Source organism: Camellia sinensis, chromosome 1, assembly GCF_055761805.1.
Source record: "Camellia sinensis isolate YWXY chromosome 1, ASM5576180v1, whole genome shotgun sequence".
In the NCBI taxonomy this organism is placed as follows: Eukaryota; Viridiplantae; Streptophyta; class Magnoliopsida; order Ericales; family Theaceae; genus Camellia; species Camellia sinensis.
The window spans coordinates 156,401,681-156,467,104 of NC_138961.1; the positions used below are offsets into that span (position 1 = coordinate 156,401,681).

The 65,424-nt window shown below is 33.8% G+C and overlaps 1 protein-coding gene across 5 annotated transcripts; it reads right to left on the bottom strand.

Moving 5' to 3' along the window:
- Positions 1-15,216: 15,216 nt before the first annotated feature.
- On the bottom strand, positions 15,217-40,398 carry LOC114302756 (potassium channel SKOR). 5 transcript variants are annotated; one of them, XM_082887601.1, is made up of 15 exons: positions 40,185-40,380; positions 39,626-39,997; positions 37,420-37,533; positions 29,465-29,689; positions 29,297-29,360; positions 27,553-27,892; positions 22,445-22,740; positions 22,099-22,179; positions 20,341-20,439; positions 19,663-19,884; positions 19,310-19,498; positions 17,826-17,901; positions 17,424-17,718; positions 16,484-16,605; positions 15,217-15,551 (listed from the first exon to the last, which is right to left on the bottom strand). In XM_082887601.1, the coding sequence occupies exons 3-15, from the start codon at positions 37,461-37,463 to the stop codon at positions 15,307-15,309; spliced, it is 2,298 nt and encodes a 765-aa protein (XP_082743727.1). In that variant the 5' UTR covers positions 37,464-37,533; positions 39,626-39,997; positions 40,185-40,380; the 3' UTR covers positions 15,217-15,306. The 5 variants fall into 5 exon arrangements, with proteins under 5 accessions (XP_082743727.1, XP_028103635.2, XP_082743741.1 ...); XM_028247834.2 differs by lacking the exon at positions 37,420-37,533 and having other exon boundaries at positions 40,185-40,398; XM_082887615.1 differs by lacking the exon at positions 37,420-37,533 and having other exon boundaries at positions 39,651-39,997.
- Positions 40,399-65,424: the final 25,026 nt, after the last annotated feature.

The following is a 65,424-nucleotide window of genomic DNA, read 5'->3' on the forward strand; positions in this document are numbered from 1 at the left end:
GTGGAGAGTTTGAGTGTTTTAAGGTAAGGGAGAATAAATTTTTGAAGTTTTTATTCTTAGTTCCAAACAGAGGGGGAAAGGAAAGGAACTCGTTTGGAATGAGGAAAAGAAAAAAGAATACTTTCAAACAAATTGCCTCATTTGCCTTGAAACTCTCAATAAATGGCCTTCTTAAAATATTAAAATTGCCACTTTAGTCCTCCAATAAATGGCCTTAGGTTAAATTGTAAGGGTAAAATATTAAAATCAAATAATAGGTAAGATATTTTCCTTTCCTTAGTGATACCTTTTCTATTTTTCCTTACATTCCAGGCCTTCTTATTTTCCATCTATTGTACAAAACAGAGGATTAGCCTTTATATATGCTAATAAAAACAAGAGAGAAATATGCAAAACGGAGGGTTTCCAAGTTTGGGCTCAAACTAATTACGGGCTTGAGACAACCTTGAAGTTTCTACTAAAGTTTTCATTGGTTTTGGGCTTAGATTTTGAAAAGTCAAAATAGACAAGTAAAAGGTTTATCTGATTAATTCAAAATGGCATCATTATGTCATATAATTACTCAATCTACTCAGATTTGTATGTAAGACAAGCTAGGTTGAGTTGTTTAGGAGTGTAATATGTTGAAGATAAGATTATATTATTACATATATAAGAATATATGAAAGATCTCAAAATATACTATAATCTTATCTTCAACATAATAAGGGCACCTAGTAAGGTATAATTAATATAGAATTAAATTCATTTTCCAAGCAAACATTCATTGCTATGTTCTCCTCATACTCTATAGCAATGCAACACATAATATTATTCCTTCTTACCATAAAACCTTGAACTCACCACACCCTTAACTTATCGTTCATCATTTCATTCCTCTATCACATTCCCTACACAAAAAAGAGCAGATTCACTAACGTTGTGTTTGGTTGGGAGATTTGGAAAGGGATTTGGAAAAGGAAAGGGAAAAGGTGTGTGAAACTAGGTGAAATATAGGTATGTTTTATTCATATTTTACCTACCTTTTTCATTTCTCTTTTCAAATCCCTCTTCAAATCCTCCAACCAAACACAGCATAAAGGAAAATGAGTTCCTCTAGATCAATCCGAGTATGTAAATGTTGTGCATAAATTTTCATATAAGAAACTTCTAGAAAACTTTGCAAATCCCTCTTTTGTTTATCAAGCTTATGTAATTCACTACATTACAACACATTCAAAAAAACAAAAAAAGATCAAGAGAATGTTGCACAATTTTGATCTTGTCCAATATAGTTTTTCTAAGGGGTGAACTAGAAAGAGAACAGAGAAAAGAAAATTTGTAAACTATTTTTTGTCAATTAAAAAATGCTACAAAATTTCTATACCATCTTTCTCCATATTACAAGTGATTATCATATACAAGATTTTAAATTGTGATCCTGAACAGCATAAATAGAGATAATACAATTGTAAACACCTTTTCGTCAAACAAATCCTTTGTGTAGTACTTACAAGCATATTTAAGCCTTAAAATTCTATAAGTCAAAAATATATAAGTATTTTTTATGAGTATCTCTCAACTAACGAAAACTATTTACTAATTTAGTACAACAAATAATACCAAGTTCGCTTTTTAAGTTGTTATTAATGATGAGAACAATGTTTTAAATTCCTTCAACATGTTTTAACTTCCAACTTATACTATGTAAAGAAATGTCATGCCTTTTTATTAGTTTCCTTTGTTTGTAGTTTTCCCTTTTTGTAGTTTCCTTTTTTGGTCATTAGAGTTTTGCTATATATTAGTGTAGGGATTATCAAGGCTGTATATCAGAGTATTGAATTATCTAACAATGCCATGGATCTATTAGATTTTAGTCATTTAGAACATTAGTTTCTGAATTTTACAACAATACTTCTCCCTTTTTAGCTTTTCCCCTTTTTCGTTCTTTTGAAATTTCGGTGTTAAATGTAGTAAATTTAAGTTGGAAACGAATTTTTAGAGATTAGAAAATTACATCACACAAACACACACAAATCTCAAATTATGCTAAAAATATAATTAAACTCTCCTAGTGACTGTGCCTTGCCACTATCCATTATAAGCTACCATGGCTACAAAACAGCTAGTACACATGTGAATAAGTAATAACTAGTACAAGATTCGGACCCCCAATTACATTTGTAGGCACCGCATTTTGACCTACTATAATACTTGGGACCCACTTTTGGGATGCCACCAAATGATAAAAATATGAGATTGATCCAGAACTCTCAAAATTACAAGTTTTACTTGGATTCAATGCACTGAAGCCTACTTAACCTAGCCCAACAACTAAATCCTTCTTTGTAAGTACCATTTGAAGCCATGTCAGCTCCTGTAGCCCAAACCCTTTGAAGGCCCAAATTACCCCAGACCCCACGAGAGAGTTTTTCACTTCCATACAACATTTAATCTTAAAACCTTTAGGTTTTCCAAAATTGATCCACGCTACTTCGTTGCATATTCAAATAGTTTCCATCGACATGATATTCATTTTAAAATGTAGAAGTTGTGAGTGTTTTGTAATTGTGAACAAAGTTTTGACATTCAAGGGAAAACAGTTATAGCACAAGTGAAATTTGGACTTCAGTCAATCCAATTTTGAGTGAAAATGGACTTCTTAAATGGATTAATGAATCATAATATATCAAAATTTGAGATAGTTTGGACTGAGAATTTTTTTCCGAAAATAGAGCATTTTTTACGCACTAAAGTTAAAATGGTCATTACATAAAATCTACAAAAGCTTTGGTTCCAAACTAGTTGTGATTGAAAATACACTCTTCACGCGACCATATGCCAGTGGATCATAAAAACCAGATTCAGTAGTAGACTAGAGCGGCTCTGCAACATTGGACCTTGACACAAGAAGCAACAGAGTACTAGGTAGGAACAGCCAGTCTGGCCATTGAGCCTCCAGAAGGCTGCTCCAATGGCCAATCAAGCCATTTTTTATAGCTGGTCCAGCTATGGGCCCAATCCGGCATTTTGGGCTGCAAATTTCCGATTTTACTATTATTTTCATGCTGAGTACGAAACCTAAGAAGGTTTGAACCTATCCCATATTTGTTAGGTTATTGCTATTAATCATCTGTGATTGAATATCTGAATTGCCTGTTTCTTTCTCTATATTCTTAGTATGGATGTATTGATTTGGTTTCTTCATATTTATACTGTGATTGTCATGTAAGTGATATTAAACCAATCATTGGGGCTCCGCCTAATTTTTTAGAGTGGTGACTGGCTTAGTACCACAAGTAACCATTTGAAATCACTCTTTTGTAATTTGTCAATCATTGAGGAGTGGTGATTGTCTTATTACTGTTGGTGAATCCGACGGTTATCTTATTGCCCCAATTCCCTTAGCTTCTTTCTTCTCCCTTATCTTTGACTTTGTATCTTTTATTATTGATATGTTTTTTTATTCTTTATATTGTTATTATGGATGCAATGTAGCTGGATGGATTGTTTGAAAGGGGGTTCCAAGGCCAATTTATTTTCATTAAATCAGGACCCTTTCTTTTTCTTAAAACATGTACCTTTTCTAAAAACCGGAATGATCATTTTTCACAAATTAAATGACTACTTTGATCTTGTTGGATAAATCCTGGAGGAGCCATTTGAGGTTTACTCAAACGATAGGACATTATTGTTTAGAATAAAATTTGTTCCTCAAAACTATCTGATTACCCCTCCCTTGGATAAGTTGTCCTTATCGAGGATATACCCTATTTCCTAAACAATGAGTAATAGTAAATGGAAATGTTCGACAACACTGATTGAACTTCCCTCCTAGGATCCCCACCCAAGGGCAAACCCTAAATACTTCATAGGTAAAGACTCAACTGAACACCCCATAATCCCCACCACTCTACTCAACTCATCATGCAAAAAATTGATCCCCACAAATGAGCTTTTCTTCAAGTTAGCTTTGAGCTCCAAAACCATTTCAAATGCTCCAAGACTAGAGTGCAAATTAAACATTTTATCCTCATCACCCGAGAAAAAAATATATAGTATTATCGGCAAAATGAAATGTAAAATTGACACACAATCTTTTCCTACCACAAAACCATCCGCTGAACCCCTCTCGAGCACCCTATCAACCATTGTGTCTACAACAACGGTAGACAAAATTGGGATAAAGGATCCCCTTGCCTTAAACCCTTGGAAGCTTGAAAAGAACCCGCCAGTTTCCCATTCACAACAACTGAGAGATTGGATGAAGCAAGATAGCCACAAATCCACTTTCTCCATTTCTCACGAAAACCATTATTTTCCAAAACAAAGTCTAGAAATTCCCACCCAACATGATCATATACCTTCTCAAAATCAGCAGTAAACATCACCCCTACCTTATCCCGAGCTTTATACTCCTCGACTACCTCATTTGCAATCTAAGCTACATCCAAAAGGCTGTGTCCCTCAATAAAGGTGCCCTGTTTCTTGAAAATAGTGTCACTCAAAACCACATTCAATCTTTTAGATAAAACTTTAGCCAAAACCTTACACAATGAATTGACCATACTAATGGGTCTAAAATCCCCAATTTTCAAAGATTTAACTTTCTTCAGGATTAAACATATAAAAGAAGCATTTGTACATGCATTGACAATCCCACTTTTGAAAAATTCCTCAATTACTTCCAACAAATCCCCTTTGATAATCTCCCATAAATCTAGAAAAAGAGCCATAGTGAAACCATCCAGGCTTGCTGACTTGTCCCTCTCATGATCAAAGACTGCCTCTTTAATTTTTTTCTTCTCTTCAAAAGGTCTTTCTAACCAGTCAGATTAGTCCAAACTAATTGGACACCAATCAAGACCCTAAATCCCCGGTCTAAGACTCCCTTTCATAGAAAATAATCTCGAGTAAAATAAGAAAATTTCAATAACTATTTGATCCTCGTTAATCACAAACCGACCTTGATCAACCTTCAATCTCTTAATGCACTTCTTTCTCCACTTACCATTTGCCAACTTGAGAAAAAAGTCTAGAATTATTGACCCCATCATTACTTCATATGCATGAATGGAAGACCATAACAAACATTTCAAGGGAGTCTAGATTGTTTGCAGTTAGGTGGCTTACAGGTTGAGGAAATACCACCATAAATCATGTAGTCCATTGGGTATTGAACAAAACAAATTTATAAAGCTATGTGCACATAAAGTAAGCAAATCATTGCGTACATATGCATAGCATAAAAGATCAACAGAGGGTGCCACTATCTACTTCAATAGTTCATGATATTTGAACAACAAAACACACGGAATAAGCCAAAAATACACATACAGTGCAAATAAACTAAAAAAAGTTCCACAAAAAGTTGGAAAACAAAAGGCTTTGCATGCAATTTATTAGCATTTCAATTGTTGTACCTTCGTGAATATTATTTGAATTTTTGTATAATTCATTCAAATATTTTGAGAGGAAAAAAAAAATCCATAAATTAGAAAAATTCAGAATTTGGTTTCTTTAAGAATTTGCAAATCCAAATTGAGAGTTGCTTCCAAGAAATCACTAACACTCAAAGACTTACAAGACATCAGTGGAATTTGGCACATTTCCATGGTTCATATGGGGAAAAAGTAGTAGGAAATCCAGAAAACATAATGATGTTGAATCGTAAGCAAGATTGGAACAAGCAAATGGGAAAGATAAAATAAAGGAAAATAAACAATACCAATTTCTCTAGTCTCAATATTAATCACAATATCAATAAGCTTGGAATTTAAAGGCCAACCAACAAGGTCCCAAATATGATAATAATTCACAAAATAATCGACATTACATAATTAGCTCCTAAATCCAAACCTAAATCAAATAAATTAAAGATATATCGAGGTTGACTCTTCCGGCCTCGTCTAACTAACATAGGTACGACAAAAGATACATGTTTGTGTGGATATTAAAGGTTTTGTCATCTAGGTGAATTAGAATTACAAGCTACTAAATGTCTCTAATGGCGTAAATCATTCATACAATAAAATTATCCCTACCAAAGTCAATAAGACTCCTTAATAGCTCCAACAAATTACCAAAAATGAAGATTAATGTACCTAATTACAAAGTATTAATTGTAAAATTAAAAAAATGTGGTACCATACTATCATAACAGCTGTAGTTACATCCCATCTTATTGCATTACTCAAAAAAGTCTTTTAATTTGATTAAAAAATGCTTGTTCCTACTTTAGATTAAAACAATTTCATGTCAGAGTGCTCCGTAAAAATTTTGGTGTAACTTTCTCAATATCTATAATTTATTTTGATAATGTGGACCACTGGAAAAACTGAAAAATGATAAGATAAATAGTCAATTGGCATTATTATCATGCCATTTATCTTCATTGCATTATACTAAGGCGAAATTACCCATCAGTGGTAATTTTTCTAAAATTGTTACATATACATGAAAAAAATTTAATTTTAATTATTAATATTGATAAAATCTATCACTAATTTGTAAATATTTTTCAAGTTTTACACTGATCTGAAAATTTTCCTTAAATTAAGAGCGAGCAAACAATAAAATGGGAATAAACTAAAATGGGGTTTTTCTTGTCTTCTCTAAAACTTAGGGGTGGTTTGGGAACAAATCAAAAAAAATCAAAAAGTCACCACAGAAAACAGAACACATCAATGAAAAGATTTAATAGTAATCCACATAATCGAGAAAACTTATACCAATTCACAAAGCACATTACATACATTCGAACAACTCAACACTAAATAGTTAACAGAACTATGAAACAAAGAATTAAAGGCAACCTATAATATATATATATATATATATATTATCAATATAATACATGTAGACAGAGAGAACAGGGAGACCTGGGAGGAGACGACGATCGTCAAGCAATACAACTTCTTGTTGAGACTTCGAATCAGCGCTCAACTTGGGCTTGAATGAACTATCTCAGTATTAATTCAATCTATTTATTGTTAAGGTCTCCGACGCTATTTGATTCACCGGGAGGAAGGTGAGTTCATATATATATATTTTGATAATTATTATTAAAAAAAAAATTATAACCAAATTAAAATTGAAAAAATTTGTGATAAATCTAATATAAGAAGGGTATAAAGAATTAGTTTTAGTAGATATTTTTTATTGGTGCACTTTGTGAAATAATTTGGTGAGAAATCCTGAAAAACATTTTGTTTCCCATTTTACTCCTTAACTTGTTTTTATCCATTTGAATTTTCGTTGACTATATGTTCAAATTTATATTTATCTGTTTAATTTTTTTATTTGTTTAAATTTTTTATCTATATGTAAAAATATTTTATCTATTTGTTTAAATTTATATTTATCTGTTCAAATTTTTACTCTTTGTTCAATTTTTTTCCCTAAATTCTATCTATCTATTTAATTTTTTTCCTAAATTCTATCTATTTTCCTATTTGTTTGAAATTCACAAATTAACTTTCTCTATCTGTTAGAACTATTCGCCAACAAAACTCAATTATTTACACACAAATTTACAAAATTATTATTATTTGTTCAAATTTTGAACAGCTTTGTCGTATATTTATTCAAAATTTAAACTAGATTTCACTTATCTGTTCCAAATTTGTCCTATATTTGTTTCATCATCATCAACATAAACATCATCTTCAATAACAACTAAAAAAATAATAACCAAAACTAAAAAAATAAAAAGTAAAGATTTGTTCAATTGATCAAATCTTTTTCTTCATCAACAACAACACAATCGAACAACAAAGAATAAAATCAATGGTTTCCAGCGGCGGACGAAGGCAGTGTTAAGATGGTAAAGGCAAAAACCACCGCTATTCAAACACTAGAAAAAAAAAGTGGAGAGAGATCTAGGTATAGAAAAGAGAGAAGATGAAGATTAGACTCTGTTCAGACAATTGAGCTGCGGAGTCTTATCAAATCTATTGACACGACAAGCAACGGCATCTCTGCCACGGTGTTTGTGGTTGACGACATAAGAAGAGGGCAAGAGGGGAGAGGAAGAGTTGGGGTTCGAGCAAGGGTTGAGAGAGAGAAACGAGCGGTGTCAGACGACGACGGATCTACCATCGCCCAGATATGGTCTCTATGTGGTCTCTATGTGGTCTCTCTGCCTTCGACAATGGCAATGGCGATGGCTACAAATGGTCTCTCCGCATTCGTCACGGGCGATGGATCTTTAGAAGTTGACTCAGATCTCGAATCAGTAGAGGACGAAAGTAGAGAGAGAGAGAGGGAGAGAGAGAGAAAGAAGCAATATTGATGGATTTGTGGATTCTGACCACCGTGCACACTGGAATTACGATCTTCGTCACCAGATTTGGGAGCTATGTGGACGCCATAGTTAATAGACTCGCTGGAACTCTAGTTTAGCAAGCATTCCGAACGATGATCCGCCGAAATGTCTAGAGAGAGAAAGTGCGGTAGAGAGAAAGAAACAGTGAGGTAGAGATGCCCACCAACAGATAAGAAGATGGAAGAGAGAGAAGGGTTTTATTACATGAAGGAACGCGTTAATCATATACATATATATAAGGGTAGTTTGGTCATTTTGCGAGAACTTGTCCCTTTGGATCCAATTCTTGGATTGTTAGGCAACAAAAATTTAGATTTGGATTTATAGACCAAGTGCCCATTAAAATTTTAGAATAATATCATAATTTTTTTTTTAAAAAAAAATAGTCATAATTAGAAAAAATTTTTTAAAAAAAGGTAAATTACACTGACACATTCTGAGGTTTGGTCCGATTACATTCTACCCCTTAACATTATGGAAATTACATTCTCACTGATGTAGTTAATAGTCTCAGTTTACAAACTTCCCTGCTTAAAGGCAGCAATTCCTGGTAAAAAATAGAGGAAATTGCATTGAAAAGAAAAAAAAAGTAAAGCAAAGGATAGGAAAAAAAAAAAAAAAGAGTAAAAAAAAAAAAAAAAAAAAAAGAGAATGTATGAATTCAATAATGTCTTTTTTATACCAACATTAATTTCGTCTAAATAATTATAATGATAGGGGTTCAATGTAATTTCCCAAACGTCAGCGGATGATATGTATTAAACCCAAACCTTAGGGGTGTAACTGTAATTTACCTTTAAAAATGACGTAATTAAGAGTGCATATGATAAGAAATGTGTATGATAGAATTATCTTAATTTTTAAGATAATATTATAGTACACACAATGATGGATCGAGATTTGAACTTTGAAGACAAATATACATGTAACTTCTTAATTTTAAAAATTATTTTACTACTAGCAGTTGACCGGTACAATGCACGTGCTTTTTAAAAAAAAAATATTTGATGATACGATGTGTGTTATAAAAGAATAATTTTAATTTTAAATTAAAATTAAAGTATAATTTTAATCATTTATTTTGATAATATTAGCGTTATTGTTCTATAAAAGTGTTACTTGAATACTTATATATGTTAATTTTAGTTAAATTATTTGTTTATTTTGATAATTTTAGTTCTATTGTATTATAAAAGTATAATTATCATATAATTATTATATGATATATATTAAATTATAAGATAGTAAAATAAATACTCATTTTAATATTAAAAATAATGGGTAAATTAGAAGAATAATTAGTAACATAAAATTAAAATTAATTCTAACTATTTAATTTTCTTTTATATTCATTTGGAAAATGAAAATATGTAGAAATAGAAACTATATAAAATTTATTGAAAAAATTAAATATAAATATGTTGTGATTGCATTATCGTATAATGATTTTATATGATATATATATATAATATGTATATTAAAGTATAAAATTGTAAAATAAACACTCTTAATTAAATTAAAATATAAAATATATAAAATAAATTCAACAATGACTAATCAATAAAGAATTTCATAACAACATTTAAACCCAAAAAGAAAAAATAAATGGAAACATCCAAACGATAGATATAAATTAGTGTGTGAAGTGATTAATCATCTGTAATATACTATCAAAATATAGAAAAACTTTGGTAGCATTTGATTTACCTTTCAAATCATGATTTGGATAAAACATGTTAATCAAACATATTTTTAAAATACAACTCAAAGTTACTTTCAAAACTCCCCTCTTCTCTTTTTTCTATTATTATTAATTAATCAATCAATCACTTTTTCTCTCTCCTCTTACATTCTCTCACATTTTATACATTAATCAATCAAAAAAATTAAAAAGAATTATGAATCATTCCAAAACTGTTTTTAAAACTCATAAAAAAATAAATTTTATCTTTTCAAATCATAATTCAAAAACTCAAAACTCAAAACACAATTCTACACTCAAATCATTATTCTAAAATTAAACAAAACGAGCAATTGAAAAAGTAACTCAAGCAATACATCCAAACTTCAAAGGTTCTTCAAGAGTATCATTGTTGTGCAGATTTTTCCTTCTCTGAGTTGTGGTTATATAAAATAGGAAAATTTGGTGATAGACCTCTCACTGTCTAATTTGTCATTCAAAAAGATAAGAATTATATAAATCATTTCAAAATCCCCTAATATTTTAAAATTTGTTTCTTTTACCATACTATATATATATATATATATTAGGTCTGCAAACTCTCTCACTTCAATCTCTTTTCTCTTTGCCTCGCTTTCTTTACCATCATTGCTCTTTATCGACACCACCAGAGCCATTGTTGCTCTTTATGGAACACTTTCTCTACTATCTCTATTGCGAGCGTTGCTTGTTGCATCCACGACCTTAGATCTCAGATCATTCATTGTCGGCGTCGCTGGAAAATGACGATTTACGATTCACGAAACTCAAATCTGAGATCCTTTACTCTATTTTCCTCTGGTTCTAATAGTTCATGTTCTGTGTATGTGTATCACTCACCATTTATGCTCCCTCTCTTTCTCTATCTCTCATTCTCTCTCTTGTTCTTGTTCTTATCATGACGCTTTGTTTTTGAACTCTGTCTCACCATCTCTCTCTCTCTCTCTCTCTCTCTTTCTCTCTCTCTCTCATAATGCTCTGTTCTTCAAATAGTAAAATTTTACTCTCGTTTATGATGTAGTCTTCTCCTCTAAAGCCATTCTCGCATTGTGTTTCAGAGTAAAATTATACTTTGAATTATGGTAAACTTTACTCTAATTCAGAGTAAAATTTTACTCTGAATCAGAGTAAAATTTATTATGATTCAAAGTGAAATTTATTATCATTAAGTAGATGAGCATGTCCTTAACCAGAGTAAAATTTTACTATTGCAAAAAACAAAGTGCATATTAAATGAATGAACAAGAGTCAAATTTTACTTTTAGATCTATGAACAAGCAAACAAAAAAACTCTTGATTTTTCATTGTAATCTCTCACTTTCTATCAAATTTGAGTTCATTTATCTCACATCTGAAGTTATTGATCTTAAATTTGAGTTCGTAGGTATCAAATCGAAGATAGTGGTGGTTTGACGGTAAAAATAGTGCTCGTCAGCCGATGGTGAGGATGAGCGACGTTGATCGACGATAAAGATGGTGGAGGCGATGAACAACCATCGGCGATAAAGTTAGTGAAGAGAGAGAGAGAGAGAGAGAGAGAGTGTGTGTGTGTGTATGTATGCGCGCGCGCATGCGCATTGTAATAGAAAGAGATAGAAAGTGAGGGTATAATGGTCAGATAAAATATTCAAATAACAAATTTTGTCCTTCGTATAAGACATTATAATTATGAGGGGGTTTTGAAAGTATTAAAAAAAAAAATTTGGTCCTTTTAACAAGAAAATGAAGCTAAGGGGGGTTTATGACCAAATTTCCCTATAAAATAATGTATAAAAGATTTTGTGCAATCAAAGTATAATGCATAGAGAATTTTTAGTTAGATTTCAGCTAAAACTCAAATTGGATTTATGATACAATTGGTATTGCGTTTGTGGATTATCTGAATTTATGATGGAAAATATATGAAAAATAAGTATTTGTCAAACAGAATTCATATAAAATAGGTAAAATTAGTATATTTAAAATGGTTTTGGGTTTGGGTTTGTGTATAACTCTATATGTAAATTTTTCAATATGTAAAGTTAGTATAATTTAAATTGAGTTTGAATTTGTGTAGAATTTTATATCTAAATGGGAAATGTATGCTGATGTGGCTTTTTTAGAAGAAAAAAAAAGTAAGCCCTTAGAGTGTGTCATTAAGAAAGGAAGAAACATAATATATATATACATATATATGATATGATTACTGGTGTAATATACATAACTTTATCATTTTTGTTGGTGCGACCACCCCTGCCCCTAGATCCATCCTTGGTAGGGGCATAAAAATGCTCGGTTAATGCGAGGCTTGACCAAGCCCAAAGCCCAGCCCAACCCAACCCGACCCCTTGGGCTGGGGCTAGGGCTGGGGCTGGGGCTGGGGCTTGGGTTATGCTTTTCCTGATATGGCCTAAAGCCTGACCTGCCTAACGTCACTTTCAAACTGTTTTGATAAAACATAAAATAAAATAAAAATAAAAAAAATGTAAAAAATATCAAGTTATGCCTAGGCTTGCCCCCAAGTTCAGGCCCAGGCCAATATACCCCATGTGCCTGGGTTTGGGCCTAGGTCTAGATTTTTGGGAATTGGCCCCGTTCGGCCTAGCTCAATTTTTGGCAGGAGCTCACACAAAGCGGACCGATTTTACACCCCTAATCCTTGGGTACACACCCTCAAATACCCTCGTTATCGTTATGTATTTTTGTTATATATGTTACATATTTTTATCGTAAGTGTCGAATATTTTTATTAGTTATACTAATTTATGGTGAGCTGTAATAATATATGGTCCATAAATGAAATTATGTATTTTGTGATAAACTTACACATTTTTTTATTAAAAATGTTTGGATAAAAAAAATGTTAACATCATCATAAAAATGCGTAATTTTATTTTTGATTGAATCACATATTATCATAACTTTACTAAAAAATTAATAACATTTATTATAAAAATACGTAACATACCCTACAAAAATACATAACAAGTGTAGAGTGTGTACCATAGAGTTTTCCTTTTCTCTTTTATTTGTATCCCATTTATGTTTCATGTCAAAACTTTCATTATGACCACAAAAAAAAAAAAAAAATACAAATTAAAATTTTGTGAAATTAATTTCTATTAAATAAAATTATTTATAAAATATTTGATTTTAGTTCAATTATATTTTATTATTTAAAAAAAATTATAGCCTATTATTATATTTTTTTTAATTAAGTAAATCTAAAATTGGTAAGAAAAAAACAAAAAAACAAAACATATTAGCCTAAACCCATTCCTTAATGGAAAATTTACCTATAAATTCAATCTTGAGAAATAGTGATCAATTTAGTCTCAAAGATTTTCTTATAGACCAAATATTCCCATTGATTTTGGGAAGATAGATTTAATATATTATTTGAAAATTAGATTTACCATTATACCCTTATTTGCATTATGTTTCCTTCTGTTTTTCTCTTTTGTGCTACAATCTATGAAAATCAAATTTAGGATGAATTTTTATATAAGAATCGTTTTTATTTGGAAAATATTTCAAAAGTAATACAAAAATGACTTGAAATATAGGATTCTTCAAACATTTCAAAAAGATGTGAGATTCTTCAAACATTTCAAAATAAGTACAAAAACTCCTTAGCAAGCTTTGGGCAAATGTACAATTTCAAACTGTAACACTCTAATGTAACACTCAAATATAACAGTCTAGAAAAAATCCTTAATGTACTGTTTCCAAACGTAACACTCCAATATAACACTTCAAAAAAATTCTTTAGTGTAACACTCTAATGTAACACATAAAAAAATCCATAGTGTACTTTTCCTAAGCATAACAACCAATGTAATACTCAAAAAAAAAAGATGTGAGATTCTTTAAACCATTTCAAAAGAAGTACAAAAATTCCTTAGTAAGTTTTGGACAAATGTATAATTTCAAACTGTAAATGTTATGTTTGAAAAAAGTACTCTAAGAAATTTTTTAATATTTTTGTGTGTGTTACATTGGAGTGTTACATTTGAGATTACATTGATTGGAGTGTTACACTTAGGAAAAGTACGGTAATGAGTTTTGTGTGTGTGTGTGTGTGTGTGTGTGTGTGTTACGTTAGAGTGTTACGTTTGAGATTACATTGATTGGAATGTTATGTTTGGAGTGTTACATTTGAGATTACATTGATTGGAGTGTTACGTTTAGGAAAAGTACGGTAATGAGTTTTTTTTTTTTGTGTGTGTGTGTGTGTGTGTGTGTTACGTTAGAGTGTTACGTTTGGGATTACATTGATTGGAATGTTATGTTTGGAAAAAATACAGTAATGAGATTTTTTTTTTTTTTTTTTACGTTTGGAAAAAGTATACTAAGGAATTTTTTTTAGTGTTACATTGTTACGTTTGGAAAAAATACACCAAAGAATTTTTTAGTGTATTACATGAAAGTGTGACATTATTAGCGTGTTACATTAGAATATTATGTTTTTATTCGTAATGTGAGATTTGTTTTAGAAGGAAAATCCAAAACTTTTATAGTGCGAATTGTCCAAATGTATAATTTTACATTTGGAAAAACCCACTTTATCCCTAAAAAATTAAATCCAAAGATATAAGCGATTACCTTTTTGTGTAATTTCTACTTTAATGAGACTTTTGAGTTTATAAGCAAAAAATAAAGACTAAACAGTTCACAATATCATATTTTGAAACTTATTAATGCTTCACCCTTTATTAATTTTGTATAAGATTTGAGTTGTGTCAAAAATTTTCATGCAAATAATATAAAATATAAGGTGACACCATGACCCCATTGACCGCCCAATCCAACTCAATATTTTTAATATTTGAAAAAATTATTTTACCTATAGGACCAGACTGGGCTAAGACTTCCGGCCTTCATTGTCATGTTTTAGTAGAGCCTGGTTTGGGCCACTCAGACACTTGTGCCAATAATATTGTTAAATCATTTCATTTTTAAGATCTCACAGCATTAAAAGGGTCCTTCATAAAACAGAGGGCCTTCAATAAACACAGGCTCAGCTTTTGCACCATTAAAATTTTTTAAGAACGCATTATGTGTTCATGTTTGGCCAACATCATCCAATCAACAGTGAAGTATCACCCTGCATAACTTAAAACTACCTGATTTTTTTTTTCCTTCAATTTTTTTGTCAAATTTTCTACTATGACCACAGCATTATTCAGGAATTTCTAACGGACACAATAGCTAAATGAGCTAGCTTGGTGAACTTTTCATAGCCTAAAGTAGTACAAATATGATACAAAGGAAAAACCAAGCAACTAAGGCAATAACATATCTAATGTGTTTGACTGATAAAGTACAGCTTCTGACCATCACTAATCATATCCACATCAACAATTTTACCTGCATCTTCCGATAATAATATACAAAAACTGCATGCAAAGTCTAGCTGCTCGGCTGCTGTTTTGATGAGCTCCTCGATCTTTTGTGGAACCCATAGCACAATTCCATGTTTCCCTTTCTCCTTGGGATCCCATGGATGGAAAGGGAACACCGTGCATTTCCTCTTGTGCACTTTATCTATTATCGCCCACACAAACTCTATTGTTAACTTTTGACAAATAGTGGATTAAGCAGGAAAATAAAATTAGCAGTAGTGTAACACTAGCACATAGCCAATCACCTTCAGAATCGGCTGATAATTGTAAACAAGCAAAAATAAGAAAACCATGATTGTGAGATGCATTTTTGTGTTTAACCAAATGAGAGAATGAGATCAGGCTTCAAAACTTTATTCACTACTACGTTTTATGACCTTTTAAGTTGTAACCCCTGCTTTACATAGAATGATTAATTACTCAGATTTCTATTTTCTTAGACTCATCCCCCTCATAAAGCACTCTTTGTCTGTTTTGCCTGACCCGCTAAAACCAGGTTAGGAAGAGAATAATCATTCACCAATTGAAGCATAGCTTACACTCAGACAATGTATTGTGGCATGATACCCACATTTTTTCCAGCCCAACCAGTACCCTTGGGGCTAAAATGGTCCTTTTCTCCCAATTGTGGCAACCTGTGATAAAAACGGATGATCCAGTGCATGGGGCTCACACTGAAGTCAGGTCTAAGGAGAGTAAGATATACACAACCCTACTCCCATTTTCAAAGAGGCTAATTCAGTGACTCAAGCCCAACCTATCAAGGTGCTAATAGCAAGTTGCGAAAACTGAAATGAGAATAGACTCTCTCTCTCTCTCTCTCTCTCTCTCTATCTTTTCTTTTTTTCTTTCCCCTTTCTTTTTTAAGAATTAAAATATTCAATACTCATAAATTGTTAATTTCTGTCGACTTTTTTTCTTATATATATATATATATATAAATTTTGCTTTAATACGAAGTTTAAACAACCAGCCTTGGCAGTTTGTAGTCTTGTTAATCATGGATATTTCATGTAACATCAAGTTCATGTCCAGTTAGCATAACGGAAGTAGAAAAAAAGGGTTTCGCAGTACCTGTTATTTCTTGAGAGCAGCTGGGGAACTGAGACAGTTGAGTGGATTTTGCATCTTCCAGTAGCTTGATCAAATTCTTGTTTCCACACATTTGTGCATCATCAAGTGGAGTATTTCCCCATCTGCAAATTACAAATGATCAAATAATAGTTTAGTTGTAAGAATAATTCTCTAATTAATTACATTTACAATAAGTGATCAGCTCTGCCCTTCTGTTATGTATGTGCATCACTTAGGTCTATCTCCAAATTTTCACACAAAAAATAAAGGCTCTTGTTGAGAATCAATGGTTGTGAATCCCAAGCTGCAAACAGCACAAAGTTTGCAGCCATGTGAATGTTAGCCTAATCATGCATTGTAATAAATAGTTATGCATCCGGTTCTCAAGATAGAAACATTGCAATGCATATAAAGGATGCTAATCAGATAAGTACAGAGGGGGAAAAAAAGTTGCATAAACAATCAAAGAAGTATTAGCAGCAAGAATATATAATCCATATCACATGAACGTGCATGAATCAATGCAATCTTATTAGTCTTATAATTGGTTTCAATGAAGAGGGTAAATCACTTCCTGCACTGATTGTTGAAAGTTATATGGCACGGCTGTAACTTACAAAAAGAAGTCGGCTTGAAAGGAAATGTATTCTAAAATGCATGCATGTTTAGGTGAAATGAGACAATTACACAAGACTACAATATGCGAAGAAGTTCAGAAATACAAAATATGCAGCATAATAAAATTCGAGTCCAACCATGCAAAAGTTCACTATAGGAAAAACCATTCCAGAGGATCCAGATTCCCCAGAAATAGATCAGGGAAATTTGTCTCCAAAAAATGTCATGGAATTGATCACATCTAAATGTTACTCAAAATCAGATGCCCTGTAATATTAGACTTCAAAATGTTACACAGCTCAATATGTTGGCATATAAATACCTGTCCTTTAAAAGGACACTAGCCCCAGCTCCCAAAAGCAACTTTGCCATCAAATATAATCCTTCAGAGGCAGCCACATGAAGTGGGGTTCGGTGATCATAGTCTTTGGAGTTTGGATCAACGCCATTGGACAATATCCTTTTGAGAAAATCTGAATCGCCCCTTACAACTGCCATACATAAGAAACTACCAGCATCCTCAATCTTTAATGCAGCCCCTTCTTTAACAAGTATTGAAGCAACTCTATCATGTCCATTCTTGAGGGCTTCTAGTAATGGTGTATTTCCAAACTTATCTACAAAGTTTAAAAGAACCAGTGCATATTAATTACTCTGTTATTGCTGAAACAAAATAAAGCTTAAAAAGCCACAAGGAAAATGACTTAACACATTAGAAGGTTACCTGAGATGTTGATGTCTACGCGACATTGAATAAGAAAAAGTGTTATATCTTCATATCCTCTTGATACCGCAAGATGCTGTAGGAAACAATGAATTCATAAATAAATAAATAACAAGGATCTTTTCAAGGAGAAATACTTCTTTGTGGATATATTTATTTTCAATTTTGGGAAAAAATAAACAATTTGATAGTTTGCTCTCACAAGCAGCAGTTTATGAGTTTTATAAATAGAATGTCACAAAATGACAAAAGGCAAACAAGAAACAGTTGTCTACACTATCCAGCAAATTCCATTAATTCAACACAACAAAAATAGACATATTTACTTTCTATTGCCATGACATGATTCTGAACCAGTTTTATGAGAGTACCATATCCATTTGTAAAATTGTGGTATATACACGTTTTAAATCCTTAGCCTTTGACAAAGAGTATATATTTTCTTATAAAAACTATTAGATGTTAATGCCTTAAAACAACTTTCACACCGTGACCATGTATAACAGAGTGTATGAAGCGTCACCTTGCCATTTCTTCAGTATTCGTAATTTATAATTGTCCAAGAAAAAATAAAAAATGGCCAAAATATGGCAAATTCACTGGGAAGGCAATAAGAAATTTGCCAGTTTTGCAAGTACACAACTTTCCCAGTGCACATGCTGGTGTCCTGGACAAATATAGAAAGCAATCACTTTAATGGTATAATATACATTTGTAGATTCTCCTATTAAAAACAACAGATATTTGTTCTAGTGTCTCGTAACATACCTAAAGCATTGGACATTTGATCAAGTGTAACATAAAACATTCTAGAAGCTACTGCAATGTTTCTATTGTACATGCGGTTAAAGCAGGAAAAACATGGGAATATTACTAATTACTCGACACTAAAGGAGGGATTCTATTTATTTGTACTAGTTTTCACAATGATGCCAAGACCAACAAATATGTATTCTCCTTTTCCTGTAATTTCTGATTTTGCACTAAACCAAAGTCCATTTGACACAAATGTTCAATTCAGAACTGTAAGGGGAAAACAATAATAAAGTTGTACCAACCAAATATATCAGACAAGTAAAGATATTAGACAGATGAAAAATTATGCTAACAAAACATGAGAACATGGACTCAGATTTTAATATATGACTTGTCATTCTTCTTGATTCTGAATCAAATGTAGCATGTGTAGTGGATGCAGAATCAGATGGATCTGCAGACACTAGTTGTACCACTACAAAATAACTAGAGTTCTTATAGTTCAGCAATAACAAATTCAAATGATACAGTTAGCTTACATTACAAGGCGATATATGTTAAAATGAATTACTTACATTGATAAAGACAAGAAATCAAAGTGAATCTAAGTTGTATTGCCAACAAGATTGTGCCCCCTTCTCATCAAGCATCCCATTGAGCAAGCAGGGAATAAAAAAGTAAAACAATTGAAACTACCCATTTAACATATTAAAATGCTAAAACCATACCAATGGTGATCTTCCGTCATAATCTGTCTTGTTGGGATCAGCTCCAGCTCGGATCAAATCTTTAAGTTTATGCAAATCTCCATGATAAGCTGCACTATTAACTCTCAAAGCAAGTCCTGCTTCTTGTTTTGCAATATGAAATGTGATATCAGATTCCAGTTGCTTTACACGAACATTTGATTCTTTTTCCTGTCAGATTATAATTTTTAGGTATCTGATGCATATAAGTTAATTAAATTCACTGAAGTTCATATACAAAACATATGCAATTCTATCTGTTGCTTCCATGGGAGAAAAAAGAGTGCAAGAAACAACATAAGCAGAGGCAATAGATATGAGCAAGTTTCAATCACCTCTAGAAGGTTGTTCAGTACTCTTCGCCCATCATGAAAAAATATGTCAAGAATATTTGAGAAAGATTGTTTATCAAGGCGCAGAAGCCTACATAGGTCGCAAACTCGAACAGTATAAGGCTGGGGTATGTTGCAAAGTATTGAAATTTCACCAAATAAACTGTTGGGTTCCAACTTTGAAACAGTCTCTTCTGATCCATCTGCCCCGATACCAACCTCCTCCTTCACATAAATAACTTTCATCAATCTCAAGAAAATAACAATAACTACCCAGGGAACCACTTACAAATATGGTAATTCAACATAATGGTGACATTTCTAAAAATGTTAGTAGCAAGGGCAAGCAAGTGGGTTTAGGATGGACATTTCTTCCCGAACCCTATCTACAAAAAGCAAAACTCTTCAACCATCGTGAAACCATTTTTTTTTTATTATTTCTTGACGGCAAAGAACAAGAAACATGAGCAACATGGGTAGAGACCCAAAGGTGAAGAATATTTATTAATGGCTCCATCTTCAGATTTTTATGACTCAGAAAATACTCCAAACCAAAGGATGATGGGCAATAATATTGATCTCCTCCAATAAAGGAAACAAAACAAGGAGATGAAGAAAGAAAGAAAAGGACCTAAATCATCGAAATCAAATAAACAACAGTCAATCAAGATAGTATCATACCAGCATACCATGACATACAAAATAAAGTTGATCTACCACATTTCCCTGTTCCATTATCACTTCTCCTGGGAGAAAAAACTCCTCATGGACTCTGATTACCTGCAAGAAAAAAATAATGATTGCTAAAAACATCAGCTAATGAAAATCTCCTTTTGCTTATTTAACAAGGGCCATCTTATTATCGCAGTTGTACACCAATGTGTATAAAATACCATGCAAGCACGCGAATGCACACATACAGAGTGCTTACATAAGACCAAATGATGTAAAACTAAGTCCAGGGACTTCAAGTGGAGATATAGTCTAGCAAACATCATCGGATAATGCAAACATGTACTAACATGCACTTCTGCATTTGAGGCAAACATCATTGGATAATGCAAACATGTACTTATATGCACTTCTGCATTTGAGGCCAAAGGGATACAGCATCGAGTTGACTGCAGTATTATAAACATTGATAGAGCACAGGAAAAAAGAACTTGATCAAGGCTCTGTTCACTTATGATTAAAAACTCTTCACACCCTAAACAATATACTTCTACCAAGCTTGAAATGCTTTGTAACTTTTATGTGTCAATATCTAACCATTTACAATTTTCTGAAGGTTGCTTGGTACAAAGTACAAACATGCCAAAACCAACAAAAGCTATTGAAGATATATGCAGGACATTAAAGATGATGGTTATGGTTGTAGCTAAAGCAAAAAAGAAGATGACCCATATGAAATTTTGTGAAGTGCGAAATATGGGTGTCTGATACAAACCCAAGTGGAACTCACCCTAGAAACCCAACTTACAAGGGGAGGCGGCCAAGCCTATACTTAAGTGATGTGGGACTCATGATCATAACAATGTCGGGCTTTAGGAGGGTGGTATGTTTAATTTCTGCACAAACCACCATTATTCTACACAACAGTTACTTAGAACATGTCAGGAAGAAAAGAAAGACGACTCGATTTAGACGTTATGCTTTCTTATAAACCACTTCTGCTTACATTATTTACTACTGAAAGAACTGATATATCCATCAACCAATATATCCTTATCCATCAATATTAGTGTTGAACAACTTGACACAGATACCAAAAAAGACATTTTAACATCTATCAAACAAATGGAACTATGGAACCTAATTTTTTTCTTTGTTTCTTTTTTTAGTTTCTTTGTTAATTTGAACGTGGAATTATTGCCAATCACCATATCCATAACAAAATAACAATCAACCACAACAAACTTACTTCCTTATTAAATGTAGTACACTGGCAGTTTATATGGATACTTAGATATCACAAATTCTTTTCAAAGCAAATTAAAGGAAGGCATAATTCACTAGTTATATCAGGCCCACATCATTTCAAACACAGCTCTTTATTTAGATGCCACCATAAAAATTATGTCAAATGTACGAAAATGACAAATAAGATCAATGAACCTTTGCAATCTAACATGCCAACCCACTTGGGAGCATGTTATGCACGAAAACAGAGAGCAAATATAATTAACTCAATCCTATAGCAATTTACTTCAGCATATATATAAAGAGGAAGAAGATTCATGGAAGAAAAAAAATAAGTCACGCCTAAAGTAGTCAATAAAACATGATGGATCATATCAACAGTTCTAAACCTAATTTTCATGATTAATGGATAAAGAACTATAAACACTGCATAAACTTTTTAATCAGAAACAAAATGAAAGTACTGGTGGCTTTCGTTATTATGAATCTAAAATTGTCTAGCCAGGCAAAATGACTTACAATCTGATTAATGAATTCTGAAGAGCATCCTTTGAATAGAGGGACATTTTCAATGTATGACTTATATAAAGTTTGGGAAATCTGCAAAAGAAGCTCATCAATGAAATACAAGATAGGAATCAAATTAAAACACCACAAAAATTGTTAATACAGTATGCAGAACAGAACAGGTCTGTCATTCATATACATACAACAATTTGCAAACATGGATACTTACTCAAACCTAAGAAAGATTCCCCAAAGAAAGTAAAAACTAAAGACAACTTGTTGTAAAATAAAAGGCTTGAGTTCTATTTTCCAGTTAACAACTATGAAGAAGTTATACGCAGAGTTTCATCCCTTTTACCTTAGCACGAATAGAGATGGGAAGATCCTGAAGAGCAGAAGCTTGACAATAGCTGCTTTCATACTGTAACCGCAAGTGACCTTTGATCTGATTACGGATGTCCCTCCCAAGTCTATTTCTATTCATATATTTCAGGAGATCCGTCATTTTATCCCTAAACCTTTCTGTCTTCGATCCTTTCACAATTAATGCAGTCATGTTACCAATCAAATAAGCACCAATAATCATGTCAAAAGAGACATAAATCATTACAAATATCATTTCCCTCAGATTGACTGCATGTATATCTCCATAACCTGCAGCAGAAAGAGGATACTAATTTAGCATAACCAAAGAACCCCATCAATAACTATTTTATGATGGAAAGTATTACAACATGTTCATACAATTTGGGAGAGACAACACAATTATTTTCCAATTTCCATCATTTTTTCAATCAAAGAATCTGTGCCAAAGTCATAAAGGCTAACCAATTATTTCTCACTAAGGTTTACACTCCTTCTGAATTGATTAAATACTAGGTCATTCCCCTAAAGTGACGCGTTGCACCTGCCTCCAGGTATTTCGAAAAGTAAACAAGGGGCACTACATCGACGCCTGATTGTGGTGAAAAATGGGCAAAGGTTTTCACATTTTTCTGGACGAGTGTGGATAAAGAAGCTAATCCAAGATTATAGGTTTAGGGTAACCACTTGGAATATAGGAATTTTAACTGGCAAGACTATGGAATTGGTAGATGTCATGATTAGGAAGAAAGTTAGTATAGTTTGCGTACAAGAAACTAAGTGGATGGGTGAGAAAGCTCGAAAAATAGAGGATACTAGTTTTAAGCTATATTATAGTAGTACGGATAGACACAAGAATTTGGTAGTAATAATAGTTGCCAAGAGTCTTGTAGAAAATGTAGTCGCGATCATTAGGAAAGGTGATAGAATTATATTAGTTAAACTAGCTATTAGAGAGAATATAGTGAACGTTATTAGTGCATACGCCCTCCAAGTAGGATTATATGATAAGTCTAAGAGAGTTTTTTGGGACCAAATGGATGAGGTATTACAGGAAATACTCGTAGGAGAAAACCTAATTATAGGTGGTGATTTCAATGGCCATGTAGGAGTAGATAAACTAGGGTATGAGAGGGTGCATGGTGAGTATGGTTTTGGTGATAGAAATGAGGCTGAAGAGAGTATTTTAGATTTTGCGTTGGCTTTTGACCTAGTGGTGGCCAATACTATGTATAAGAAGAGAGAGGAGCATTTGATAATCTTCAAGAGTGGATCAATGAGGAGCCAAATAGATTACTTTTTAGTGAGAAAAGGAGACTGTCTAAAATGCAGGGACTGTAAGGTGATTCCTATAGAGAGCTTGACGTCTCAACATAGGATTTTTGTACTAGATTTATGCTTTAAAGGGCAATACTAAACTCGGAAAAATAGTGGGCGGCGTAGGACTAAATGGTGGGACCTAAAAGGGGATAAACTAGACACATTTAAGAATAGAATGGATAAAGGAGGTACTTAGGACTTGAAAGATGATACTAACACTATGTGAAACTCGATAGCCAATTGTATAAGGAGAATCTCAAGAGAAGTTCTTGGAGAGTCGAAAGGAAAGGGACCCGACTTTAGGAAAACTTAGTGGTGGAGGGAGGAAGTCCAAGCGGTAATAAAGACGAAAAAAGAGAACTTTAAAAAGTAGTAGAATGATAGAATTGAGAAAAACCTAAAGTGTTACAGAATGGCCAATAAGGAGGTCAAAAAAGTAGTGAAGGAGATTAAGTTGAAAGCCTATGATAGCCTATACACTAGACTAGATAGTAAGGAGGGAGAGAAGAAGATATACAAACTTGCTAAGATAAGAGAGAGGAAAACAACAGATTTTAATTAGGTTAAGTGCATCAAAGGTGAGGACTCTAAGGTGTTGGTGAAAGATGAAGAGATTAAGAAGAAATGGAAGAACTATTTTGAGAAATTGTTAAACGAGGAACATGGAGGTAGGCCAAAAGGGGAGGAACTAGGCGGTAATAAGGAAAACTAGGACTATAGGTTCTATTGTAGGATTAGAGACTTTGAAGTGGAGTTTGTACTTAAGAAGATGAAATTGAATAAGGCTTTAGAACCCGATGATATACCTATTGAAACGTGGAAATGTTTGGGTAAGAAGGGGTTTGTTTGGTTAACTAGGTTATTTAGCAAGATTTTGTTGACTAGGAAAATGCCAGAGGAGTTGAGAAAAAGCATTTTAGTGCCAATATATAAGAATAAAGGAGATGTCCAGAATTGTAACAATTATAGAGGAATCAAGTTAATGTGTCGCACAATGAAAGTGTGGGAGAGAGTGATGGAACGTCGATTGCGAGTTATAACAGAAGTGTCAGAGAATCAATTTGGGTTTATGCCTGGTAGGTCAACAATGGAAGTGATCTATCTTTTGAGGAGAGTAATAGAATAATATAGAGAAAAGAAAAGAGACATTCATATGATTTTTATCGATCTTGAGAAAGATATAATCTGGTGGGTGTTGGAGAAGAAAGGGATAACAAAATGTTACATTAATGTGATTAGGGATATGTATGAAGGTATGGTGACCACTATTAGATCGCTTGGTGGAGAGACGAGTGTATTTTTAATTTCTGTAGGGTTACACCAAGGATCAACCTTAAGTCTTTATCTTTTCGCTTTAGTTATGGATGAGTTGACGCGCAATATTTAGGATGATGTGCCATGGTGCATACTCTTTGCAGATGATATCGTGTTACTGGATGAGACTAGAGAAAGAGTTAACACTCAAATGGAGATTTGGAGAAAAGCATTTGAATCTAAAGGATTTAGAAAAAACATAACTAAGACAGAGTTTATAGAGTGTAATTTTAGTAATAGTTACAATGGAAGCAGAGGATAAGTGAAGATTGAGAGCCAAGAACCACCTAAGAGTGAACATTTTCGTTATTTAGGATTGATTATCACAACGATTGGGGAGATTGGAGCGGATGTAATCCATAGAATTAAGGTAGGGTGGCTTAAGTGGAGGAGTGTGTCTGGAGTACTGTGCGATAAACGAGTACCCATTAGACTAAAAGGGAAGTTCTATAGAATGGCTATTAGACCAGCGATGTTGTATAGGGCGGAATGCTGGGCAACTAAGAAACATGCATATAAGATGAGTGTTGCTGAGATGAGGATGCTAAGGTGGATGTGTGGCAAGACTAGAAAAGACAGAGTTAGGAAAGAGTATATTTGAGAATGGGTAGGAGTAGTACCGATAGAAGATAAGTTGAGAGAGAGAATAGATTGAAATGGTTTGGTCATATACAACAAAGACCAACAGAGGCAGTAGTGAAGAGATGCGATACAGTAATGGCAGATAGTAGTGTTGGGGAAAGGGGTAGACTTAGATTAACATGGACTAGTGTAGTAAATAGATATATGAATCTCCTTAATTTGACTAACAAAATGGCCTTGGATAGTCAAGTGGAAAAAAAGGATTCATGAAGCTGACCTCATTTGATGGGACTACAGGCATGGTTTGGTTTGGTTTACACTCTTTTTGAGCCTTTCTATCTACATTCAGAGCTCTCAAACATGGCAACTTGCTCTTTCCATCATTTTAATCAACTGATAACATTCTTATTCTATCTTTTTGAAGAACTTCTAACGAATCAGTCTGTTGTTTACCGAACCTTGTAATAACAATACAAAAGATACAAGTGTAAACAACTTATTCATGATTTTCATGTTACCATAATTTTTTAAATCTTTGTCATTGCTATATAGTATATATGAAAGATTTCACAGTACACACAACTATTAAGGCCAAGATCAATGCCTTAGTGACATGCAATCTGGTGTCACCACCTTTGATACTCTATCACAGTATTGCTAAACAACCAATAATTCATCTTGATCACAAACTGTTCCCAACTATATCACCTTCAACATTAAGCTATTCCTACCAGCTCCAAGGCACTCCTAGCATTGCCACTTCAACAACCAGCCACCAAAACCCTCCTATACCTGTGTCACCACTTTAACCATAATATTGTGTCTTTAACATGTCAGTAACAGAACTACCACATCTAATAACCAAGTTAAACCACATCCACCATTGCAACCAACTCAAAACTGCTCCAATTCAACATAAATTGCCCTGCAAATATCACTATCAATAGCTCTAAATCAAATGTTAATGTTCCCACCACCGTTCTATGGTCAATGAACCAACCACCTCACCAATACCACCAAGCATCTGATCATCTTCTCACTACTGTATGGCCTCTAGAACCTCAACATTCCAAAGTACCATCACCACCACAACGATCTGCTTCTTGTTGGAAATTATTCAAGTTATATCTAATCTAAAAGAAAGAGGTTGAATTTTTAGCTATCAAATCAATATGATTCCCTTGATCTAGAATCTAAATGAAATTCATTAACAGAATTTTAACTTGACACATTCAGAGTGAGAAATGTAGTTCTTTGAATTGTAAATCCAGAGGCCAAATCCAACTACATGAACCAACAACCCAAAAAATATCATTAACATGGATTCACTTGTGATATTATATGTGCAAGTGTATATAATTGTCATACATAAAGAGAAGAAATTAGAAAGGAATAGAATACTTCCCCAATAAACTGCAAAAAACTAGGCTACAACTAAGGAAGACCCCAACCACAAAGAAACTTAAATCTAGCTCCAATCTTCATCGAACAATCAAAGAACTTAAAGTCAAAATTGATCCTGGCTTAATCTAAAAATTGTGTTTGGATCATGGATTTTTGAAGGGATTTGTTGGGGGGAAAGGGAAAGAGATGGAAAAGTGAATAAAATATAAGCTAATTTTTTTCATCTCTTTTTTCCTTTTCCTTTTCCTTTTCCATTTCCTACACAATTCTCTCATCAGATCCATGATCCAAGCACCACACAGTGCTCATCATATTGAAGTGGTTAGCTTCTGTTGATTTTCTAACATGGTTGGATGACATTTAATGCATACATCATTACCTTTATTACTGTTTTTAGAGTTGGATTTTGTAACCCATAAATGAAAGTATATAATAAAAACCAGAAACCATTATGCTTCCAGTCACATAGCGAAATGAACTCACCGACAGTTGACATAGTGACGATGGCAAAATACAGGGATGTTGTGTACCGCTTCCACAAATCAATCTGTCTGAAGTGTGAATAACTGCAGTCACCCATTTTTAAACTTCCAATCCATGTGTACCCTTCTTGCTCTGCAGGCAGAGTGGTAGCCAAATAATAAAAGATGCAGGCTGCAGTATGTGTACAATATAGCTCAACGGCAATAAGCTTTATAATCCTGGTAAACAGATAATTGATCCGTATATCCTTCTCCATCTTTTGAAAAAATTCAGTGACCTTGCGAACCCGACTCAACCTGAGCCACAGAAGGTACCTTACCTCTTCTTTACGTCCACTAGCCTGATTAACACAGATTGCAACATGGTAATTATTGAAGAGGTACTTGATGGGATTATTACTAAGGACATGTTAACTAATAAGGATTACGAGTCTATGACACAGGGAAATTTTACATATCAGATTCCGTTATCCACTGGTATGGGACTTCTGGATTATATCTAGATTTTTAATAGGGCAGTCAGAAAAAAACACATAAGCAAACTTAGCCCATTACCACCGCTCTCACCCACTTTCCCACATCCCCTCTGCCCCTCCACACCCCAAGATAATAAATATAAATAAAAGAAAAAAAAAAGAAAATGAAGCATATGCACAGAGAGAGTAGTTTAAAAAATGCCACATTGGAACAACATTACTGACTCATTTGATCAGATCAGGAGTTTTGTCAAGTAACAAGGTGCGTAATCTTGTGAAGTACAAATTTCACATTGTTATAAAATTTGATTTAAATTGATGGTAACTCAATTTAAAGTACATTAAAAACTTCCATGAATAAATCGTCAAAACTTGCTCACAATGTTTTAAGGTTTCGATTATTCTTCCAAATTCTAGCCCCAAGATGGGAAATGTCACATGAAAACCACAGCTATCATAACAAGTTGATTTTACCATCATGTTCCCAATCCGAACTATGTGATACACTACATATTATCCAAAATAAGAATTTATCCAACTCAACTCAAAAAGCCTTAGTTACTAATTGGAGTCCGCTACATGAATTTGTCTTCTAGAGTAAATATTTTTATTTTTACAAAAATAAATCATGTACATACACCCCCTCACATATGAATATAGTCAAAGTCTCAAAGAGAATGATGGCAATCAAAGAAGTACCTGTTACATTACATGAGGAATAAACAATGTTCATTAGACACAAATGATAACCATAACTAAAGCACCAAAGAGAGGTCCAAAAGGAATAATCTAAGTAGCACGGACACACCACACAGAAACTATGACACAAAAATTTTTAAAAAAAAGCAGAACATGATATGCTTGGGACATGATAAAATTTTAAAATTTACATTTGTTAAATACATGAATGACACACCACACAGACACTACAACACGACGATTTAAAAAAAGAAAAGAAAAGAAGCAGAACATGATAACATAGTTGCTATAGAGAGATTCATGAGATTCATCACATAGGTCATACTTGGGGAGTTCAAGAAGAGTCGCCAAAGTCTCCAACATATTACAAATTAGTGTCCGAGATATTATAAATTTAAAATTTTAATTGAGACACGATGAAGAAGTGTGTCCACAAAATGTTGTTGTGACCAACACAACATGTTTACTCATAAAAGTGTTGGTGCTTATTAGGGAATAACGCACACACAAAAAATGACACATATTTGGGAACCTCAAAACAACTACTATTAAAGGAACAAAGAGAGTTACCTTGTAGATAAGGTCCCAAGGCATGCAAGCCAGAAGATCAAAGACAAAAGTAGATTTCAGGTACCTGTAAATATAGAAAAAGAGAAAACCCATTAGTTTTTTTTACTAAAATAGAGGCCATAAACTTCTTCTACTGTGATTGTTTAAGGAAGAAAAGAGAAAACTGACCGAAGAGCAATTGGGGTGCGCTTATAGATCATGTTGTAGGTCTGACTATCTCTGTAGGCGACAAAGAATTGGAGGACAATGTCGACGAGGAAAACTACTTGACCTGCTATGTCTAATAAGAAAAGTTTCCTCTGCAATCCCCTGAAGAACCCAAACTCCATGGGTGTGAAGAATGTTGAATACACTGCCCATACCAATATGAACTTCGTCCATGCCCGATACCACCTGTGTGTATTTCCTCTTGTTATTCTCACTTTTTTCCTCAAACGTGAAATATGATCATTATAAATGACTAACTGAGTTATAACGTAAAAAAATAAAATAAAATAAAATAAAATAATTAAATTATAACATTAGATATAACTAAATAACTATTAAATTATAATCAAAATAATATCATAATTAATATTACAATGTGTAACAATCAAAAATACAAAGATGATAACTAAAGGTGCACATAGAAATTTACTTTTCAAACATAACCATAGAAATGGATTTCAATTCAATCCTTCATCTTTTTTTTCATTAAATTTTAGTCCAAAATTTGATTAAAAGCTTGATTGATATGGGATACTTCAATTCCTTTTCAACAAATTTAATTAAAAACTATGGTCAAAAAATTGAATGCTACTATCCTCACTTAAATATTTCATTAATTTTTTTTAAAAAAAAATTCCAAGCTCTTCTCTAGAAACTTCTTTCATCAAATTTGGTAAAAAAACTTGTTTATATGCTGAGTTAATGAAAATTTTGATGAAAACTTGATTTGATAGAAATTTAATGAAATGATTGAAGGTCCACTAATTTTTTCATCAAATTTAAATTTAATAAAAAATTTAGTGAAGAATTGGAGATGCTCGAATGTTTAGGTCATGTTTATTTATATTTTTTATGGTATTTATTTTTATTTATAAAAATTTGTGAACAATTTATTTTCAAAAATTCTTGTAAATCATAAAAATGTTTATTTCACATTTTTAAGCAAACAAAATTTCCAATCCTTCCTCTTTTTCCAGTCTCTTCTGCTACCACCTACTTCTTATCACTACCACTACCCACCACATGCAACCACTCCCACCTCTAGCCGTGTCACCATCAAGCGCTTCTCATTGATAACAACTACCTTTGACTGCTATCTCGTGCAAGAAAAATCACATTCGATCACCGATTGCCACTTATAACCCATTGCAATTGCCGTTGCATGACCATAATCTATCTCCAACAGCCGACAACCACTTCTGGTCATTATCTCCATCCATCAGCACCTACTTCTTATTTGGTTTTAAGGTAAACTACACCTATATCATCTAAGATTTTGCTTTAATACTTACCTTCTTAACGTTTGTTAAATTACAATGACCCCTAGAGTTTGTCAGCTAACCCCCTTAATAGAAAAAAATGAAATGACCTTAATGCCCTTGTCTATCGTCTCCTTGAGATAGACTAGGCTTGGAGCTTCTTCTCTATTACACCATCCTTTCATAGTACATCTCTCTTCTTTCATCACCAACAATTTTGTTCGGCACTCTAACACTGTGTTTGGTTGGGGGATTTGAGGAGGGATTTGAAAAGGAAAAAGAAAAGTTAGGTGAAATGTGAATAAAATATGCTTACATTTCATATAGTTTCACACACATTTTCCCTTTCTCTTTCCAAATTTCACTCCAAATCCCCCAACCAAACACATCATAAAGCATTTCATCAAATGTGATAGGGACAAGAAAATGCCAACTTCACCCCTGCTAGTAAAAAATCAAGCAAAATAAAGTAAAAAATGCAAGCGGTCCATGACAAACGAATTAAAGAGAGAGAAAGATATAATGTAAAGATTTTTGATTTTGAAAAGAAACTTAAGTTCTTGGTGTAGCGTTGCAATTCATCAAACAAATTAATTGATGATGTTAGCAAATGGTGTTAGCTAACCTAATGGTCAGTTTACGGAGGGGACAAATATTAATGAGATTATAAATTTTGGAGAAGGAAATGTAATCTTCCAAAAATCAAGAAGTTATTTGTATTAAAGCCAAACCTCAAGATTGTCGGTGTAATTTACTCTTGTTTTTAAAACATAGGTATATCAAACATTTTTTTTTTCCCTTTTATAAAACTAAACCTAAACATATTTATTAGAAAAAAATTATAGTATATGTAAATGCTACCAAACAAAAGCTAATCATATTTCAAAAAGGGTAAATCAAACTATAAGGTTTTTTTCACTTTGATACGAATTTGATACAAGTTCTAAAGATTGTTTTATTACATAAAATGACACATGCTTAGGTTGACCTAGACTCGACAATTTATGAAATAGAATAAATTATATTTTATCTCCTAAAATATGAATTTTTTCCTCTTTTAACCCTCAAAAGATTTTTTTTTTTCGTAACACTCCTACCGTATCTCATTTCACCATTTCTCTTTATAATCTTCTTGTAGGTTTCAATCCGAATCTGTATGATCCGAACTATCTATCTCGTGAGCTCTACAATAAAGGTTATCTATGCAAAAAATCAATTTTATCAGAAAATTATAAATACTAAAATAAATTGTATTTTGTTTTATAAAATGAATGGTAACCATTTATTTTATAAAACAAAATGCGATTTGTTTACTAATTTTTTGTATGGATGACCTTCATTGCGGGCCTACGAGATAGACGGTTCAAATCATCAATGCGAGTTCGAATTAAAACCGAAAAATGTTTGGTGGCCTGAAAATATAGGGCTCGAAAATAGCAAAACGACGTCGTTGTACACCCAAAACGACATCGTTTTGAGTGTTTCGAGCCATTCGAGCTACATATTTTCGGGCCACCAATCATTGCTGAATTAAAACCCATAGAAAGAGTATGGAAAGATGAGATACGAAAGACCCCCCAAAAAAAAAATAAAAATAAAAATAAAAGGTAGTTTCCATCAATCCCAAATCACTACATCATCTATTAAAATGTGATATTACATTACAATACCTAAACCTTCATTATCCTTCATTATCTCCTCATCTCCCCTTCTCCATATACCTTCTCTTTGCACCACTGTCTATCAAATTTTGGAACACAAAATGACTCAGCCCTAGTTTGGAATAAACTTTTTAGTCTACTTTTTTTTTTTTTTTTTTTTGACTATTTGACTATCTTATCCTGATTAAAAAAATTGTATTTAGGATGATTTTTATTTTATTTTTTTGTAGTTGATTTGTTTGTTATAAAAAAAAATTAAAATATTATGATTTGAATGTGACATTTTATCTTATTGACTATTTTAGTATATTTTTTTGTCTTTATGAATTATTTTAACCAATAAATTGCATCCCAAAAGAGTACAATTGGCTTGCTTAAATTTTTTTTTTTTGAGTGTTACATTGTTACATTTACGAAAAGTACACTAAAGAGTTTTTTAAAGTGTTACATTAGAGTGTTACGTTATTAGAATGCTACATTAGAATGTTACATCGTTATTCGTAATGTAAGATTTGTTCCAAAATGAGAAAAAATCCAAAACCTTTAGAATACGGATTGCCCAAATGTGTAGTTTTACATTTGAAGAAACTCACTTTTATTCTTCAAAAAATAAACCTAAATATGTAAGTGATTACCTTTTGTGTAATTTCAACTTTAATAGGACGTTTGGATTCATAAAAAAAAAAAAAAAAAAGGACTAAACAGTTCACAAAATTACATTTTAGGATTTATTGGTGTTTCACCCTAAAATTTATAAAATATATATTCTATAATTCACATTCATAATTATATATTCTAAGACTTAAATTGTTGTGTTATAATATTCATTTTATTAATTTAATTTTAGTTTTAATTTTAATTTATTTGTTTGAGGACATTGCTTTAGCATCAACTTAATAATTAATAAGGTAAAATTTATTTTACCCCTTTGTGATTTGAGACCAAAGCACTATACCTCCTATGGTTTAAATATAGTCAGAAAGCTCCCATTGGAAATTTTTTTTTATCAAAGTGCAACTATTAACACCATTAAGTTAACTATAGATGTGAAATGACTATAATACCCTAATCCTATATATATATATATATTTTGTTATTTTCATCCTCTCTTTCTATCATACACATAATTTATAATGTCTTAACATTAATTCAATTAAATCACAATTAATTATAAATTATTAATTATTAATTGTAATTCTTAACTTTTTATTCTAATTTTAATTCAATGATGGTAATTAATCTTAGAACGCTCGGCCTATAAATCCAAATTTGGATTTCTTACCCATACGCTAAACTATTAAGTCCATAAGGACATGCTTATGTGAAAATACCAAAATGCCCATTCTGAATTCATTAAAAACCCTCGTATATAAACAACTTATACGCACGCACAAATCTTTTTCTCTCTCTAAATGTCCAACTGTGTGTGTGTGTGTGTATGTGTATATTGTTAGTTACAATGCATGAGGTAGTCAAAGTGTTTTATTAATGGCAACGTTTCAAATTCAATGTCTATCTGTTATTATAAATAGCGATATTTGTTCAAATTCGAAAGTATATAAGTAGAATTACACAAAAAAAGAAGAAGAAAATTAAACAAACAAGTACAATAGTTTCATAATGTCCGATTTGCAGAAGATTGATTTTATTATTGAAAATCATATGGCTCTTGTGCTGCAAAAGTTAGATGTTATTTTTGAAAAGCTGAATGAATTGGAAAGATGTTTATCGAGTTTGGAGTGCCAAGTCAATTTTCTGAAGAATAATATTGGCTAGCTTACTGATGAGAAATTAGTAGATTCAAGTGGTGAGAGTAACGATTACTCTTCCAAAGACGGTGCCTATGATACTTTTGATATATAAGTTTTTTTTCCTCACATTTTTTTGTTTGAATGTGTAATAAGCAAATAGTAAAATTTCATACCTCTTTGATGTTTTAGATGTGTTTCGATTGAAATGTGTTTATTTTTCGTAGATGGAAGTAGAAACCCTAGTTCATGCATCCGGAGTTGAAAATTAGAGAGAGAGAGAGAATTTGTTTATAAGTTGTTTATATATGAGGGTTTTTAGTAAATTCGGAAGGGGTATTTTGGTTATTTCACATAAGTATGTCCTTATGGGCTTAATAGTTTTAATAGTTTAGCATGTGGGCTTTTGGGCAGAAGAAATCCAAATTTGAATTTATGGGGTGAGCGTCCCTTTTTAATCTAATTTTAATTTAATTATATTTTAAATCAATTCTTAATAACTATTTATTATGTATTTCTATTTAATTATATTTTAAATAAATTCTTAATTATATTTTATATGTTAGATCATAATTTATTTATTTTAATTAACATATTAGTCTAAATTTAGGTTTGGAGAAAATGGGAGTAAAATTATTTTTTTGTTGTATTAATTTATATTTATTTTTTTATAAAACCAAACAAACTCTAAAAAATAGTGTGTGTGTGATACACCTTCTGTTAACATTTTAGTCCAAAACCTGAGGAGTACTTTCTGATTATATTTGAACCATAATAGTAGACTCCTCCAGCTCTAAACTACAAGGGAGTAAAATTAATTTAACCCTAATTGCCTTTCTAAAAAAAATAATAAATTTAACCCTAATTAATAAAATACATAATCTTATATTCGGATAAGAAAATTGATATCTTAACTAATAATTCATCTACTTATGATAACCTCCATAACAGAGACTATCAAACCTCAACAGGAATGATTCAAAATGAAGAATAAAGACCATCTCTAATCATGAATTAAATTTGTACTCAAATCCAGGTAAAAATTTAAGAAAAAAATTATTTGATATGAAACACTCTAATTATAAACACTAAATTTTTACTCAAATTATTTTTAAAAATTCCCATCATATCTCAAGAATCGCAATTTTGTAAAGAAATGAAGTTTCAGATGAAGGAAATAAAAACCTTTGGACATTTTTGTCTCCCATTGTTTGGATAAAAATCCTATTTGATGATTAAAAATTATAATGGCTTTTTTATTATTTTCTCTCCTTCCCAAACAAGGCTTTAAGTGAAACTGTGGAGAAAGCTTTGGGATATTTTTTTATTCAAATTTAAGTTTGAATATTCAACTAATAATTGGAGATATCCGAGTGATGGTTATATGTAATTAGTCGTCATTGTTGGATTTGCACTTGGTGATTATTTATTTTCTAATTGTTGTTGGGCTAGTGGTTTGTTTGATCCAATATTTCTCATATCTATAAATATTTTCCGATTGAAAATAAAATTAAAAAAATTGGAGACGTCCTAAGGAAAGATTAGTCTAATTGATTACACAAACTCACAATCTTAGATCAATTCAAATAATAATCTAAAAATAAAGTCCTATAAATACAATCTTATCTAAGAGTGGGGTGGCCATGGGTCTGATGGTCTGTCCAGCTCACGCAGCCCAGCGTGACATTTATAAGGCTTAGATAACCCATAGTTAGACTGAATTAAAATTTTGAATTTGTTCAATTTTCAAGTTAAATTTTTGAATAAGGAGTTTTAGCTCAATTTGGCTTAGTTTATAGAATATTAATTTTACTTTTATGTTGTTTAGTTCACAAAATAAACTATAAAAATAATAAAAAATAAAAAATATATATAATTATTTCTAGAGCTTAAATTAAAATATTTGTTAAACGATTATATTAATTATAAAATTGAATTTTGTTAATATTTCAAATTCAAATAATTATTAAAAGAGTCCAAACAATTTAATAGTCCTTCAAGAAAAGAAAAAAAACTCTTAAGTGGTTGGACGAAATATTTAGAAGTTCTTTTAAGGTACGGTATGAGATTGATTTGATGTCCGATTACACCGAATTTGAAATGATACATGCCTTTACTATATAGTGAACTTAAATCTGATCTAATATTTACCTACTCCTAATCTCATCTAATTCAGTTCTCTAAATAAATATAATGGATGCATTTACCTCTTAAAAAAATAGAAGTTAAAATAAATAAATAAATAACACAAAACACTTGATAACACAAATATGATGATAATATTTGCATCCCAAAGCGTCTGCTGGAGCTCGACGGTTATGGCATTGAGGACATGGGGTTATGGCTGTGTAACTGCAGTGAGGTACTTTATTCCAAATTTATTTTGATAATTTATTTGCATTCCAAAGCGACTGCTGGAGCTCGATGGTTATGGCGTTGAGGACATGGGGTTACGGCTGTGTAACTGCAGTGAGGTACTTTATTCCAAATTTATTTTGATAATTTGAATGGTAAGATTGTTAAATAAATTATTTATAGGAAAAAAATCAAATTAATTATGCATTTTTAACCTTGTAACCATATCATATTTCTTGTTGTGCCCCAGCACAGTAGGCACTGTTGTACTATCCTATAGGCTCATTTCGGAATTCATTTTGATGATTCGAACTGTTCGCATTTTAAAATATATTAAGTAGAATATACCTGTAAAAAAATAAGTTAATCGGATACCATTAACCCTTTTATCCACTCACATTTGTACCTATTTTAATACTTCAAATCACAATGTCATTTATTTTTGTAGATACAAATGTAAGTGGATGAAAAGGTTAATTAATTTGATTTTTTTACAGATATATTTTACTCGATATACTCTAAAATGCGAATATTTAAATTATCAAAATAGATCCTAAAATAAGCCCATAAGATAGCATAGTGCTGGGTACAGTAGGTATCTCAAATCCAAATTGTAAACAGAAATGATAGAGACTTTCTTTTTTCTTGACCTCTACAACTTTTATTGACACATATTAGTGAGTGATAGGAGAGGGAGAGGGAGAGAGAAAAAAAAAAAGTAGAAAATTAACCAATTCCAATATATTGGAGGTGGTAGGAATAAGAAAAAAAAAGGGTTTCAACTTTTTTTCAAATTGTAAATACACCCCTAGGAGATCTTCTTAAAATAAAGATTACCACATCATCTTGCCCTGGAGCAAAGAATAATTTTCCTGGAATAATATCGTACCGACCTCATCACAGCTTTACTCAGCAGCAGCAGGAGGGCATGTATCATGTAGGTCCCACTAACAGCTGCGTCCTTTCATATTCGAATCTAGTCCGATACAATCAGCCGCTAGGGACAACTACGAGTTTTAGAAAAGAAAAATGTTTGGAAGTACTAAAAAGAGAGTATTAGGGGGAGTATTAATGATATGGCAATGGATCCAACTCATTTTTTATGTCTTAATTTTTTTTCGGTCATTCTTAATGCATTAGTGCTATTAGTGATGTATTTTTTAGTGGTCTAAATCATTGTTGTTTAGAAAATTTGTTCAACAAAACAAAAACAGGCAAGTGGTGCATCCTCACCCGTTCTATTCCCTAAGTCCCAATCCCCCAATCACAGGACCTTACCAGTGCCTACACGACACGTCGGTCTTCGAACAAAAAATGATTTTTTGAGTGGAGTAGCTATTTGCCAATCCGGATATTTACTGATTTTTCTAAAGTGATTTTTTAAATAATTAAAATTTAGTTTTATAAAAATTGAAGTACAATAATATTAAGAGTTGGTTTGACACGTTATAAAAAAAGTAAAAAGTAAAAAAGTTATAACTATTTACAAATTAAAAATATAAAAAAAAATTAATTTACACAAAAAAGTACAATCCATTTACACAGGTGATGGTAAGTGATGGGGAAAATTACATACATACACTATGATGGTACAAATCACAAATTACAAATTAGATATATATATTCATTAAATTGGAGGGTACTGTTGCACCCGTGAGAGCCACCATAGGTTTCATTTCAATAATTCGAACCATTCAATGTGTAAGACTCGTCGAGTACTATATGCCTGTAAAAAATCACGTTGATTGGATATGGATAGCTATATGATCAAATCAAATTTTTTTTAGCCATTTATTTTTTACCATCCATTTTTTTCATACAAAACTGTTTTGATCACATAGCTATCGATATCCGATCAATGTGATTTTTTACAAGTATATAATACACGACAAGTTCTACATATTGATTGATTCGAATTATCAAAACGGGACCCGTGATGCGCCCCATGGCCCAACAGTACCCGTGAAGCCTCATGTTATATATATATATATATGTTCTAAAGTTATCACTATTTGCAGGGCAATCCGTCCTGTCTTTCAATCAGCATTGTCACTAAGGCCAAGTTTGGGTAGTTTAAAAAAAGTCAAAAAGTTAAAAAGTTACTCAAAAAGTTAAAAAGTCATTACTATTCACCAAAGTCAACAATTACGGCTGCACAATTCCCAATTCTAATTTTCCCCTACAAACTAATTTTTACAATTTTTTATTACACATTTTTCCATAAAAAGTCAAAAAGTTAACCCAAACATTCATATTTTCAACCTCAACTTTTTAGTCTAAAAAGACAAAAAGTGCACTTATTTAGTCTTCCCAAACCTGGCCTAAGTCTAGGACATAGGAATAATAATGTAATTTTGTTATTTTATATAATATTTTAATATATATTTTTTCATAAAAAGACAAAAAATTATTTCAAACACATCTTTTTTATGTCTACTTTTCTCACAAAAAAGTTAAAAATTACACTTATTTAAAACACCCCCAAACAACTCCTTAGTTGGGAATACAATAATATTATAATTATTTTACAAAAAAAATTCAACCATACACAAAATCAATCTACAAAATTTGGATTATTGGCTCCAAATGTATGATTAGATAATGTCTCAAATAGAATATGATTAGTCAAAAAAAAAAAAAAAAAAAAATAGAACCTATTATTAGTTTCATATTGGTAATCGGAAGAGTCAGTCCTACGTTGGGCTGTGACTTTTTTTTGAATTTATTGACTTATTATTATAAAAAAAATGTAAAAAAATAAGAAAATAATATGATGTCAATAAATAAATAGATAAATATATATATATATTATTTCCTTCTCAAAAGTGGCCTGACACTTGATAATTACTTTTTCAGAAATTATTTAATAATTTTAAAATGTTATCATACCTCAATTCAATTACCAATTACTTATATTATTCTTTATTTTCAACTTAAATCATGAACTCCCAAACCATTTTTATCTATCAAAATTTTATGAAGTATCTATACTTTGAAAATAGTAAATAACCACTTAGTTTTTAATATGATCACATGATGCTGTATAAACAGTGGATAAGTTTTAACGAGAGAGATGAGAAAGAGACGAGGAAGTTGGACCTGTTATCAGGATGGATGTGGATGCCTTTGGAGAGGTCTTTGATGCCATTGACAACACTTTCTCTGCTGAATATCTTCCGACCCTCATGCTCCAATCCAAGCTCTTTCTTCAGAAGATTCATACGGCTTCCTTGCGACGACTCGATTCGATCTTTCAGATCATGGACTTCATACTCCTCTTCCTCTTCTCCTTTTTTGTTTCTTTCCTCTCCTCTTCTTCCACTTCCTCCAGGCATCTTCATCACCACCACAACAACTACAAATCTTCAATAATCACTCAAATCTAAATCCTTCTCTCAACGATGAACATGTATATATATATATATATGACTCTCTCTCTTGATGTTTTGCGCAGCATGTGATTCGAAGTCTCTGTACAAAAACAATGATGATTGGACGATATTCAAGATCTGCTACGTATTCACAAAAACTGTGCTATTAATTAATCAATTAAGTTTTCAGGATGTGAATCTTAACCAATAATATTGGCAACGAGAAAGTTCTTGTGATCTATATATATGAAACAGAAACTGAAATTAAAAGGAAAAAAAACACTGACCGTAGATATGCTTATCGCTGAAAAAAGAGCTCACGAGCGACTGAATCCAGGTATCACGAGAATCAAGGCTCGTAATGTCGACTTTGTAACCGGCTTACCTGATTGCAAAACGTACTCATTTATGCTGAGTTTTAGATAGTGTGTGAAGAAGGTGGTGAGTCATGAGATCCGAATAGAATACGAACGAAATTTACAGGCAAACGAGGCCTTATTTATAATGGAAATTGAATGGTGTTTATGATCAGGAGATTTATTAGGAAATTATTTTTTAATTGCTTGTATTTAATTAGTTCATAATATTTTTGGGTAAATTACAAGTACATCTCTTGAGGTTTATTTAAATATAAATTGCTCCTTATGGTTTAAAAAATTACAAATACCCTCCTGTTAGAATTTTTCATTTAACAGAATTAATTGAAAAAGTGAAATTTCTAACTGTTCACCTATATAATAATAAAATTATCTGAAATATTAATTGAAATAAAATTTTAACATTATTAAAAACTGTTAATTAATTTAATGATTTATTAATAAAATGACCTATTTGTTATGAAATTAGAAACCTTAGGGGTATCTCAGGGGATGTGTTTGTAATTTACCCTATATTTTTATATTTTGGTAAGTGCTATTATTTAGATATTTTGTTCATTAAATCTTAATTCTCGTTTTTAAGATATTTTATAAATAATTTTACCCTTATAAATATTTTTTAAACGCTTAACAACTTGGTGATATAACAATTCAAATTTTACTATGTGAACATTTACATTAACAATGCGAATAGTTATATCACGGAACATTTACACTATCAATATAAAAATTATTATATTATTATTAAGAGTATTTTGATAATTATATCGCCCATAATAATTTAGACTAAATGAAATATAAATAGGTGAAGAGAGATTTATGAATAAATATCCTTTTATGATAATGCCTTGGTGTTTGTAATGACGGGTAATTATTCAGTATTCTCGGAATATGGACACATGGTACTCCATAAGGTTTTGATTGGTAGAGCGGGGTAGGGGCCCGCGATTTATGTTGAGGATGGAAAATAACATGCAGCTAAGTAATTGATGATTGGTTTGAAGTATGACCACGTAATATTCCAAAATTATTGAATAATTTCCATATAATGACTCATATTAGTTATGATTCAAAACATTTTCGGTATTTAATTATGACTAATTTGTTTTTAGTATGTATTTAGTTATGATTCATCTCTTTAGTAATGACATTAATTTTTTTTTAATGACATTTATGATAATTAATCTCGTAAATGTCATACCTTAATACACGGATGTGTTCTTATAATCCGTTGGAGCCATTTTCTTATTACTTTTGTAAGTGGCAAACAACGCCAAATTACATCACAGGTAACATGATAGATTTGTATTTCATATGCATAGTATGATTGAAAATACATTTAAGTATGCGAAATCTAGGACACGAGGCAACCATCGAGATTTCTTGTCTTCTTTATTTCTTGATAAAGATTGAATTAGGAGTAAAATTATGGACACCCTTTGCGAATCTCTTATTCCCATTAAAATTTTATGATCAAGGTCCGAAAAACCCCTAGAAACAATTGGGCTATGAATTGAAAATACTCAACCAAATTCCATTGAATATATAACACAAATTTTTTGGTGGTCATATATTGAAAAAGCACTAATAAAAATTCTAAAATAAAAGGTTATAGTTCCTGCTGACATCAAGATTTGTAATGTTAAGATGTCACGTCTCTTTTATATTTGAGATTTAGCCACTGAGTTAGCCGACGTGGTCATGAAAAAAAGTATCTTGGTGTTATTGAGGTGAGATTTTATATTTGAGTTAGTACAATAGAGTTGTCATGCTATAATAATTTAATTGTATTAACCTTGTGTAATTAAAAAAAAAATAGTAATTGGAATAATGTTAGATATTCATATTTTTAAACTCACAAATTTACTCATAATGATATGGTAAAAGAGTGTGACCTTATCATTGAATGCGTAACAAATCAAAAGTTTCTATGATGGGGAGAGTTAATGCACAAGAAAAAAACTTAGATAAGAGAGTACATTCCCGCATTGCTTTTTTAGTAAAAAGCTCGACCAACGAGAAAAAGTGTTTGGTCGAAGCCAAAAAGAGGTTGACCCACTTCATTCGCCAAGTAAATGATCTTTGTTTCGTGGGAACAACAAAAACCACCATCGACACATATGATATAATATCATTATGGATACATTTATTCGCAGTTCGGTTGCGGCGGAAGAACTTTCAATCCATTATTCATCCGCCAGATTGGTAAATACGGATTGGCGGATGGATGCGAATCGGTTTGATGGTTTAAAATTTTATAAAATTTGAACATAATACAACAACTTATCGATATTTTTTTTAGATAACAATCAAACTCAATATAATCAAAAGATTATTAAGTAAATTGTCAAATGCCAATAATAAATACATATAAGAAAACCATGCATTATCATAGCTCATTACTGTTTTTTTTATTCAAAAACTAGTTAAATTGAATTTTTTTTTTTTAAATGACAAAATAAAGCCTTATATTTTCTACACAAAAATATTAAATATTAAAAAATTGCCATTGGACAAAAGGATTTCCAAATTGAAAACACAATAGAATATCTAAATTCTTTTTCAATTAAAAATACAAATAGCATATCTAAACAAATTGAAAACACAAAATCTTACAAATTATTAGGGGTGCTTACGGTTTGGCGGTTCGGTTGTGGTAAAAAAGAATCTCAAATTCATCATTCGTCCAAAATTAGGCGGATTGAAAAAAGTTAATCTGCAACCGTTTGCTCGTCATCACACATCCGTCCAAAATGTGGCGGATCAATTCGGTTCTGTCAATTTGAACGAATTTTTGAACGGATTGAAATATCTACTAAACACCCCTAATTTATAGGAGCATTTTGTGGGCCTTAAACATTTTTGAATTTGGTATTGCATCAGGTTTTAATTTACGTGGCTACTAGTATCTAGAGTTTACTTGTATGAGTGGATCATTTTTGATAACCATGATCCAATCATAAAGAATTCGTTGGTAGCATAGTTTTCACCATTAGCATGGGGCAACTAAAATGTCTGTAAATATATATATATATATATATAGACCCACACAAAGAGAAAGGCTTCTCTCCAGTTCATATAGTGGATTGGAGCATGTTGGGTCCGTGAGATTCACAATAGGTCCCGTTCCAATAATCCAAACCATTCGATGTGTAGAGCTCGTCGAGTACTTCATACTCGCAAAAAATCACGTTGATCGGATATCAGTAGCCCCTTGATTGTAACATATTTTTGTTAACATGAAGTACACGATGTGATTTTTTGTAGACATGAATTACTCTATGAATTCTACACATTGAACAACTCGAATTATCGAAATAAAACCTGTAATAGGCCATACAGACCCCATAACACGCTTCAGTCCACTATGTAACTCTGAAGAGAAGCCTCCCCCATATATACAAAATAAAGCAGCAAAGTAAAAGTTTGTTCTTACCTGAAAAGTAGTATAAAATATGTTTGCAAAATGTTGTGATAATGATATTTTAAATATTAAAAACCAACATAATGGATGTTTGATTTTAAAATGATTGGGCCCTTTTCAAACATATAATTTTGTACTCTTTGTTCAACAATATTAGAGATTGAATAATGTTTTGTAACTCAAAATTTGTAATTCGAATGGCCCCGAATGTTTGGGACTCACGCGCCCATATATATCTCCTCTCTATCTCTTTGTCTCTCAGACTAAAACGTGAAATCGTTCTGTCTCTTATCTGGGAAACCCATCCCTCTCTCATTCTCTCTTATCTAACTACCTCTTTGACGCAGAAAACGATACTCTCATCCGAACTCCTCTCCGATGCAAATGATACCGGAAACTTCTCATACGCCGAAAACTCCTCTCATTTGACTCATCTCATCTGTTAAAATAAAAATAAAAAATTGAAAGAGAAATTAGTCTAGAGATGGGTTTTGTTTTTTAACGAGTTTAATTGATTGATTTGTTTTGTTTTGTTTTGTTTATAATTTTTTTTAAGGTTAATTTGTTTTTGTTTTTGTTGTTGTTGCAGCTATTGCAACTTTGAAAGAGGAATCAAAACAGTGTAGGCTAAGAAATGTCGAACCAATACTAGAAGAATTCATACCATTATAGAAAAGTTGTGATGAAAATGAAAAGTGTGAGGCCAAGAAAGAGAAGGACAGTGGAGGAGATAAGATGAATTGGATGAGCTCTATGCAGCTTTGGAACACTGATAATTTAAAAACCATTGATTCTAAGAGCGATCAGAAACAAAATTCAGTACCAAAACTTAGAGAGGTATATGAGAACTGATACAATTTTGTCAATAAAAAATCATTACAATTGATTAGATTTTCAATGATGTGTGTATATATTTGTATATTGATAGCATTTGTTTTGATGATAGGGAGTTAGGGAAGAATTTCGCCCTGTGACAGATGATCCATCTTAATCTGGTGAAAAAAAAGCAGGGTTGAGGGCATTTCTGCTATTTAAGTTTTTGTTTTTGTTTTAACAAGCGCGTAGGTTTCATGCATGGAATGCCAAACAATTCGGGTCATTCAGAGTAGCACATTTCGAGTTACCCAACAGAACTGATTAGAGATTCACATTTTACATTTATAAATACATTCTGTTGGCTTTTTTGGCTTTCGAAGGTTGTTTTTGTAATTATAAGCGTGCCAGCAAGGATCAATCAGTCCTTACAGAATATTAATTACCAACCAATTATCAGACGATTGTGTTTTAGTTCTTTCAGCCTCAATGAAGAGGACTTTTACTGGTGGCTTTGTTTACGAGAATTAAGCAAACAATGATTAAACGAAAAACAATTGTAGTATTTCATTTAGCAAAATAAAAGACTTACAAAGATCCAAATCAGCCTCGTAGAAGTTTACAACAACAAGCTACTTAAAAACTACTCCTATGAACGAAATGCAGTGCAGGAATTTGAAGTACAGAAATGTAAAAACTGGAAAGGAAATAAAGTAGAATAAAATTGGTTTTTTGGATCTGAGTTTGGGGGGATTTTCTGGGGCCTTCTCTGCTATTTATACTTCTCAGTGACAACCATCGAACTGTACTTCTAATTGTCGAACTGCTCCTCCATGATCGCTGATTATGTTGCCTTATAGTTAGCTCCACTATGTCAATACCTGCAGTTAGGCTTCCCTTTTGATTTTAAATTTAAGGGGTTGCTTGGGGTGTCCTAAATAAATATACTTTTTGTCTTTTTTGACTAAAAAATTGAGAAAAAAAATATAGATGTTTGGGTTAACTTTTTGATTTTTTATGAAAAAAATGTGTATTAAAAAATTGTATAAATAAGTGTGTAGGAGAAGATTGTGATGGAAGTGATGGAATAGCTGTACGGTGCAGGATAGTGTGCGCAGAGTGGGGGGAGGGGAGATAATTCCCTGCTTTTTGGGCAGTGAATTGAAGGTGTTGTTTGGCCCGTGGGGGCCTACCACGGGTCCCGTTTTGCTAATCAAAACCGTTCGATGTGTAGAACTCATCGAGTACTATATGTTTGTAAAAAATCACATTAATCGGACATCGATAACTATCTTATCGGATTAGTTTTTTTTCAACCGTTAACTATAACACCATCCATTTTATAAATTTTAACTGATTTGATCATATAGTTACCGATATTCGATCAATGTGATTTTTGACAAATATATAGTACTCGACGAGTTCTATACATTGAACGGTCCAGATTATTAAAACGGGACCTGTGATGTCCCCCACAGGCCGAACAGCACCGTGTTATGTGTACACACAAATAAGTGCAATTTAGGCCACAACAACGCTCCGCCTGCTCTGCCGTTATGATTGTTTGAAAAGAAAGGTTATGTAAAATTAATTTTTTAATATTTTTTTCTGGGTGAATAGTGATAACTTTTAAATGTTTTGAGTAACTTTTTGACTTTTTGACTTTTTCTGAAGTACCCAAACCAGGCCTAAATGTGAGTAACCATTAAGGCCACGTCATCTTGCATCTCTCTGCTGATTCAGTGTTACGCAGATCTACAACAAACCAATGCTGACTGCCATGTGTGTGATTATGATTGAAGATTTGAATCGTCTTCCTGTACTGCCATTATTCTGCCACGTGCCGAACTGTGATTGGCTTGTTCAAAATATGTAACCAACATTACCCCCTGCACTAATATACTCAATGCTTGGTGATATTAGTGGAGCAAGGTATTTTACCCACGTCTTAGAACGTGCATAGGCTTTGCATTTTTCAAAAATGCAACCGTCATTCCTTAATGAAACATTTGCATTAAATTCTCTTCTAACCCTTAAATACTACCACTATCTCAGTATTCGAAAAGACTAGTTCAGCTCTTATGGCCAAGTAGACCTTTTCCTACCTCGATCAAGCATACGAAGAGTTGTTTGATAATGTTGTTCGTCCTTGAAAGAATCTTCATGCATCGATTAGCCACCTTTACCCACTTTCTTATATTCAAGTCATGGAAACTTTTGCAAATTATCAACCTTTGGATTACGAACCTGTTATTCACAATTCCTTAACCCAAAATTTTGCAAACATGGATATTGGAGGCTCTTCTTCTGACCCAAAACCTTCTGTGTGGGATGAAGCTGTCGCTTCTTCTTCTTCTGGAGCTTCTGGTTAGAGAAGCTAGCCAGAACCTGAGGAGTCTAAGTTAAGGGAACGAATCAATCATCATTTTTTCGAATTCGTTGATCCTCTAACTTTCCTCCCTTTGCTCGGAGTTCAGTGGTTTACCCATATGTACCCATTGACCGCTGACGCTGTTTGGAAGATAACTTACTCGTAGCATGGTACACGTCTTCCATGCCTACGAAAATAGTTCAAGCCACCCCTCGTCCAGAAGAGGCCCAAGGATACAGCCCGTCATTCTTAGCTCAAAGAGCTAAACTTTGCTCTTCTGACTGGCTTGACATTGTTAATAACCCTCAATTTCCTCCTTCTTTCGAGATGGAAGCTCTTGTGCCTCCTCTTCCACAAAACCCTCACTGGATGGAGGAACTGAGACTTACTCTTTTTGAGGACCAGTTTCTCCCCTCTTATCATCCTCCATCTCTACCTACCAAACATCAACGACAACAAGCCCAACTTCTGCTTGCGACTTTCTCTCACTTGCCCTTCAATGTTCTTGAGGACAATGTTTCCCTCAAGAACTTCCGATGGGCTTGTGATGTTATGACTCGGGGTCATGTCCTCAACCCTATTGCCCAAGCAAAGCTTCAAATGTTTTTAGATCAGCTCCCATTACTTCTTCATTGGCACCACATTTTTGTGGCCACCATTCGATCCTTGGATCAAATCTCAACTTGTCGAGTTCATACCTAGTATAAAGCAGAGAACCTCATCGATGAATATAATGATTTCAAGAATAAAGACTCTGCATACTGGGATGACTTGGACATGAATGAGATGGAATAAGAGTTGAAGGAAACAAATTTCGGAATAAAGGCTGAGAAACGTTTTTATCAAGTTAGAGAATATCAACTTCAGAAACTCATCCTGGAGAAAATAGAAGATAGAACAAAGAAAGAACAGAAGTTCATTGACCGCAGTTGGAGCAAATTTCATGACCTTGTTATTTATTTTGTTCCCTATTTTTATGAGCTTGAATATGTAGCCAAAGAAGGCCTATGATGTAATTGCTCTTATTTTAATAAGGCTAAGATGTTTCTTTTTTATTTGGCATAGTCTGATTTTACCCTTTTTGTCGAAGTCAAACAATCTTAGGGCTTCGAAGTCAACAATTTCATCCTTCGAATCTCAATTCGATCATTATCAGCGACAATACTAAAGAAACCAACTGGAGCTTTTTCAACTTATGGAGTGTAATTAACAACTTTTGCCGGTTTCCTTTTTAGAATTAGAGCTCCGAATTCGCCAATTTTGCCCTTCGAAACTTGATTTGATCATATCCAATTCCTTATCATATGGTTAACACAACCAAGGACTTTCAAATCAATTTTGTTTCGAACAATCAGTCTATATTTTCCAAAGTATGGAAACCTCTACTAAGTATTGCACATTTTTATTTGGAAAAAGTAATCTCTTCTCTGTACTATCAAACCAACTATTGGTTTGAAAGAATTTCTAATTGAAAAGTATTTCAATTTTTGCTTCGAAGGATTTTACCCATTTAGAAACCAACAAACAGGTTCTTAATCCTTTTGAAGTAAACAAATATCTAAACACTCTTTCACCGTGAGGCATGGAATGTGCTTCGAAGTAAGCTTTTGACATTCGAAGCCGTTTGTCATTTCATTTTGGCGCCAAAATTTGGCTTTGAAGCCAAATATTTTATTTCGAAGCTGACATTAGTATTTGAGATGTGTTTCCCTCCATGATTATCAATATAGAAAGAAACTTTTCGCATCCGTAGCTATAGTACTTCTTTGTGAATTTCGTTCGTGCAACACGACTGGGTATATTTTTTCAGACACAAAAGTTTTAAAATCCTTTTATTTCGTGCTTTGAATTCACCTTAACCCTTCATCTCTATTGACCTTCATTTTCCTCTACTCTCTTTCCCGACTTCGTCTTCTGAGACAACTCTATCAATGGTTCTCCTTCTTTGAAAATACCGGTCGTGGAGCGTGCAAGTCCATCTGTGACCCTGAAAAGGATTATTGATGCGGAGTGTGAGAAGTACAAGGCTGGTGAGAAAAACGCCATTGACGGACACATCTTCATTCCTCGTCATCATAAGTAGTAAGAGTATGTGCTTGGGCCCATCTTCAAGGAGATTCCTATTGAGCTTCCAGCTCTATACCCACGTCTAGAGGACCATTGTCTCCTTTGCGAAGGTGGTCTTGACTGGGGAAGCTGGAGGATGAACTGCCCCCATCATTGCTGGCCCACGGTGAGACCAGAGTGGCAAGAGTGGTATGATCGGGTTATTCCTAATAGGACTCTGGACCTTCAAGAGCTCTGCCTTTTCGACGCCTCCAATTATCCAGGTTCACTATTTCAGAGGACCCTTTCTTAATACCTGCTGCCCTTTGCTTTTGGAATTCTGCTTTCAATTTCTTTCAATTCAGATGTGGGATGATGGCCACTATTGTTCTTGATACCTGCCATTTATTAGGATTGTTCCCCACCGGAACCCCCATTGGACCAGATTATCCTGACCTATAAACCCCTTTTTCCCTCCACTCTCTTAACTCATCCTATAGTGACTTTGTCAAGGCTGAGAATAAAAGGAAGGGCCCTGTGATTGATAGGGAATTCTTTTCTTTCATATTATATTGGCTTTGCAAATTCCTTTTCTGCACCTCTTCTCAAAGGATCATGTCTGAATTCGCTCCTCTTGCCAAAGCCCTTATTTTACAGAAAAAAGTGGCCTTAGCTCCATACGTTCTAGGTCACGTATATAAAGTCTGCTCTCTTTTTTGTGAGAAACCTTTGGATGCCAATCAAGGAGGTCCATTTTGGATACTTCAACTTTGGCTTTTCGTATATTTTACTGAACTACAATCTAAATGCCTTAAGTTTTTGGAGCCAAATCCTACTACTCATGGCATGAGGCTAGCCAACGTTTCACTCTATCCATCTACCTTTGCTTTTTACTTCTCTTTCTTCCACCAACTTCCAGCTTCCTTTTTTTCCCGTAACTTCCGTCCCTTCGAACCTACCAACATTGGCCCATCTTGGTTGAAAACCTTTATGAGTGATAGGTTCTGTTCTTCACCCCAACACAAGAACATATGAGCCTCTATTCTGATCCCTAGAGAGTTATTCATTGGGACTATGAACCCCAAAGCTTACAAGTGCATTGTTGAGCCCTATTGTCCTGCTCAATTTGCTAGGCAATTTGGCCTCTCATAAGGGGTCTTAATACCTCTCTGCAGCCACACCAATTTAAGTCTTACCAGCAGAGACTTAAAGGTTCGAAGATCCAGATTAGAAGAAACAATTTCTAAATTTATCCAGGACTTGATTGAGTTTGAGTATTTCCCTTCCATTCCTCAAAGTAACCTATTGAAAAGGTGTCAAAACTGGTGGGTGACCAATATGAAGGTATACTTGGCCATTCCTCCCCAAGACCTATTAATGGTATTGGATATACCTCAACCCAAATCGAAAGGGGCTGGAATTGTTATTTCTTTCACTGTTCCTGCTACCACAGTTCTTGCACCTGTCATTACAAAGCCTATTCCTATTGCCTCAACTTCTCCTAGAGTTACTAGAGCTGCCTCGAAGAAAGGTATGTACCCTTGTTTCTTTTCTTTTCTTCTTCTTTATAATGTTTTTAGCCTTACTTCTAGTTCTTCTTTTAGTGTAGGTGGTGCGGGTGCCTCACAAGGAGATTCTCCCCAAAAGGTCCAAGCTTTAAATCTTCTCAAGAGCAAACAACAACAAAAGAAAAGAAAACTTTTACTTGACCATGAAGAGGAAGCACCTGGGGTTCAGGCAGCAGAAGAAGAAGAGGCAGAACAAGAGCAAGAAACACTCTTAAAAAGAAGAAAGAAGATGACTGTCTCTCTTGCTGATTTCACTGGAGATCCCATTCACGAAACATCTGCTAAAGCAGTGCAAGTAGAGCATTTTAAAGAGCTTATTGTATTCCAAAGGGCTGAGAAGAGGAAGCAACAGCAAATGCTCAGGGATGAAGCCGCCGCCACTGATGCACTCCAGAAAGAGGTTGTAAGAAAACAACAAGCTGCTGGACACTATACTCTTCACAGCTTTCCAATCATAGCCATTACTTCTGAAACCAGTAAGCTCCTTTGTACTTCTATTTATTTTTCTCAAATTCTCAATACTGAGGCTTGATATTGTTTTGTATTTCTTCTTTTGCAGCAACAACTACTTTATCTGTTCTTCCAATAAGGATTTATTCAGTTGAAGTTGAAGTTGAACAACCTTAAGATGTGAAGCCCATTCAAATAATTCTCCCACCTCCTGGCCCTATATTTTCCATACCCTTCTTGAGGCCTAGTATTCCTGCTTCTCTTTCTTTTGGCTTAACTCCATACTTCCCTCATTTATCTTTCAATTCTTCTTAATTTGATTTCCCTTTAAACCTTGCTTTTCCTTTCCCTCCTAAGGAAATTTCAGCTGTTACTTCATCTTTAATGATTGTTGATTCCTATAGAAAGGGTACTTGTACCTCTCCAACTCACGGTCCATTATCTTTGCCTAGCTCCAGTCCCTCTTCCTTCGACCTACAGATAGCCAAAACTATAGAGACTGCTAAGGATACTCTACCTTCTCCTCCTATTCTTATGCAGACATTTCTTCATTCTACCAGTGCTCTTTCTGCACCCTCCATGTCTATGGATGAGGTGGACATCTTCGAGGCTAGGCTAGCTAGTCTCTTTGACATACCTTCATCCTCTCCAACAGATAGTAGTGAGACTGAGCCATTAATTCTAGCTGATTCTTTAGTAGAAATTTTTTATAGCTCTTCCTCCAGTGGTAAGACTTCCTTGCCTCCAATAGACTTGGATACCTGCCTGTAGCTGTTAACATCCTTTTCGAGGATTCCTTTTGAAGCCTTACAGAGGCCTATGATAAAAAATGACTTCTTCTAGTGCTGCAAGATTGTTAAACAATCCGGCATGACTGTTTCAAATCATTTATCTCAGGCAGCAGCCACCATTGATTTCTACATCAACATCTGGCATATTGCCAAGGCTGCAGAGGAGAAATTGTTAAAAGATCAGGGTTTTGTTTCTAAAATACATGTTGAAGTGTCAGAACTGAAAGAGCAACATTCCTCTGTCTCTCAATTTCAAGCTCAACTGTTGGAAAAGAAGGCTCAACTTGAAGAAGAATTATCAGCAGTCAATCAGGCTTTAGATCGAACTGCCACCAAGCTGTAGATCACTAATCAAGAGCTGGCTGATTGAAAGCAAGAAATGACTACAGCCATTCAGTTGTTCCCATCTCTCAAGAAAAGAGCATCTATTGTAAAAGAACAATTGAAACACTGTACTGACTTTTGGGCCAATCTATGGCTACATGTACTTAACTCATTATGAAATAAAATTCTTATTCATCATTTGAGTGTTTTCATGCTCTTTTACTTAACATTTATTTTATTCCTTGTGTTTTCCATATGGTTAGAAAATAAGGCTTCAAATATCTGCCACTAATTCTCTTAAGATGTACATATCCATTCAAAATTTTCAAATGATATGCTCTCGAATGTAAAACTCTATGAATTTGGTATGGTTCTTCCCAGTTAGGTGACCATTTTCCAAACTTGTGACTTTTAATCCCTATTGAGAGTATTGTTTTCCATACCAAATCACATTCATCAAAGCTAATGTACTTGACCTTCTTATTATAGTTTTTGGCTGCTTTTTTCTTTTGGAAAAGAATGCTATTTAATGCCAGAATTCTAGCTTCATCTATACTTTCTAATTCTAAGCACATACTCTGATGGTATTGCTCAAAATCTAATTGATCCTGGCATCTCACCCTCAAGGACTTAACATTAATTTCCACAGGTAACACCGCATCATGCCCATATACTAAGGCATAAGGAGTGATTCCTGTACTTGACCTTCAAGAAGTCCTATAAGCCCATAATACATCCAAAAACAAGTTATGCCAATCTCTAGGATTGTCTTCCACAATTTTCTGTATTCCTTTTTTCAAGGCCTCATTGGATGATTCAGCTTGACCATTGGCTAATAGGGGGTAGAATTAACAAGGCTAATTCCAAACTCTGCCACAAAAGACCTCACCATTTTCCCATCAAATACAGTCCCATTATCAACAGTTATAGTCTGTGGGATGCCAAATCTGTGGATTAGATCTTTAATGAATCCAATAACTTCGATCTGGTCTACAGCCTTATATGGCTTAGCTTCAACCCACTTAGTGAAATAATCTGTGGCCATTAAAATGAAACAATGATGCTTCGAAGTGGGTGAGTGTATTTTTCCCATCCTATCCATGGCCCATCCTCTAAATGGCCAAGGCTTCATAACTGCATGCAGGTTAGTTATGGGCACGTGTCTTATTGTGCCATGCTTTTGGCATGCTTGGCAACCTCTAGCATATTCTATGCAGTCTTTAAGGATAGTTGGCCAATAATATGAGTGTCTTCGAAGCAGCCATCTCATCTCTACACCAGGCTGATGAGCACCACAGATACCTTTATGAACCTCAGCCATAGCTGTCAACGCTTCCTTTGGACCTAAACATTCCAACAATAACCCATCTATCCCCCTTTTGTAGAGAGCATTACCATACATTATGTATTGCATATATTGCAATTTAATTTTTCTGCTGGCTTTTGAAGATGGGCCAACCAAATACTGTATTATTGCATGCCTCCAATCTTGTTCTTGTAAGTCATTATGATTGACTTCTTAGACCATATTCCTTTTATTCAAAGGTAGTATTACCTTTTGATATGTTGTTTGGCTTATGTTCCTTTGAGTGTTGTCTCTTCTCTTGAAATTCGAAGCTTTCTGAGCCACATCATTAGCTTTACTATTTAAGAATCTGGGGACATAAGTTACATTTGCCATCTGAAATTGAGACAACAAATGCCATGCAACAACATAGTATGGCAACATGCTTACACTTTGACATTTGAAAATCTCTTTCACCTGGTTAATTACCAATTGAGAATCTCCAAATATGTCAATTGCATGAGCTTGTAATCTAATAAGTATTTCCAGTCCCATTATTAAGGCTTCATATTCAGCTTGATTATTGGAACAAGTAATTTCATCTACTCTGAAACTATGTGTGGTTTCTACCCCTTGTGGCCACTTAATTACTACACCAATTCCAGTTAGACCATTGGCTTTTAACCCATCGAACCACATTTGCCATGGTTCAACACTAACCATACCAAGTTCCATTATTTCTTGGCTCTCTGTTTGACATGGATGGTCTGCCAAAAATTAGCTAAAACTTGTCCTTTTACTGCCTTTTGGGGGACATATTCTAAATGAAATTATGATAAAACTAGTATCCATTTGTCAATTCTTCCCCTCAACATGGGTCTACATAACATATATTTAACCAAATTTGTGGTTGTAATTACCAAGACAGTTGTAGGCAAAAGATAGTATCTTAATTTCATTGCAGCAAAATACAATGCAAGGCACAACTTTTCTATAGCTGAGTATTTACATTCACAAGAATTTAGAAACCTACTAAGGTAATAAACTGCTTTCTCTTTGCCTTCTCCATTGTCCTGAGTTAAGAAAACTCCCAGTGAATCTTTTGCTGCAGCTATGTGCAACTTTAAGGGCTTATCACCCCTTGGTGGCATCAGCACTGGAGGTTTAGCTAAGTAGGCTTTGATACCTTCGAAAGCAGTTTGATGCTCTGCTGTCCACACAGACTCCTCTTCATCTTTCAACCTTAATAAGGAAGAAAATACTTTAATTTTCCCTGCAGTATTAGAAATAAATCTTCGAAGAAAATTAACCTACCCAAGGAATTTTTGTACTTCTTTCTTACTTGATGGAGGCTTGGCTTTGATGATAGCTTTGGCTTTGTTTTGATCAATCTGTATTTCCTTCTTGTGTACTACATAGCCCAAGAAGTTTCCAATTGATACACCAAAAGCACATTTGAGAGGATTAAGTTTCAGCTTGAACTTTCTCATTCTTTCAAAAGCTGCTTCCAAGTGAAACAAATGTTCCCCCATAGATTGGAACTTTACTACAATATCATCAATATAACATTCTAAGTATCCTCCAATGAGATCATGAAAGATAGTGTTCATAGCTCTTTGATATGTAGCCCCAGCATTCTTCAGACCAAATGGCATTTTAACCCATTCGAAGGTGCCAATGTTCCCAAGACATCTGAATGCTGTCTTGTGGATATCCTCTTCTACAATGCAGATTTGGTTATAACCAGAGTGTCCATCCATCATTGATAAAATTTGATGCCCTGTTGAACTGTCTACCAATAAATCTACTATGGGCATAGGATTCTCATCTTTCGGAGTTGCTAGATTTAGATTTCTAAAATCAATGCATACCCTCATTTTACCATTCTTCTTGACTACAGGCACAATATTAGATAGCCATTCAACATACCTAGCTGTCCTAATAAAGCCTACCTTGAGGAGCCTAAGGATTTCTTCCTTGACCTTCTGAATCACTTCAGGACTCATCCTTCTTGGTTTTTGCTTGTGTGGCTTGAAGTTAGGCCTTATAGGGAGCCTATGTTCTATTAATGATCTATCTAATCCTAGTAGCTCATTATAAGACCATGCAAAACAATCTTTATATTTCTTCAAGACCACCAACAACTAGTCCCTGTCGAGAGCATTCAACCAAGCACTTCTATAGGTGGGCTACTGTATAGAACCTTTCCCTAAGTTTACTTCTTCCAAAGGGTCTTGCATCTGAGGACTCACTAATGCTTCTGTTTTGATTTCTTTTATCTTCAAGGCAATCTCCTTGCTCTGTCCTGCTCCCAGCTTCTTTGTTTTAACATCTTTGCCCTCCTTCTCATAGACAAAGTCTGTCCACAAGGCCTCTTCTTTTTGTATCTCCTGGACTTTTGTTTCAATGTCCAATGCACAGTATTTTCCCAAGGCCAACACCTTGACCTGTTGCTGTTTCTGTTTACAGCCAATTGCTATGGCCTCTTCCTTTTGCTCTTGTATCTTCTGGACTATTGATTCTATGTCCAATATTGAAAATTTAATTAAAGCCAAAGATCTGGCCTCTTGTGTGTCATCTCTTTGCCTACAACCAGGAATCATTGTCATCTTTAGCGACAAACTCCTCATCAGCACTTTCTTGAACTAAATGTTTCAGGTGTGCTAATACCTTATCAGCCGTCACTTCGGCTGATCCATCAGGTTTCCTCAGTACACTGAGTGGTGCCACTCCTTCAGTATACAATTTGGCCTCTGTAAAATCTGCACAAGCTCTGAAGGGTTGAGGATCTGCATTGATCTCCTTTATCTCTCTACTGCCCAAGGCCATCATTATTTTCTGATGCAGAGAGGAAGGTACACACTTGTTAGTGTGAATCCAATCCCTACCAAGTAGAGCATTGTATTTAGCATTGTTGTCAATAACAAAGAATACAGTCATACAGTCCCTGGTTTCCACACTCAGGTTAATGGGCAAAATGCCTTGAGCCATCTTTTTGTCTCTAGCGAAACCAACAATGGTTGTACTGGTTGGGATTAGTCTGGGGTTCCTCTTTCCTAGTTTCTTCAATGAAGATTTCGGAAGCAGGTTTACTGCTGCCCCATTATCTATCAACACTCGATTCATTTGTATCCCATTAAAGAAGGCCTTGATATACAAGGGTTTGACATGTTGTGTCATGGATGTCGTGGGATACTCAAAAGGGTATGAGAGGTTAATGCTCATCTCTTCCTCACTCTTATCTCCAGTTTCTATAGGTATGGCCACTTTGGATTCATCTTGCACCATACTCACTTGTGAGTTTTCACTGGAAACTGGAATTGGATCAATTTTTTGACCTTCTTGGTTCTCATCTTCAGCTTGGAATTCTTGTGGTAGTATGTGTACCATATTCACTGATATTGGAGGAAACGAGCCAAATTGGACGACTGGCTGTACCTGTTTCTCTTCCAAGCCAACTTGTTCAATTATTTCAGAAGCATCTTCCATGCTTCATTCTGGCACTTCAGTACTTGTAAATTCCTTCGAATGATCTGTTTCAGTTGGTTTTTCAACCAAAAATGTTTGTTCAGCCATGAAGGCTTCAAACATTTCTTCTTCAAGCATCTCATTCTTTTAGCCTAGGCCAATTTCTTCCTCTGTCTCACTATCACTTTCCATCAAAGCCTTTTCCAGTCCTGCCAAACTGGATCTCTCTTTGGCTTTCAGTTCAGAATAAACTTTGGCCAATTGCTCTCTGCTACAACTCCTCTTGTCTTGAAGAGTTGATTTTGGATTATGATCTAACTTTAAACTTTTTTCTTCCTCTGCTTGGCCCTTTGGCTGGACCAATAAAGAGCTTTCTCCACTTTCTTTCTGATCTTTCTGGTACTGAGTGTACCTTCATTGGATCTTCCTCCTTTGGGATTTAGAGATCACTGGAACCATATTTGGTTCCTTTGTTTTTGGATGCTTTAGTAACATCCAATTGTTTGGAGCTACCAAAGGGGGTTTAACCATCCTGCCTTGATCTCAGACAACATTTCTTTAGGTAGGTATTTCCCTAGGTTTGTTCTGCATGACAAACCAATCTGGAACTCCAGGTACCTATGAACCTACTGACCTAGTTGTCGAACTACTCTTTTTTCCTTCGAAGCCAATTTTGAAACTGGCTATGAAGACCACTGCTTGGCTCCAACCCCTTGTTTTGGGCCTAGTTCAGGCCTTCCATGAAGGTGGCTATTTTCTTTTTTGTATGAGGCTGGTCTAGGGGGCCAATCTCTGGCTTTGATCAGCCCTTTCAAGTCTCCTCTCAGGATGATTGCCCTCCGTTCTGTAATAGTTGAGTGGTCTGAATTCGTGTAGAGGTCTCTTGTCCTTGGACTGCATTCTCGTAGCTGCTTGCTCAGTCATGAATGGCTACTGTCTAGTACCAGTTGGATATGGTCTCTTATTATAGGCACTGGTTGGTTTAGGACGCCTCTGCACATCCTTGTAATATTGTTTCCCATCAATTGGAAGCCCTTTCAACCACTTGTAGCTTAACCTACACCTGGGACACATTCTTTGCACGACAGCCGCCTCTAAAAAATCATCATCCAGTGCCTCTTCATCAGAGTCCTCCTTTTGACCTGTAAAGCCTTGCCCTACAGCTGGTAAACTTCTAACATCTGTTTTGATAGTGGTTTGGCTGGCAACATGCATTTGCACATTGACCTCTTCCAATTCTTTCAAGGACAAGTTCTGGAAGTCTGGTACAATAACATTGGCTACCTGTAATAACCCTCACTACTGATTACTATTAAACTGAGACTGATTATGATAATTGACTGAATTGACTGAAATCACTGAACTGATTGATTGAATGTGCTAGTTTAAATGCATATTTATCTGCTGACTGTTAAACTATCTGTTCATGTTTTATGCTTTAAACTACAAATTGAAGGCCTTATCGGCGGTCGAATCTGGAATTGATTGTTGATTTGTGTTAGTTAGAATTAATGGGATTTTATGGCATATTTATCTGAAATGTGATTCGGTACGATTAAATTAGGATAAATAATGTTAAATTGCAAAGTTGGCCTTATTCACAATTTTGCCACTCTAAGTGGCCACTATCTAAACATATTTGAGCCTCAATACATTCAAACAAAACATTTCACCAGCCTTCCTGAGTCTTTAGCCGACTAGAGAGAGGGGGAGAGGAGAAAAACCTTGTTTTCATCTCATGTTTGCTTGGAGACTTGGAGAAATTATAGGAAGATTGCAAGAATAGAACTTCCATACCTTAAATTGAAGACTTAGGTAAGGAATTCAACCTCTTAATTATGTCTTTAAGTTGGTTCTTGCATGGTTCGTGTCATATTGAAGAGCTAAGTCATGAATTGGTTCTAGTATGTTGAATTGTAGCTTAATTCATGCATGCATGTTGCCATTCTTGAGTTTTGAAGTTATTGTTCATAAGATTGCTTCATGCATGTTCATCTTTTGATCATAGTTCATAATTCTACCATGTTTTAGAAGAAATTGGCTCATTAGAGCATGTAATTGAAGCTTTGAATTGGTTTAAACTCATGCATGTCATGTTCATGAAAATTGGTTTGAAATTGGATTTAATTGAACTACCTTTGGGCTTTGATTTCTCAAATTGATCTTTGAAACATGTTATGCTATGGGTTTTGAAGTGTTTTCCAGAAAATTAGCCCAAAATGATCGAATTTAGTACATTAAAACTTGGTTTTGAGCTTAAGGTTCGAATCTGGAATTTCCAGATTTTGGACTCACGCTCGAGCAAAGTGACTGGCGCTTGAGCGTGAAATTCATGCTCCCAGCACTTTGCACTGTTTTACAGTCCGCTCGAGCGGAGTATTGGACGTTCGAGCGAGGACTTGTGTCACACGCTCGAGCATGTGTCGAGCACCCAATCGAGCGTGATTTTCACACATCCAGTACTTTTTCAGTACGCTCGAGCATGAAAGTTTATGCTCGAGCGGAGACTTTTGTTTGCATGCCTGCTCGAGCGGGGAATCCCACGCTCAAGCGAGACCCCTGTTTTCTGAAAATTCTGAAAATGTTTTTTAAGTGCATCCTTGCATCCTCATTGTATTCTAGGCATTCTTAGGCCTAGTTTAAGGCATCTTAATGAGGATATTGATATAGAACCACACCGAGTCAAGATAGGGATTAAGTTATTATTTTCCCAACTGCGTAGCTTAGTGTGTGTTCATTCTGCAACTGTGTAGGATCGGCTTTCGGAGACACGCTCTAGCTTATCTGTAGCCTAGAACTCTGTGAGTAACAATGTTGTAAAGATATGTTCGAAAATGAATATTTTCTGAATGATCAATTGAACGGTTTTTTGAACTGTTTACTGTTAACTGAATGAATATTTGTCCTCTATTCTGAACTGTATTGTGGCATCCATAGCAATATACTGTTACTACACTGTTACTGTTACTGTTACAGAGATCTCTGTCGGTTCCCATGTTTGGAACCATTACTGATGGCCATCATTGACTGTTCGGTCTCTCAAGACCTACTGTTTACTGTACTGTTTCTGCTAATGGATGTACCACATATGACTGTTATGACTGAATGACTGTTATACTGAATCAATTGACTGTTTTCAATACCGAAAGGACATTCATTCTTAACCTCTTTACGCATTATGTTATTCACTGGGTTTTAGCTCACTATTCATATATATATGTAGGTGCACAAGCACCGGACCATTGCTAGAAGCGTCAGGGTAAACTCCAGTTTTGTCAAGACAACTACTGTACCTCACTGCGAGATTCCGAGCCTGTCAAGCCAAGGCTTTTGGGGTGTTTTAGTTTCCCTTTTTTTTGTTCTTTATAATCTGTATAGACTGAATGTTACTGAACTATACTATTCTATTAGGGATTAAGTCCCTGTCTTGAATGATTGTATATATTGTACATACTGTCTTGGTACTGATTGTATATGTGCACATGAATGATAAGTCTTTTTGCATACAGACTGTCACAGCTCATTGGAGATTGTCTATTTACTATTTTGGCTTCCGCCATGCCCTTGTACTCTGTATTATTGTTTGACTGTTAAGCAGGCCTTCAGTAATCACGGATTACCGGCCGGTTACGGTGCTAAACCCATAGGGCGCGGGTTTGGGTCGTGACACTACCATTTCTCCAATTTCTGGGAATGGATTAGTGTCAACCCCCATGGCCTTTTCTGCTTTAGTTGGGAATTTTAAACTCCCTTTTCGAATCTGCTCTTGGATCCTGTCTCGAAAAACAATGCAGTTTTTAGTCGAGTGAGACCAAAAATTATGACATTTACAATACACTTTTCCTTTAAGTTCCTTTGGAAATGGAATTTTGACTCCTTTTGGTAACTTCAAGAATTTGCCTTAAGAAAATAATCAAAAATGTCATATGCCTTTGTTAAATCGAAAGAGTATTTCCTATGAAGGTCTTTCTTTTTATATTGCTGGTCTATTGTTGTGTCTTTATGAATTAATGCTTCACAGATCACAGGTTCTTTTCCTACAATCTCTGCCGCATCAATCTCATAATTAGGATCTTTATAATATGTCTTGTATGGTGCATTACTTCGATCTTGCTCTTCCTCTAGTAATGCTTCATACCTAGACACCTTATAGGTTAGTTCAACCAAGTCTCTAAACTTAGTTGAGTCAAACTTCTTTCGAAGCCTAAACTCGAGACCATTTTGAGCCAGCCTCACAAATTCAGGCTCTGGTAAGATGATCCTACATTTGTTTCGTGCTCTTTTGAATCTGGCAATAAACTGAGTAGCTTTCTCATCAGGCCTTTGACTCAATCTTGGCAAGTCTGTCATGGACAATTCTGGCTCTGTTTGGAAGAATTAGGCATGAAATGCCTCATCCATTTGTTGTCAAGTTTGGACAGAGCCATGTGTAAGGTTAATATACCATACAAAGGCTCCCCCAGTTAAAGAATTTGGAAATAATCTTAACTTCATATAGTCATCATTGGTAAATTCACCGCACTGAGCTACGAACCTAGCAATATGTTCAACCGTTGACTGGTTTCCATTTCCATAAAAAAGGACAAAATCTGGTATCTTGAAACCTCTTGGGTATTCATGTACCCTATCTACCCGTTCTGGGTACGATTTCCTGTACACAGGAGTCTGAACCCCCCGAGCCATTGGTCCGCACATCTCTCTAACAATATTAGCAATTTGGTCCCTAAGGACCATATTTTGTGCCTGTTGAACCACTATTGGAGAAACAAACAGAGGATTTGGTGGACAACCTTGTGCCTGGGGTCCTCTTGGTCCATAGGGTGGTATGTTTGGGACTGGTTGTCCCTGTGGTGCTGGCTGTTGTTGAGGGTATGGGTGACCTCTTTGAGCCTATCCTACGAAAGGACCTGTGAAAGGTGTTGGAACAGGTGTTGTGTCTCTTCTAATTGCAGGAAACCCTTCCAACCCCCCGGATATAAATTCGAACAAAGGATTAGTAAACCCCCTCGTACCAGGTATGGCTTCGAACATGAGATTTGGAAACATCCTTACGCCATTTTCCTGTGTTGGACCAGATCTACCAATTTGCATGGCTTCACTGTTGAGTAAGGAAGCATTTTGATTTGCCACATGCCTCGAAAGAGGCTCATACCAAGACTGAGGTGATGGTCTTTCATTGTTTTGGTTACTAGTTTGACCATTAGTATGTCCATTACTCTACATAGGCTGTTTATCTCTAGCCAATCTTTGCTGAGAGACATTTGAATTTTCCTCTATATGTCTTGCGTGAGTTGGTTGATGAGTGTTCATTCAATCCAAAAAGGATGTTGCCCATCTTTCCATTGTGTTCATTAATTGCTGTCCCATAGCATCTACTAGATCTCCCCACGGGTTCATTGGCTAAGTAGATGGAACAGTGGATGGTCCAATTCCTTGGCCTCTTCCAATATTATGAACATGTGGTACTTGTTCCGAAGTGCTGGTCTGTTCGACCATAAGTTCTGATAAAATAGGCGTTTCCACAGGATGTGTTATCACATTATCCTCTAGATTAGGCATTTCTATCTTTCCTTCCACGGCTTCTTTCAAACGTTCATTTTTTCCTTGTCTCCTACGTCTAGCCATTTCAATTAGTCTCACTGGGAGTGCCAAAAATATATGTTGGCTTTTTTGGCTTTCGAAGGTTATTTTTGTAATTATGAGCGTGCCAGCAAGGGTCAATCAGTCCTTACAGAATATTAATTCCCAACCAATTATCAGATGATTGTGTTTTAGTTCTTTCAGCCTCAATGAAGAAGACTTTTACTGGTGGCTTTGTTTAGGAGAATTAAGCAAACAATGATTAAATGAAGAACAATTGTAGTATTTCATTAAGCAAAATGAAAGACTTACAAAGTTCCAAATCAGCCTCGTAGAGGTTTACAGCAACAAGCTACTTGAAAACTAGTCCTATGAACGAAATACAATGCAGGAATTTGAAGTACAAAAATGTAAAGAACAATATATGTAAAAACTGGAAAGGAAATAAAATAGAATAAAATTGGTTTTTTGAATCTGAGTCTGGGGAGATTTTTTGGGGCCTTCTCTGCTATTTATACTTCTCAGTGACAACCATCGAACTGTACTTCTAACCGTCGAACCGCTCCTCCATGATCGCTGATCATGTTGCCTTATAGTTAGCTCCACTATGCCAATACCTACAGTTAGGCTTCCCTCCTGATTTTGAATTTAAATGTGAGTAACCGTTAAGGCCACGTCATCTTGCATCTCTTTGTTGATTCAGTATTACGCAGATCTACGACAAACCAATGTTGACTGCCACGTGTGTGATTATGATTGAAGATTTGAATTGTCTTTCTGTGCTGCCCTTATTCTGCCACGTGCCGAACTATGATTGGCTTGTACAAAATATGTAGCCAACACATTCATAATGATGTAATAAAGATGATGGGTTCTATATAATTAAGTGTATGGCCAATCAAAAACTGACACTTGTTAGAATATATTATTGTTGATTAAATTGTGAAAATTTTTTTAAGGTCTGAAAAAAAAAAAATTATTATATTTTTATATAACTTTTCCACTCAAATAAGCATTACGTGATCTCAAAAAGGAGAACGAAAATTGAGGATTCAATGAGTTGTTTAAAGGGCACACTGACCTACATGAATGATAAAAGTTATGTTGGAAACTAAATAATCTATTAAATTTTATATCATACATCTTATATGAATGTGAGACCTATATATATGTGGGTTTGTGTGCATCACACACTAGAGTTTTAATGAAAAATTTAGTAAATTATTTGATATTCATAACATTTTCCACGATAAAATGGTTGTTAATACCAACGGAGCAATGTAATAAAATAAAAAAAATAAAAATCAAATTTTAATGTTGAAGTTATTTAAAAAATGATTTTTTTTAAGAGAGGAGAATATAATGTGGGATCCACACAAAAATAACTTTGGTATTTGTCATTTTTGCAATAATTATTTTGGAATTGACCCAAGCGTTTACCCATTTCTTAAGCTTCGTTTGGGAAGAAACTATTTAACTAATTTTTTTATTTTTTATGAAAAGATGTGTAGAAAAATAGAGAGAGTGATGTGATAATTTATTTTTAATTTTTTAACTAAAATTGAAGATTGCCAAACGAGACCTTTTGACTTTCGCATTGCCTGCCTATTTAATCCAAGAATTATATGACCATGCATGCTACATCATTATGGATCCTTCCTAAAATCACGTTTTCTATTAATCCAAGAATCCTATGGTCATACATGCTGCATCATCATAGATCATTTTTGAAATTATGTTTTCTACTTATCCACCAAATTTCACACGATTCTGAGCCTCACCAGTTTTTGAAGGAAAAAAAAGTCTCGTTTTGTTATTTTAATAAGCTGTTATAGGAAAATTATCGTGTCACTTCCACTAAAAAATGAAAATATGATTACTAATTTTTTAATATTTAAGCAACACACGGAACCCTCAATTTTATAAGCCAAATTGAACCCTAACTAGATTAATTCAAGCTTGGCAATCCAAAAATAATTCATCTTTTTATCTTTTTATTTTTTTTTCATCAAATCACCTCTCTACTTTTCTGCACATCTTTTCGTAAAAAAACAAAAAGTACACTTATTTAGGTCATCCCAAACAACCCCTATGATTACAGTGCATGAGCTAGGATGGAAAAATAAAAATGCTATTTTATTGTTTTATATCCCTTCTTACATGAATATTTATAATTATTTTTTTAATTATAAATATTTAGGTCATCCCTAACAACGCCTAACTATATCCATTTTTATTAATATTTTTTTATTGAAATAAGGATTACAGTGCATGAGCTAGGATGGAAAAATAAAAATGCTATTTTATTGTTTTATATTCCTTCTTACATTAATATTTATAATTACTTTTTTTTATTTAAAGATAATTATTAAAAAAATTAAAACAAATAATATATAGCTATCATCGAGAAAAAATCCCCATAGTGAACCCACCACAAAGTCATAAGCTGCAAAGTTTGGTGTTTTTTTCATGAACCAAATTGAACTCACCATCCTAACTAGATTGCTTATCCATAGTGAACATTTTTTGCTGCATTAAATATTTAAGAATGATGAAAAGAAAATTTTGTTTGGATTTAAGTTGTGTTTGGATTAACAATTTGAGTAGGAAGTTGTAGAAGAAAAAGAAAAGAAAAAAGAACAAAAAAAAAAAAAAAAAAATATTTTCCTTTCACAAATCTCCTTACAAATTCGTAATCCAAACACATCTTTAATGTCTATACATTAATCGAGAGAACAAAAGTAACCATGTTTAAGTCATGACATTCAAATTAAATGTTGTTTTGATGAATCAAGGAATTTATTTTAAAAATTTTGAGGGTTCATCAAGAAGTTTATGGTTTGTTGGTCAATGTGCAATATCTAGTTGGTTCAAGAAAGGATGCACATTTAAATAATCGAAGGGAGTTGGTATTATAATCCCATTATGTGATTTTGTAGTATACATTTTGTGATATATATTAGGTATATTTATAAAAAAAATGTTTTATATTTTGTTTTTATCAAAATATTTTTTAATCATAAAATGTAT

What these genes read in the sequence shown, in the direction of transcription:
- LOC114302756 (XM_028247834.2), bottom strand. Translation starts at nt 39,867, where the DNA reads ATGAAGATGCCTGGAGGAAGTGGAAGAAGAGGAGAGGAAAGAAACAAA. An exon ending in CTTGGGACCTTATCTACAAG is followed by an intron (nt 27,893 to 29,296) that starts GTAACTCTCTTT and finishes TGTGTTAATCAG; the next exon opens with GCTAGTGGACGTAAAGAAGA. An exon ending in CGTAGACATCAACATCTCAG is followed by an intron (nt 17,719 to 17,825) that starts GTAACCTTCTAA and finishes TAAACTTTGTAG; the next exon opens with ATAAGTTTGGAAATACACCA.